This window comes from Camelus ferus, chromosome 8, assembly GCF_009834535.1.
Source record: "Camelus ferus isolate YT-003-E chromosome 8, BCGSAC_Cfer_1.0, whole genome shotgun sequence".
Taxonomy (NCBI): domain Eukaryota; kingdom Metazoa; phylum Chordata; class Mammalia; order Artiodactyla; family Camelidae; genus Camelus; species Camelus ferus.
The window spans coordinates 58,269,022-58,341,110 of record NC_045703.1 but is presented as its reverse complement, the minus strand read 5'-3'; the positions used below and the strand labels follow the sequence as shown (position 1 = coordinate 58,341,110).

The 72,089-nt window shown below is 38.4% G+C and overlaps 1 pseudogene; it reads left to right on the top strand.

Moving 5' to 3' along the window:
• Positions 1-48,160: 48,160 nt before the first annotated feature.
• Positions 48,161-49,563, top strand: LOC102515531 (annotated as a pseudogene).
• The last annotated feature ends 22,526 nt before the right edge of the window (positions 49,564-72,089 follow it).

The following is a 72,089-nucleotide window of genomic DNA, read 5'->3' as shown; positions in this document are numbered from 1 at the left end:
GGAAGGCCAGTTTTCAATCTGAAGGTAAAAATAGATTCTCCTAGAACGCTGTCTTGAAACACAGTCTTTAACGTATTACCCCTTCTCCAGTAATCTTTTCTTCTAAAATTTTAATAATAATTTGGCAAGGAAATGCAATATGTAAGACTAAAACCACCTAAAGCATGGATTGATTTATGGCCAAACCCTCTCTGCCACAAATAAACTACCACTATGCCTATTAGAGTTCTCCAGTTTCCCCAGTACAGATATTTTTATGTCATAAGGAAGAATTTACATCATTGGGAAGAAAATAAAATTTTAGTTGTGAACATGAGTTAAGATTGAAATGCCTATTTTTACCTAATTCCTAGTCTTATCCATACTGGAAGGAGAAAGGAGAAGAAGGCCAAGTCCCAATTTCAAGGAACCAGAAACTAACTCAAGTTGCTGATAATTAACATTGTCCAAGGGAATGAATGGCCCTCTTCCAGCTGCGGGGACAGGCCAAGTGTTTTTAACTCTGCAAAATCTCAGCAGCTCACCTTAAAATTGGCCTCACAACAGCTTTTCTGCAATAACCATATGTGCCTATTTTCTGCCTGAAGAATTTCCATTTTAAATCCCAGAAAAACATGAATCACAACGGAAAATTCTGACATAACATTAACTATAGGAATGCTCGGATAAGGCGGGACAGAATAAAATAATTGGAATGGTTATCAAAGTTCTACCTGGAGAATTCGATGGGTAAATGGGTAACCCCTTGACTTTTCACCCCTGAGACTGTAGCTGGGATTCAAGTCCTGACTGGGGTGACTAAAAAATCATTCTGCCCACTGATGTGAGAAAGGCCCAAAGTGAAATTAGAATCGTGGTCTCAGCCCAGTTGTTTCCGGGCTGTATTTCCAAACCACAAAACCACAGCAAACAAGTAGTCTCTGCGAAGATACACATAAAACTCATGCTTCTAGGAAAAAAGGAAAGAGTAAAAGATACAAACCAATATTAATGAACTATGAATCACACAAGTACACTACCCCAGTAAAATCTTGTTATGAAACATAAACATTAAAAAAAAAGTCTTTGGCTATTTAATCATTGACATCCTTTCAAAGTCTACATCGTTAAGTTATTAGCACTTTTGTTATGACCTGCTAGATGCTAATGTGGGAAAATGGCAAATTCACTCAACTATTTAAACAAAAATTATTTTCAATTTCTATTGAATTCACTTCCATTATAAAAGAAATAAAACCTAAAAACGTCAAAACGTCAGCAGCCTAATAGACCTACTATGACTGAGATGGAATCAGCTGACAATGAAAGAAATACACAAAAGCGTTCTGTAATGCTTGAGACCTTTTGTAAATGAAGGAGTTCACAGCCCTTGCAGGTTTCAAGAAAAATACTCTGCTAAATTACAAATTACAACCAGCTCTGTGTTTCATTTAGAGTGAATGATTCATTTGTACCTTAAATTCTTTCTCTATATCTGATTTAAAACACTGCTTCCCCCAACAGGTGCTTATCCATATAAATTACTCTCTTGATTCTGTTGGAGAACGGCTGATTACAAGCAGAGGAGAAGGGAAAAGACATGGCATTTGTGTCAGAGCCAGAGATCCTCTAACAAGATTTCAAAAACAAATACCCTGGCAAAAAATTTTATTACACCAGGGAAAACAAGACTCATTCCACCAAAATTTATCTAAAATTCAGTCGAGTAATATCCTATTCATTTTTCACAGTGAGTTACATGCAACATCCCTACCTTGTCATTTTTAACCGTTTGAGGAGACCAGGCTCCCACCTGGACACAATTTTTGTGTTTGCTATATAGACTTTCTGCAAGATTCCAAGGTTCATAAAGCAACAGCAATTAGTTTTTCACCTATTTCAACTTCCATATTTGATTTAATTAGATTGGACAATTATTAGCAAACCTAAAATGCTAACTCATAGCAGTTAATATATGAGAAAAACTGCAAAACCAGTTGGCCTGCCCTGTGTATGATGAAGATTTTCAAGTATTGCTCCTTTCAAGACGCCTGATTAGAAGGCTGTGATTGCAATCACTAATTCTTCTTTCAAGGGTCACACGATTGTTCAGATGGCCTAGAAATTGCAATTACAAAGCAAAATGAGGGATACCGGCTGATGGTCCTTTTTCTGAAATCCAATCCACTTTTTAAAGTACACTCCATTCCAATAATTGCTTCTCATCAGTTCTTCATTTAATAGTAACATTTATGATTTTGCATTTTCATTGAAAAATCTCATTAGTCCACAAAGCACTGGGCTTGGGTGAGTTTTCACATCATCAAAAGTCTTGTTTTCCAGTTCCAAACCTCAGAATTTCTAAATTTCAGAAAGCTGTGGTCAATCTGTTTCCTTTGCCGCCACATGTTTACTTGCAAGTGTGAACACACATAGGTCTTGCTTCTTAATATGCTACTGACATAATTCTTTATCTTTGACAGTCCTTTGCTCCACAAATACAGAAAATGAATGGATGACTAGCCACTCCAAATTCCTTGGGTTGCTCTACTACTGAAGCCAAAAAGAATAAATGAGTGAATGATGCATGGAAAAGTAATGCATTCAGGATATATATATATATATTTTTTTGTAGTTGCTGGAGGCACCAAAGAGAGAGTCAAGTGTTGAAAAGTAATTCAAAACATGGATTATTCACTGGGCAACTAACCAATGGAGAGAGAGGTTAGGGAGGCAGAGAGGATACAGAATGCAGAGAATAGAGAATAGAAGAAACAGATTTTCAAAGTGTATGATTGGCAATGTCTATTTGGCAGCGTTGATTTGCTAAGCACTAAAAATCATGTCCGGTATTTTTGTCCTAAGCATATTTGCCATAAACATCTTTGGTGAAAACATTTTCCCTCCACAATTAATTGGCCATAAGGCAACTTTTGGTTTGACAGTTTGGTTTCAACTGTTTTCTTCCAGTTAGCAAACTTACTGATGGCTTTATTGAGCTGACAGATGACAATAATTTTCTCCAAGAGTTGATTTTTTTATTTTGAAGCAAACTATATTGGAGGAGAAAGAGGCTGAGGGCCTAGAGGTGCAGAGTTGAACCCACATTTTCTCTGGAACTTTGGAACATCTCTCAGGGGATATGTGACAATATGTGAAGAACACAAACAATGGTGTAGAGGCTTTCACAGCACAACACAAAGCTCAGTTACAAATATGCATCCTAGTGTTCGGAAACCGACACCTCTCTTACTGAAGGAAGAAACTGTAGCATAAAAGTGCAATGCTGCACAAGGAGGTGAATCAAGAAGCAAAAACAAACAAACAAACATACATATATAATACAATGAACAAAAGACTTGGAAGACAAAAGCTTACGTACGACCCACAAAATAAAATCAATTATTTGCACAGTATGGCTATGAATCTACACACATCTTAAATGCACTTAAATATTCTGTATTTTGCAATTAAGTCTTTTTAATTTTGTTATTCATTTCTTATGTTTCATTATGTTCTTTTTAATATCTCTCTTTTTTGCATTATTTTATCTTTTACAGCAAAATTGCCTTCCTGCCATCTAGTTATGTGGCAAAAATGTTTGCAGCAAAGTTGTCTACAGCAAAGATTTTTAAAGGGAAAAATTACCTAGAACCACTAAAAATAAAATGAAGTCTTTTTTTTCCCCATCACAGCTGCATATGAACATTCGTCACTGGGTTAATAGTTCATGACAAGTAAAGAACTATTTTCCCCAATATTAACCTTCTGGGAACTTCTGTGTTTTATGTTCTCCTGACTGACACTGTCAGCCCTCAAATGGTATGTTGTCCAGTGACACTGTCATCATGAAACACTGTTTTCAGCAAGGACTTAAAACGGGGAGATGGTATAAAGTTTGAGCACTGCAGTCAAATGTCTGAGCTCCAGCATGGTTGTACCGCTGGCCAGCTAGTGTCAGGCAAGTTGCTTCTTTCTGTGCTTCAGTTTTGTCATCTATAAAATGGGTATAATAGTAACCTCTCGCTCATACAGGTGGTTATGAGGAATGAAAGAGTTACCTGAGTGTTTAGAAGAGCTGTACCTGCCACACAGTAGAGACTCAATGTTTATCTGTTATTATCACTGTATTTTTCACTGCAGAAAGGCAGCACACACTTAGTGAAAACCAACCTGCATTCATAAAATGGCATAGAGTCGACCCCCCTCCGTATTCACGGGTTTCAGATCCACGATACAGAAGGGCCAACTGTACTCTGCCATTTTATACAAGGAACTTGAGTAGCCATGATTCTGGTACCTGTGGGGGTCCTGGAACCAATCCCCACAGATACCCAAATAGTTGTACATAAATAGCAAACCTCTTGATTTCTCTCCTTTTCCATTTCAGTGAAATTCCTTGAAAACATTGTGTGTTTTCATCATCTCCAGTTTTTTTGCTCCTTCCATTTTCTCTTAAACCCATTCTGCCCAGAGTCCCCAACCACCTCCATTAAAACTACTCTTATCAAAGTCACCAATGGCCCGCACACTGCTAGTGCCAAAGGACAATTCAGTGCCCATCTTCTTTATGTGCCAGTAAACCTGACACTGTCATCATCCTCCTCCTTAAAACTTGCCTCTCCTGCTTCCAGGTCACTACACTCCCAGCTTTCTTTGCTTTCTTCTTTCTCAGCCTCCTTTTTGGGTCTCTGTTCCATCTACCAGTGTCTTAGCACTCAATCCTTGGACCTTGTCTCCTTTCTGTCTATACTTAGCATAGGTCATCTGCCCCATTTCCTGTCTTTTAATCCCATTCATAGGCTGATGTCTCCCAGATCGCTCCCCTGAACCACAAGCTGGACACCCCAAACACAATGTGTCCCAAGCTGAACTCCTGATACTCCTCCCCAGACTGCTCAGGAAATGGTAACTCTACCCTTGCAGTTGTTCAGCCCCAAATCTTGGGGTGTCCTTTATCTTATTCTCAATGCATCAGCAAAAAGACCCTGGTAAAATCTAAGTCAGAGAATTTCCAGCCTCTGTTCAAACTTCTCCAACAGCTCACCACCTCATTTAGAACAAAAGCAGAGTCTTTTCTAGCACCTTCAAAGCCCTTTGCTGACTTCCACTTCCTCTTTTTCTCTCCCCTCATCTACTCTGCTCCAGCCATACCAGTTTCCTCGCTATTTCTGGAACACACCAGGCACATGACTCCCACAGACTCTGACCCTGCTTTTGCCCTGCCGGGAGCATTCTCCCCGCTATCCACGTGGTTCACAGTTTCACCCCCTTTAGACCCTCACTCCAACTCAACTTCTCCGTGAGTCCTCCCTTGGCCACTCTTTATAAAATTGTGACCCCTTTCTAATAATATTTCCTTTTTTCCCTACTTTTTATTCCTTAGCACTTATCACTACTAAAATGCAAGACATTTTATTTCATAGGCATTCCTCATTTTATTGAGCTTTGCCTTATTACACTTAGCAGATACTCCTTTTTTAACAAATTGAAGGTTCGTGGCAATCCTGCATTGTCAGATGATGGTTAGCATTTTTTAGCAATACGGTATTTTTTGAATGAAGGTATGTACATTTTTTTTAGACAAGATGCTATTGCACACTTAATGGCCTACAGTATAGGGTAAACATAACTAATATGCACTGGGAAGCCAAAAATGCCTGTGACTCGCTTTGTTGCAGTGGTCTGGTGACGAATCTCCACTACCTCCAAGGTATGCCTGTACTTGTTCTTTGTTTTCTGACTAGATTTCAAGATCCACACAGAGAGAAATTTTCTCTATTTTGTTCAACATCGACTCTTCAGTATTTGGAAAAATTCCTGGCACATAGTGGGCCATCAATAAATATGTGTGTGAGATGAATGAATTCTTTCACTGAGGCACTTTTTAATACTTTGCAAGGTCAGTCTTGTGGTGGATGGTATTGAGAACAGTTATGGAAACATGGGCCTTTCATAACCATTAAAAAAAAACACTTTTATCATATATATTGTAAAACAAAACAGATACAGAAAACGACCAAAAACGAATGTACCACTTAATGAATTTATTAGGAAGCAAATATCTTATAACCACCACCTAGCTAAAGAAATGGAACTGTGCCAACCACTCAAAAAGCCGCTCTCTCCAATGCTGTCCAAATCTCAATCCCCTGCCCACAAAAGTTACCCCAGTCTTGACTTTCATAGAAATCACTTCCTTGCGTTTCTTTCTATTTTCATCTCCGAAGCAGAATTCTTAGACACTTCAGTTTAGACTTGCCTATTTTAAAAAATTTATGTGTTCCTAGGTCTCCTTTAATCTACAATTCTCTTATCTCTCCATCCCACCTCACCTGCCATATCTTTCTTTTCATTACAATTTCATTGAAGAAGCTGGGTCACTTGTCCTGCAGGGCTTCCCATAGTTGTACCCTGGTGGTCCAACTCAGTGTTCCTCTGTGTTTGCTCGAAATGGACAGTGTGATCCCAAGGCTTGAGCAAAATCAGGTTCAGTCCCTTTGGGTAGAAAATAGGTTGTGTCTTATTATTTTTTTCCCATCAGGAGGCACATGGTAACTGGTTGTCTCTCTTTTCGTGACATTAGCACTCTTGATACTCAACACCTGAATCAAGTAATTCACTAGCAGTGCACGATGGTGATACGCTAATTCTATAATTTTTCATTTTGCTGATTGGAATACTTTTATAAAGAGGCAAGCCCTGCCTCTACTAGTTGATTCCCCGCTGGTAAAGCTCACAGAGAAAGGGCAGGTGAAGGGCTGGATTCCTTCCCTCTATCTGCCAGGCTTCAAAATAATGAGTTGGTTCCTTATCATATTTTGAATGTGTAATTTAGTGTTTTAAAAATACCATTATTAACTACTCTAGGCTGGAAAGGTGGTATCTTTTCAAGTTTTTTGTTGTTGTCTGACACTTTGGGGTACAGAAGTACAAAGCACTTCCTTTATTAGTTGAGGTAGCAATTGTTTCTTTCACCTTGGGGATCTGATGAGCCTTCAGCAACAGATCTGAACAATATGGTCCAGGTGCTAATGTCTCTAGTGGTTTTGCTGTTGCAAAAAATCATCCTGGGAGGAGCAAGTTCCCAGATGAGATCATAAATATGCACCAATGAGCCAGGTTCACTCCCCACATTCATGTACTAATATCTTACTGAGCACCTGCCTTGTTCTGGACTCTGGGCATATCTGAATAAGACAATATAACTGTTCTCAGTGGAGAAACAAGACCAAAAAGACAATTAGTGTCAATACTATGTGGTGAGGGCTGTGATAGAGGCATATTCGAAACAGTGTAAGAGCAACTAAGAAGAGCCCCTGCTTGCTGCTGGGGGAGGAAGTGGGCGGGGGTCTAGGAATGACTTCCTAGAAGGGGAAGCGTTTATGCTGGCTTGGAGAAATGCTCAGGAATTTGCCAAGCAAATTAGTCAAGGAAAGGTATTCTGGACAGAGGCAACAGCCTGTATAAAAGCATGATCTGTTTAGGAAATGGAAATAGTTCCTACTTGTTGGAACAAAATACACGTGAGGGCAAGGAGGGAGAGATTAAGTTTAATCAGTAGGCGGGGGGCAGTTATGGGGAATACTAGGTACTACCACAAGGACTTCATACTTGAGCCTGAAATTTTAAAGTTTTTGAGCAAGGGAGTGACATGAACCATTCTGAATTTTAGAAATGTGACTATGTCATTATGTCACAGAGGTGAGACTGATGTCTAAGAGACCAATTAAGAGGCTATTAACAGTCAAGACATGGAAGCAACCTAAATGTCCATTGACAGATGACTGGATAAAGAAGTTATGATATAAATGGCTGGAATACTACCCAGCCATAAAAAAAGAATAAAATAATGCCATTTGCAGCAACATGATGGACCTGGAGATCATCATAGTAAGTGAAGTAAATCATAAAAAGAGAAAGAAAAATATATGATATCACTTATATGTAGAATCTTAAAAAAAAAACACAAATGAACTTATTTACAAAACAGAGATAAACTCACAGACGTAGAAAACAAATTTATGGTTACCAGGGGAAAAAGGAGTAGGAAGGAATAAATTAGGAGTTCAAGATTTGTAGATACTAACTACTATATATAAAATAGATAAACAAGGTCTTACTGTATAGCTCGGGGAATTATAATGCTGTACACCAGAAATTAACATTGTAAATCGACTATACTTCAATAAAAAATAAACTGTCTGAAAAGTTGGAATAATTAAAAGTCTGAAACACAGCAGAATATTTAAAAACAATTAATGTTTTGTTAATTCCACATGTACATTATGATTTGAGTCAGGTTAATATGGACTAATTACATATAGTCCTTCAGAAATAGCTTTAAATGCTTTAATTAGACTAGATAATAGAGTCATCATGAATAAACCAATTCATGTATATATAAAAAAAAGAGGCTATTAACAAAATCTCAGTGAAATGAAATAGCAGGAAAGCTAAGGCAGCTTTAAACCTGAACCTAAATATGACATCATCATAATGCCATGGAATTCCTAAATAGTGACTGAGAAAAGCTCGGCGTTCCAAGCACTCGATGCTTATCCCTGGGAATCCTTTTGACAATTCCACGCTGTATGTGTGGCTCTGACCCCATCTTATAGACGAAGGCTCTTAGGCAGGAGGCGGATAGAACGTTCCCAAGCTACGAAAGCTCTGCCTACTGCAGAGTCAGGATTCAGATCCCGGGTATCACGCTCCAAAGTCCCTGCTCTGCATCACCACACCAAGAAAGTGGACAGACCAGTGAATGGAGTCAGGAAGAGGCACTGCAAGGTTCAGAGGTCCGGACCTGGGAGCCAGACAGGCCTCGTACGAAGTCTTGCTCTGAACGCCCATCCAAAACAGTGTTAGTTGATCTTCCTGAGTCTTGGTTTATACTATAAAATCTCAAAAAGCCTTACGTGGGGGAAGCTATAGCTCAATGCATAGATTGCATGCTTGGCATGCACAAGGTCCTGGGTCCAATCCCCAGTTCCTCCATTAAAATAAGTAAATAAATAAATTACCTTCCTCCTCTCAAAAAATCCTTACACTCAAAAAGTCCTCAAATTGGATTTTCACAGGATTATCACAAGGAATAAAATAATACGTGTAAATCGGAAGAATAAAGTAGAGCACAAAGAAAGCACACGTGTAAATTGTGGTTGTTACCATGTTTGTGATTATTCAAAAATATTCTCTATATTCTCCAGGAGGTGATATTCACCAAGGTAGGAAAAATGGTTGGAGAGATAGGGAAAAACAGGGGTGGGTGGTATTTAGGGGACAGAAAATGATCATTTCAGGATATTTTTAATTTGTAAAAAACATTTTCAAAACAGGAACCAGACTTTATTTCTTTTATTTCTGGTAGTTTCTGGCAAATAGTAATTTCTTAAATATGTGTCATAGGGTTATAAATTTAATTCATAATACAATACTAATATACAGGGGGAAAAATAATTCCTTTATTTTATCTATAGCTGATCTCTTTTTCTTACAAGCACCCCCTCCATAGATGAATAGTAGAAAATATTTTTATATTATTATCTAGTGTAAAGCTTAGTCAGATCCAGTAGTTTAATTAATCCTTTCAGGTCATGCTGAATCTCTCTTTAAAAATAATAATAATCTCAGTCTTTCACACTATTTCCCTTGTCCTCATGCCTATCTTCTTTCTCTCCCTAAAATAGCACCCAGGTGTACACTTCAAATCAGGATAAACCCACTCAACATGAGACTGGCAGGAAGCAGGCAACAGACTCTTCAATATTCTCCAAAGCATTCCTTCCAAGGGTAAGACCGCTCAAGTCCTGCAAGGCTGCTGTGTTCTATTCCCGCAGCGAGTGGGGATACTGTCTTCTTTGTCCGTGTCTACTTTGTGTGTTGGGGTATCAGCTATCACACTGGTTAGCCTTCAAGGCCAGAAGAGAACTAAAGATCTCCCCAGCTGGTGAATAACACGTTCCTTATTACAGTTTAGACAATAACTACGGGTGCCATACATTGAGAAGCTGCCTTTAAAGGGCTGTCAGACACAGTTACATATATACTTTATCATAAAAGTTTGGAAATAATTTATCTATGGAACAAAGAAGAATAAAACCTTAGAATGAAAAATAAATGGAAAGGGATCAAGTTATAGCTATCAATAAAAAAAAAGATGACTGGGTTTGAGGGTTCTGACACTAGCTGTATGGATGTAGCAAATGTTCTGCAAGAAAATTAGTTATTACTAGTTCTTTTCTTGAGGCAGAACTATATGCATGTTTGTCTGGAATTAGCAATAAACTTTAAATCACCAAACTCTTACGTTTGGGTCTGACATTTATAGGATATGGGAAGTCTTTAAGAAACACTTCATTTCTAAGTCAATATCTTGCTTGGTAGTTTCATCTTCTGAAGATGAAAATTGATTTTTCTCAACACTGCAAATAGGCTGCTCCCGTCCCCCATCACTACGAAGTGCCAGAAGCACAGCAAAGCCCCAACAACGGCCCACAGGCAGCCTCGTGGTTCGCCATTTCAGCATCATCCCCACAGAGGACCAGGGGAAGGTGACTTTTCCAAAGTGACACATTTTTCAAAGAATTTTTGTTTTTTATTATTGACAAAAAGATAGTAAAATAGTACTTTTCTTACAAGCTGTCATAGTTATTTTACCTGAATTTTTATTTCAGGCAACAAGTGAAAAGAATTGGCTCAGGTCTGACTTCAAAATAACCCAGTGTGTTTATTTGTGACAAGCTCATTTCTCTATGACAACTGAAGGATGAATAGTCATTGGGTAAAGTTTGAAATCTGTTGCTATATAATTTACGCACTCTCCAAAAAAAAAAATCAAGCCAGAGGAATAAAAGGCATTTTTCTGTATTATTTCACTTTCATTGGAAGAATTGAGGACAACTGTTAAAGAGAAATGTTGAGGTATCTCCCACAATATATGTGGATTTTTTGAATAAGAAAAAACATCTCAGTATAGTTCAAGGAGTGTCTCCTCTGTCACAATGTTCTGCTGGCTGTTGGGGCACTTGTGTGATTATACCAGGGACATTCCACTTCCAGTTAGGACATAGAAAGCCACAAAAAAATTACTCTTACTTGAACAATGAAAAAAAGGGGCAGATAATCTACAAAAATCATAATTTTTCTGGAGCCCACCAAAAAGCTGAGGTTACAAGGCAACCAAGTGAACTGAATTCCAAAGAAAGGCAAATTCCTCCGAGGAAAGATGGGACACACATAGTGTTCTGCCATTGGCAAGTTTTGAGAAAACCCAGTAAGAAGAGAGAAGCTTTAACTTTATGAATTTTCAAAGACAGGGTGTGGGTTAACATGACAGTTTAGAATACCTGGGGATCCCAGACACAAGAAGGATCCATACTGTCTCACAGGTTGCAGTAGTGTGATGGTAAACAAGACTGAGAGCATAGGAGACGAATAAGAGCAGAGGTACAAGTATCAGGAGATGACTGGCTGCCACTCGGGACAACACAAATGTCCATCCACTTCCCCAGACCATTCTCTTAGATGAAGCAAAAGCTTTAAGCTGCCATGGGGGAAGGAGGCAGGAAATCCTCTTCCATGTTCCATGGCAGAGTCAAATATCCAATATATTAGGGGACAGATATAAACAAAAGTCCTCTGCTCCCAGGGAAGGAGAGGCAGATAACTCAGCCCCAAATCCTGTACTGATACCAAACAGACATCTGTTACTGCTAGAAAAGAGGCCGAAAACTCTCTCCCACTCAAAGTTTGGCTGCTGTGATGCAGGGAGGGGAAGGAGGGTCAGTAATGCTGAGAAAGCCCTACACCCAAGGCTCAGTCTCAGAAGATCTTCCTAAAACTGGGGATGAATCATGAGAACTGAGGAATCCCCCCACCATGCATCCAACTCCCATCCTCCACCCCCAACTCTACTGGCTCCACCACAAGCCTAGCACTGAGTAACAAGCAATCACAGAGAATCATAAGAATGGCCCAGATGTGCATGAGCAGCTGCAATCTGAGGATGGAGCAAGGACATTAAGAAAAAAAATCCTTCAGCACTGCAAGATCTACTCTAAGCACAAGAGAAGAGCAGCCCACTATTGGAGGAATTTGAAGTCCATGGTGCACGCAAGGTTAACTATAGCAACAGCAAAGCCCAAACCCAACCCAAACTCAGGTTAGACTGGCTCAGCTACCCACAATGATGACCTGACGGAACAATGATGACCTGTTCATTTCTGGATGTTAACACTCTTTACTTCAGTCTCTTATTCTTCTACTCACAATGCCTGACATTCAATCAAAAATAACGAGGCACATAAAAAGGCAAGAAAAAAGATGACTAAACAAGTCTTTGCCTTTATTAAATTCCTGTTTTGAGGAGAAGACTGTTAGCCAATAGCTAAAATAGATTATAACATAAAACTGTATTAGAAATATTTCAAAGTGTATTAGAAGTATTACACATATAGGGAAATGAGTAATTATTTCTGCCTAGGGGGAGGTGCCAAGGAAATCAAATAAGAGACATTAAGTGAGAATTTGCCATGAGAACAAATGGAAAAAGCATTTCAGTAAAGGAAATTGCTGTGCAAAGGCATGGATGGATGAAGAGGACATGAAATATTGGCAAGTTCACAGTTAGGCCAATAGAGCCTTAGGGTGAAACAGTTCTCTCATTGGTGCTTTGCTCATGGTGTCTGTGAATGTGCATCAGTATACGATGGTAATTGTTCTCCAAAAATAGAAAAATAAATTGACTATTTGCCGGGGGTGAAGTGATTTCTAAACACAGTGGCCCCTGGAAGAAAGATTCTAGAATACCCTTGAGCCCATTCATAGACTGCTATTGACAAGGTTAGGTTTTCTTGCTGCCAGTGATTGCTGATCTTTAATTTTAAAAATACCTTTAAATGAAAATAAAATTTTTGTATTTGTAATTATTGAAGCTTACTGAGCATCCCAAAGATAGACTAGCTTTAAAAAGGCATATTGGTATAAATATGAGTAAGATTCCTGCATTTCTCTATTCACAAGAAATAATACTAAACATTTTCCCCTGTTTTTTCTTATTGAAAAGTTGAATTAAGAGAAATGTATGGCTTGTAACACTTCTCATTAATGGTATTAGTTTCTGTATTTGAACAACATCATAAATGCTCATGTGTGTATCTTAGTGGGATATAAAAATCAGAACCTTTTGAAAATCAACTAAACAAAGCTAAACTATGAGAGCTTCTGAATATAAAGTACACGGAGGAAATGGTGCAACTGCACAGAATTTTCAACTTTTAAAGCAACTGGCTTAATTTGATTTTCATTATGAAACTTAAACTCTCAATATAATTAGTGCAGTTTATTTATAGGCTGCTATGAAGCAGTTGGGGAAGCTGCACAAATGCTATGTCATTAATCTTCCCTCCCCTCCCCATTTTCTCTGTGAGGAAGCTGATTCCCTTGGCGGAGGGGTAGCCTCCACACAGGCTCGGATGGAATGCGTGGGCTCCATGGTGGGGGCGCTGTGGAAGGCTGAAATCTCCACTGGCATCACTGACCTTATTCCTTTCATTCATTTAGATGGGGAGGGACTGGGCATTCCAAATTCTGTACTGACCACCCATTTATTTACATGATCATGTCAGTCCTGCATTCCTTTATCTAAATCTGGGCGAGACAAGATAGAAATGAAACATGGCCAGGGGAACACGGACTATCTGCATCTCTCTCCTTCTCAGACAGGCAGGTGTATTCCTAGAGCATGTGCAAAGTTCAGGCACTTTAATTTCCCTTAAATATTTTTGGAGAAAATCGTGTACTTTGTAAATAAATATAGTTATGTCATGAATTCGAATGCAAATTTGAATTGGACTATGTTTAAGCTAAAACAAAAACACTTAAAAATTGTCTTCACCCTTGCCCCAGGACAGCTTCCCAGATTCACCAGGCTCTCCTGCTCACGCTCCTCTCCTATGAGAGGTACCACCGCAGATACCGTAAGCAGCTCTGATACCTGCTGAGGTGAGTTAACATGTCAAGTGAAGAAATCTGGAGGGGTGTAGTAGCTAACAGGAGGAAGTCCTATGACAGTCATGATCTAATTCTTCAAGAGGGCACAAGTGTTAGGAAATGCATTAAACGAAAACACAGCTGCCATGAACTGCCGCCCAACAAAGGAGCTGATGAGGCTAAAAAATTCTGCTGAGCCTATGGCTTCCCGGGAGTCCAAGAGCCACAAGCCTTCAATAGAATGAATCAGATAGCATTTTATCAATGTTCTAGGCTCAGCACCATCACCTTTAAGATGGGCACTCCAGGGGAAAAGCCACAGCCCAATAAAAATAGCCCAAATGTCAAGAAAAATGTATTCTTGAGATGTGTTTGAGCTGCCTTGGGGCGCCGATATTCTGATACCTGTCTTCCCGCTCCAGGTTGTGATATGGCTTTTCCCAGGAAATCAGCTTTCTGACCTTCTTGAATAGCACTCAGAGCATCCTCTTAACAGCACCGACCCCCTGCTACAACTAGTACATGGTGCTAACTCTCCCCAGGACACGAGCCATCTGGACATCTGCTGAACAGACACTTGTCCCTGGACTCCAGCTTGCTGTTTCCAGAAGAGAATTTACTGGCTCTATAACCTGCCTCTCTCCCCCTTTTACAATGACCATTTCTGCTATTCTCACTGCAGTTGCCCTACCATGTGAGGGCTACTTGCCCTCGGAGCTATGTTAGTGCTGGCAAGGGCAAAAGACAAAGGCACGTCAGTCAGAAGCCAGGAGATGCCATGCTTGCCCCTAGCTTTCCTCTGTAGAAGAACAGACCTCATAAGTGTTCTCTGGCACACCGTAAACTAACGATCTGTCCTTGCAATTAAAACAAGAGAAAGGGCCCCTTCTATAAACTTTGCATCAAAGCCACCCACAACTTCCAGCAACAAATGCTGCTACTAAACCTGGTTAAACTACAGATTCCTTGAAGTTCCTGCATCTCTGGGTGTACTGGGCTTTTGCTCAGTCTAATAGAGCTCTATTTGTACATTGTAGGAGTTGCTTAAGCTTGAAATAAAAATTCACGGAGTGGTAAAGACAGACAACCATTCAGAGGCGTCTATGATGGACATATATCGGCGGCCTTCCTGTTGCTTCCTCTAACTTGCTTTTGCACTGAGCTCAGCAGGCTGGAAAACCACGGGAAGAATCGCTTTTACTGTAAAGCAGCCTTCAGAGACATCCCCAGGCTTTGCGTGCAAGGCCTGATTTAAAGAGTTTCTCCAGGCCCACTCAGTGTGGGTGTGCACCAGTCACAGCATCCTCCCTTCAATGTTCAGCTTAGTGGACGATAAATAAACCGCTTTTCAGAGAATTACCTCTTCCATTGTAGTAAATGATACTCTGGTGTCCTGTAAGTGTTGATTCCCATCCCTGTACAAATTAATTCACCTCATATAGTAAGCGACCTACTTCCTGAGAGTAATTCTTTTATAGGATCAAAGCCAATACTTTTCAAAAGGGCGGAAATCTCTCCTGTGAACTATACCACAAGTGGAATCTTGAAGCAGGGACATTTGTTCTTTTACTCCAGACACTAATTAGAAAATGGCAGTTGGGATCTCAGATTTTCTAATAGTTAATGAAAAGGAAAAATGCCAATATCTTGTCGGTGGTGTAACAAGAGACTTTTGCCCTTCTTTATTCATTATGGAAAAAAAATGACTTTTTGGTGGGGGTGGAAACCAGGATGGACTGGAGGGGAGGAGAATGGATATAGCGTCAGTGATTCTTGAGCAAACACACACTGGGAAACCATTGAGCCAGTCAGAAAGGCAGCTAATCTGAGTCCTGGCCAGAATCTATTCATCAATTGAATAGATTTTGCTCAGTCTTGTATTAGCTCAGCCACTTGACCTGAATGTCAGGGAAGAACTTAACTGGACTTCAGGGACCCATAAGAGATCAGAACTGTCCAAACTAGGAGGGCATGAGACCTGGGAAGGGCGTATGCTCCCTGGAGTGTCATCAGCACCAACGGGAAGGACCAGTTGTAGGTTTTGGAAGGAAATCCAATCAAACATACATTTTGGGTTCTCTGGAAGGGATATTCATCCATTCATTCATTCTTTCATTCATTCTATAATTCACCAATATTTATCAAGCATTTATTTTGTGCATGATCCTATCAGACTACAAGACTTTAGAGACTAAGATAAAGACATTTAGCAGGGCTGCTTCATAAAGGATCTTATAAGTCAAAGTGAGAATTTGGGATTTTTGTCTAAGTGCAGTGGAAATAATGAAGTTTTAGGTAAAAGACTGATGTCATATGGTTTACAGTTTAAACAACAATGGAGAGATACATGGAGAACAGACTGGAGCAAGGGAGCTGGAATAGGTAAAAACTTGTCAAGTCCATTGGTTTCACGATAGGAAGATGCATCTGAGTAACAGGTGGAGCTGAGAGTCAAGCAAAGTTTAACAGGAAGGCATAATATTTCCTTTTTCTTGAAAAGCTCAGCATTTGACTCTTTTCTTCCTTCTTCCCTTCCTTCGTTCCTCCCTTTACTCCCTCTTTTTGAAATGGGAGACTCTTCAGCGTTTTTGCTGAACGTAAGAGAAATACAAGCTTGTCATCAAAACTACTAAAATATACCACCGCAGGAAAAAAAAAATGTAAAACCCGTCCCCTTTGCTGTCATCTCATGCCAAGAAGATAACCACTGTTTACAGTTTCATGTCTATATGCCCAGGTTTTCTCTATGAACATATGGAAAAGAAATATATTAATTAATAATGGGGATTTGGTAAACAATCATCAGCTTTATTAAGAAAACTTGAAATGGCTAAACAAGAACCTGCAATACAAAGAGTTCAGAAATGGATGGATCTGGAGGAAGACATAGCTAGGTGGTACTACTCAAAGTATGGTCCTGAGACCACCTGAGTGATTCCTGGGTGTTATGCCACCTTACCGAATCTCTGAGAATAATGCTGGAGAATCTGCACTAGAACAGGCTTCCCAGGAGATACCAATGCACATTTAATTCAAGAACTACTGACTCAATGTATATAATTTTTGCCTTAATTAAACAGTCAATAACAATTACATATATATCTTCCAAAAAGATAGGCATGACCAAAAAGTCTTTAACCTCCCTTTCAATAAGAAGAAAACTGAATTATCTTTTTTTCTAACCATTTAGCCACAAAAATATGTTTAGAAACAGAAGAGTAATTGTCGTCCTTCCCTCCTCCATGGGAGCACCTCCACGAGTCACCATTCCTGGCCTTTCTCTGTTCCTCACTTGCTCTTCCAAAGGAAGATGGAGGAACTTAGCTGATCAGCAACTCAGGAGAAGTTGACCACGCTCCACCAGTCCCTCCTGGCACTTTCTTTGGGATGCCCTCTTGCAGTGTGCGTGGTTTTCCTCCAATTGCTTCCATGCCATAGGCTTGGTAGATATGGCCTACAGCTAAATCAGAAAGTCTATTAGGGAGCCCAATGTTGCCAGAAAGCTAGGTCACATTCTCCAGTTTACCTTTCAGCAGTAATAAAGCAGACATTTAAACCTGCCTCCATCTGACTTCTGCATCTTTCAGTTGGCTCTCAAATCAGGTGGGAGGGGGGCTTCACTGAGCCTCAGCACCATCTCAGTGGGTCATGGTGACCCATCCTCCTCATAATCATTTAACCCGAATTTTATTCATCTTATTTCAGCGTCGTTCTATTTCAGTGTTAAGTGTAGTCAGTACTTTCTATCAATGCACAGAAGTAAAAACACAGGATTTTTTTTTGAAAAACAAAGCTAACTGAGTCACCCAATCTGTAGTTATGGAATATCATTTTTAGACCCCCAAAGAAACGTCCTTGATTTAGGAGAAAGGGATTCTCAACATCCCACCTTAATAAATATTTCTTGATAATCTGGAGGAAGGAATGGGTGAAGATGGGAAGACAGGAGAGGAGAGGGAGGAAGGGGGAGAGTGACTCTAGGTCTAACTTTCCCTTGTTGCTCATTTCTTTGCCATAAATCCTTCTTTCACTAGGAAGGATGTAGATGTAGCACTGAATAGGGGGACACTCCTGTTCAGCCACTACCCAATACTCTGTGTAACCTTCAGCAAGTCACCTTATACCCAAATGCCCTTGGATCACCCCATCTGTGATCTTCTCCCCTGGTTAACTTCTTCCTGTTTCTGTTGGCTTGTCCATGAGTCTTCACTGATTATTTTGCTTTGAACATATCAGAAAAAAATTTTAACATTAAGGTTTTTTCCTATCAAGGAAGCTTGCAACTTCTCCAAAAGACCATGGACAGCAAACAGAGTCTGCAAAATGCAGTCAATGAACAGGTAATGTAAAAAAATAAATAAATAAAAGACTATCAAATACAAACACGGTTTCCATAAAAATGCAACATCCTGGGTGTTTATAAGCTCTGGATCATGATTCAGGAGATCTGAACTCTGGTTTAATTTTTTGTTATCAATTTAGCAATTTATGGCTTAACTTTGAGAAAGATGCCTAGCAATCCTGATGGCCTGAATAACAGTTTATTAAAATGAATTATGATTATCTACAGGAACCAAGACTCTGCTCCATCCCTACCCCTTTGGGTAAGGTGGAGTAGAAATAATGTTGACCTGGGAGCTCTCAGGTGAATTACTCTCAGTCTCTGGGCTTAGTTTGTCATGTATAAAATGAGGAAAGTTGGACGTAAATCCCTTCTATGTCTCATGATTAAAAGCCTAGGACAGAGGTAATATGCCCAGACAAAATTAATCAGGTGTTTTCCTTCATCTATTTGATGCTAGCATGTGTGGGTGTTGGAGCAGAAGCAGGGGGTTGAGTCTGTAAAGTTAACACCTCAGAAGCGCTTTCAAAATATAATTAAGTTGCTTGGTGGAAACCTTCCATTCAGAATCAAAGTACACTTAGATGATATAAAATGTAGAAGATAGTACTGTGTTTTAGTTAAATAGAATGGCCATGAAATATTATTGTCTACTTTAATAACTAGTATTAAAAAACTCTTACAGTTTGCACTGTCTGATTAGATAACTTTTCTGAAAAATGCACTTGTTGCCCCACTGATGTCTCTTGGATTTCTGTAGGAAAATGCTTTTTTTGCCCCAAGGTACCCAGAGATATGTCAGCTTACAATATGGTTGGTACAGACCTCAGAGTGAGCCCCTGGTGTTTGTTTAAATAGGCCTTTTGATTCACAAGCAATTAGCCATTCTAGACATATGACACTGTAACTGATGTCATCAGAGTAGCTAATTAAGTGTACTTATGCACATGACACTCCGTGATGCAAGGGACTCAAAGCACAAACACATTTCCTGGTTTCTGGACACCACAGACTTAATAATTTGGCTGGAATTCATCACAATCGGATTATGAATTTGGCAATGACCCTTCTGAAGAACACAAACTGCTAGTTTTCCAAGAAATTCAATTTGGCATTCCCAGCCTTTTCTTTTACTTGCAGCAGTATTTCTTACATCCTCAATTAAGTGAGTCAGCTCTGCTGCAGCCACGAGTTTACAGTGATTAACAAAAATAGGCCAGTGAGTTTGTTTTGAGCTTTATTTCTATTTCAGCCTAAAGCACAGGAAGTCTTGGATAATGAGCAGCAGCTGAGAATCAGACCAGCCTGACTTGATCAAGACTGTGGCAGATCCACAAGGTGGTCACAGGACATCATCACCACTGGTTCCATGACATGGCTGGGAAATGCAGAGGGGTGCACAGGGTCAGGGGAGGAGCCCGGCTCTGGCGATCAGGCAGCCCTGCATTCAAACCCCGGGCCCACAACTTACTAGCTGCCAGACCTCTGAGGCCCACCTCCCTCGTCTGTAATTACAGATAATAATTCCTGCTACAAAGAGTTGTCAGGAAGATTTAATGAAAGAAACTGGTACGATAAATAGTAAGCTCTTGACGAATGCCAGCCCCCTTTGCCTCATAACCCCTTCCCAATTCTAGCACTTTCCAGTGCTGTCTGCCTCCCTCCCTTCCTCTCTTCCTTCCTTCCTTCTTTTCCTTTCTTCCTCCCTCCTTTCCTCCCCTCCCTCCCTTCTTTCCACAACTATTTCTCTTCATACTTGCTGTTAAGCATTTTCAGCACTAGCCAGATACTGTCTGTATAGCACTGCTCCTGCCCTCAGATGCCTAGTACCTAGAGGAGAACACAAGCAACAAGTACGTTTAATACGATAATAAGTTCATGGGTATGTGGGATGAGCGGACGGTGAGCAGCAGGGTAGGAACGACACAGCTTGTACTCAACAGGAACATCTGCCCTAAAGCCCCCAGAGACAAGAGGAAGTCTGCGATGGCAGGAGGTTGTGTCTGGCCAGAGGTAGGGCACAGACAGGTAGTTGCTGGAAATGAACTTGGAAGTAGGCAGAAGCCAGATCTTCAAGTGCTTTGTAGATCTCGTTGAGAAATTTAAACTTGACACCTGAAACTAACACAACATTGCAAATCAGCGATACTTCAGTTAAAAAAAACAAAAAACAAAAAACAGAAATTTAAACTTTACCCAGAGGGCAATTAGTGGCAAATGCTGAGTTTTAAGTGGAGAAGAGGCAGGATATAATTTGTGCTTTAGAAAGACAGAGGAGGAGATGTAGGAATTAGTCAAGATACTGAGGCCAGATAGGAGGCCTTTGAAGTCCTCCAGGGAAAGAGGGTGGCTGCCAGAACCAGGGTACTTAGAATTTTTATTATCCCTTCTTGAAACTCAGAACAGCCCGGGGAACTTCCATGAAGCTCCTAGCTAGTCAAACAGGCTCACCCCTTTCCCCGCCTTGCCGGGTGATAGCAGTCTGTAAGCACCAGTACTGGCTTTTATGGCTTTGACATTTCCTTTGTGACTCTTGCTGTGTAAGCTAGAGTTACGGTCCAGCTGGAGATTGCTGTGGAGTCTGCCATCTTCCAAGGTGGTGACCAATGTCTTGTTTCTATGCCAGGAAAGCCTCCTCGACAAAGTTACCTTCAAAGCAAACCAAACCAAACAGAACAAAACAAAAAACTTGACTAGCCTTCTAAAGAATTGATTTGATTACGGTGAAGACTATCCGTGAGTGTGTGTGTGTGTGTGTGTGTGTGTGAAGGGGAAGAATGTTCCATGAACTCTGACCTCCCCACTGAAATGACATTCCCTAACTACTGCTGCTATGACTTTGGAAGACCCATTAGAGTTTAATAAAACATGCCACATCAACACAGTCAGACGGACAAGTAGTTGAAGAATTCTAATATCTTAGGAAATGTGCTGACCCTAACATTCTTATGAGAAACTCAAGCATTTTAGAAGCAATTACTCTAACTTACAATCTTACTAAACTTCAAATCAGAAGGAATTACTCTTTGGAGGAACAAAAGAAGAAAAAAAGAATCATATACTTATTCATCTTGAAAAATAGCGTGCAAATAAAAGAATTTTTTTAAAAGTTCAGGGGAACAGGGGAAGGCTTGCAGATCTGATGTTTAAAATGTTCAACTGATGCCTAAAAATGTGCCATAGAATCACATAAATGCAGCAACTGCTGGTTATTCAGAGAGGAGCATGAGTGGATAGTAAAAGGTATCATTGTAATATTGGCAATTTTAAAAATTATTTGGGGTCCCAATATTTCTTTGCCAGAAAGCAATGAAGTGTGAAACCAATCCAATGAAACCAGATAGATTGGGACACCACTGCTTCCATATTTTTACCAAGCGTTCAACATGCAGACACCACCTGAACTCTGAGGTTCAAGATCATAAATCCTCCTGTGAGGCTCATTTGTTAGTATTTGGGCTCATTTATCATCCCAAAGGGACAACTGCAAAGGAAAACACAAATGAATACTGTCAAACCATAAATGCTCGCATGTTAGCATGGGCCTAATCCAAACAAAAAGAAACTCCTTTGTATTTTCCTCCAAATGCATCTCCATGCCCAGCCAGGCCTTAAGAATACGAATATATTTCTAAAAATGTTTCCACTTTTTTTCTCTTTTCTCACCTCCAACCATTTTATTAAACTACCATTTGTTGAGTATCTATTACCCATTACTCGCTGTGGCAAGCACTTTATAAACAGGATCTTATCTAAATACCACAACACCATGAAGTAGCTTGTTTTCATTTGCTAGGGCCGCCATAACGAAGCATTACAGACTGGACAGAGATCAGATGGCACAAACAAAAGAAACTGCTTACCATTTTTCTTTTGAACTTGTTTCCATTGGTGTTGTCCAGCGTTAATTGACTCAAGGCCCTAGACTGGTTCCTTCTGAGGGCTGTGAGAGAAGGATCTGTTCCAGGCCTCTCTCCTTGACTTTAGACGAGTGTCTTCTCCCTGTGCCTTCACAGCGTCTTACCTGGGTCCATGTCTCTGTCTAAATTTCCTCTTCTTATAAGGTCACCATTCTTCCTAGATTAGGATCCATCCATCCTAATGCCTTGTTTTAACTTAAGTACCTCTGTAAACACCCTGTCTCCAAAGACACTCATGTTCTGAGGTACTAGGGTTAGGACTTCAACATATGAATTTGAGAGGGGACACAATCAGCCCAGAACATAGGTATTACATTCCTATTATACAGATGAAGAAATTTGGGCTTGGAAGGTCCAAGGCCAGAAAGAGAGTAAGCTGAGTCTGTCTGATTCAGAGAGCATGCTCTCTTTCACCACCCTACACTGCTCTGAGGCCCCAGGCCCACCCCGTACCGTATCTTATCCCCTCCATCCCCAGCCTCACCAGAGGTATGAAAGTGCATCCGCCGATAAGACAATACAGAAAAATATTTTTCCACCGGGGGTAATGGGAAATGTATATAGGGGCATCTTGAAAGCTTTTATTCATTATCTACTTAGCCTGGGATGGAAATGAGCATCTTAGAAACAGAATGTAAGAGAACTTGACCCTACAATCTAGGATCTTTCAATTAATGATGGACAAGACCAATGCAAACAAGTTCAAAAGATAAATGGTGAAAGCTGAATAAATGTCTCTACTAACTAGACAATGAAAGGATTTCCAGTGAACAAGAGCAAAGAGATAAGTGGGGACGGGGGAAGGGGAGGGGGGCCCACACTTAGATTAGGCTGGTCTGAAGGAGGTCTTCCTGTCTCTTCCTGTGATTCACGCACAACTGTGGGAAGGGTTTTGGGAGCCTCTGAAAACAGCTCAGTTTTCTATCAATTTATGTTTTTCAGCCCATTACATATTTTACACATTTTGCTCATTGCTTCAAGCAGTGTGTTACGATACAAATTTTGTAAACACGGTTCTAAGCAAAATGGCATATTCACAGAAACATTTAATTATTTAAGTCATAAAAATGAAGTCCAACATCAACTCTTCTGAAAGTTTGAGTCTATATTAAATGTCAAAATTAGCTGAAGAGACATCTTGCTAAGTTTTTCAGTCACTCGAGAGCAAGTCTGAAAAAATCTGCAATATCCTTACCATGATATAAATCCTAGATAATGATCATTCTGAGCATCTTAGGTATGTGAAAATGCCTCTTTAATGAGTAAACTTCTGTTCCTCCAGTGACACAGCATTAGCCTCCACTTTCTGGCTGAAGTTGGCTTTAAATGAAGTTTATGAATAATGAAATGTTACTCCACTTAATGTCAGAAATTAATTTGAATGAAACTAAAAATAAATTGATAACATATCTTAATATCAACAATGAATCTTAACATCGATTTAGATCTCTAAATATCAGCCCCATTCATGGGATTCTCCATAGGAGTATGGAGAGTCAGAGGAAGGCAATTTTGGCATCATCTCAATGAGCTATTTACATTGAAAACCCTAATTTTATTCTGTATGTTTAGGGACAATCAATTTGAATACTGTTTTTCTCCTTTTCTTTCATAAAGATTTGTCAAAAGGTAAGCATCACTGGTCTAAGCCACAGTCATTACCAAATAATAAAATTTCTTATAATACCACATTTGTCAAGAAAGCATAAGTGTGCACACACACACACACACACACACACTCACTTAAATGCACTCAAACCTAGGGAACGGCTTTAAGCTCAGGTATAAAGGAATATGAAACATAACTCTGGACTATAAAAATATAAAATCCAGAAACAAATGCCCAGAAACCCTTTTCCCAGTTTCTCTGGGTGGGGACTACGTCCAGTGAAAAATTCAGACCACTGAAAGGCCCGACAATGGATGCTTATATTTGGAAACCACAGTGTTGCCCTCAAACAGTCATATACTGTCACTATTTCTCCTAAGCCCACTGAAAAGCACAGTGACACAATTCCAATGCATATGTAAATAATTACTAAGCAGCAGATAATTATGCCCAAATCAATAGCTGGACAGCTGGGTTACTCTATGTCAAAGCCCAGGCAATTCAATGAAAGCTCCCCTGAGGAATATTCTTGGTTATTACGGTAAATTTTACTGTTACTTTTGCATTTTGATTGATTAATACACAATGCAACTTGGCATATTTTCTATTTGGAATGCAAAATGCTAGCAACACATGAGAAGACACAGTTGAATTCTCCTATTTCTTAATGGATTTTTTTCTTTAATCTTTCAGAAACACAGCAGAATTGTTAGGTTTTATACATTTAAAAAGCCTTCAATAATCTAAAATTAACACACTAGCCTGAAGCAGGATGACTATTTAAGTGGATAGATGCATCAAGAAGTTTCTAGCAAATTGTTCCTCTTATAATATCAAAGCAAGAAGTTGATAATAATTCTTGGAGAGGTATAAATCTGGCACTATAAAGAAGACAGTTCACTTCAGAGATTGCTACATTAGTTCTATATACATTCACAGAGGACATTTATGCACTTCTATGGAGCTGGCACATATAATGTTTGTTATCCTTCAGAGGGAATGGTTTTTATACAGAAAAAGAAAAATGAGAAGGACCTTCAGAACATGAAAACATATTTCACTGGGCAGTAGTGGAATCTAGTTCCTACTCCAGTTTTCTTATTCTGTTTTACAAGGCTTGCCTCAATCCTACTGGTCTAGTGGGGAGAATTCTAACATCTTTTATACAAGCGTGTTCCAATCTTCCTCTCCTAAATCACCGCTCGCGATCCCTATCTTACTTTCTCAGCACTGACAGCCATACTTACTGGTGACAAAATGTGTTTCATGCCGGGTGCCTTGTGGGGAAGACAATTTCGTTTAACTGATGTGCTACTTCAACAAAACAGGTGACAAGATTCAGGAGGTGACCTGAGCTCTACCAGCTGGTCCCCAAGGAGGAAGAGGACATCTTCAACCAAGCACATTAGTCTGTTTGTCTACGGACAATTGCACAGACCTCTGGTCCTATGGTAAGGTGGATGACCATGCTCTTTAAGCACCACTGACCACTGGATATTTTTATTTCACACCCCACCTTTCTTAATACAAGGCTTTCTTCTCTCTTCATTGGCTACTATTTGAAATTACGGACCTCATGTCTTTTAATCCTTATTATTACCAAGCTTAAAGTGATCTGGTTGTCTTTTTTCCAAGGCCATTAGCACAAAGGAAAACAATATATTCTCCAGCCTTCCCCACCCTACATCCCCATAGCTTGTCACAGCCCATTGTTCTGATTTGCATTGGAAATATAATTTGTAATTGCCTACAAATTAACTATAGAATCTAAATTTCTCTTCCAGGATTACTAGAGCAGTTCAATCTATTTTGCTTCAGTTTCTACTTGATATGAGTATTTAAATGTAATTTTTTCATTAAAGAAATGATGAGCGAAGAACATAATTTAATGGAATTATGTCTAATAAAATGAGAAGGGTTTGGACAATAATTAGTAGTAGGGATTTTTTTTCTCCCAGAAAATTAAATGTGCAGAGTTTCTGTGTGCCTCTTTTCATAGGCAAGAGCCTCTGCTATCTTATAATTCCTCTTGTAAAATATTAAAACTAAGCTGTTCCTAAAGAGTTGGAGATAAGGTGGAAAAGCCACACACACATAGGTATATTTTCAGGGATTGAAATTTCAGAGGGGGCTCACATCTTTTTACACCAGCACTGCCCATGGATGCTTTCTACTTCAACCTCATCGTGATGAAGTCAGGTATATTCCCTTGGAATGCGTCTACATTCCTGGCCTCAATGGGAAAAAGTTTTCCTTTCAACTCCTCTGAGCTACTATAAAAGTGCCACCTTTCATCCTTCCACAGCATCCCTAAATCGTACCACTTAAAATATTTGCTTGGCTATGCTTTGTGGTCTCTATCTAAGAAAAAGGAGACTGTGATTTGGATCCTGTAAGCTCAAATCTCTTGCCTATTCACATATCCCAAATAAAAGGAGGGCAGAATAACCAGGCAATACGGAAACCAAGGTCTTCAGTAGCTCTGAGGTTTTGCCTGATTACAGTGTGTTTGTGAGTGGAAATACGTTCCATCATTAACTAACGTCTTTAACAGTAGGGAACTGTTTTAACTCTGTAGATAACTGAAAGAATTGAAATGTGGTCTATCAAAGCCAAGACTAAGATTAGATATTCAAAGTACAAGTGAATCAACTGACAAGCTACTGTAACACACTATGAGTAGAAATACAAAATTCAAAGGACCGAAGTTCCCCTAAGGTCCGTTCTGAGTTCCTTACCTTCAATTTCTGGTTACTCAGCCCAAGGAAGCAGGCTCCCTAGGGCCTAGTAATCAAACAGAATTCAAGATGGGAAAGAGAGGACTGCATGTAGATGCAGATTTTCTGGGAAATATACACATGTACATAAATAGACTATAAAATGCTTCTAACCCCTAGACCATCAGAGATTAGAAGCTCCATTTGGTCCACCATTAATGAGGCCACGGGATGAAACAAAATTCAGAGCACTCCCCACAATCAACAGCAAGAGACCTTGCGTCCAACAGAACTTGTGATATTAAATACTAAACATCTGGCCACAAAGTGGTGGATTTTCCTCTGTCATCTGTACATGAACTCCTAAATTCTCTAGGAATCTCTAAAGGTAGCTTACCAATTCTTTTCTTTTAACCTCAGAATCTCTCAGCAATAACCTTCACACCCCATAATTTTCATTAGCATGCTTCACCCCTAACACTGTAGAAAATCTTTCATCACCAAACATATCTATTGCCTCTCTTCTATGAATCAGTTTAAACATATGCCACTTCTTACCTAGTATTCTGATCATGTGCAAATGCTCACCAGTCTCCCCCAATGTGCCACAGCTTCTTATCCACAGCTTCAAAATTCTGCACAACTAAATCTTACCTGGGGGCCCCTTCCCATTTCTCATTCTTTAGCCAGATTCCTCAGGTCCAGTCATAATTTAGAAACAAACAAACTTCTCTATGGATTTCTTCCATTTATTCCTGTGTGTATTTTCTCCCTATTCATCCTGCAAATAATTTTCTATTATCTACCTCTCAAGCTCTGTTTTATTTAAAGTCAGCATGGAGCCGAGATCAGCAGGGCTTTGATAAGCATTTCCTGTGACACTTTGATTTGATTATCTAAAGATATATGATTGTAACCTGGGATCAAAACCAAAATAAAATGAACCCTTCTACTTTAATAGACATAATTCAGTTCTTTACATATTTTATATCATCTATATAATTATGTGCTTTATCTAATGTGTATATAGATGCTCATGTATAATTTTGAATCTATCATACATTATGCCTTATCAGCACTTACAAATATGTACAGCACTTGTCAATATATAATTATTTTTCTTCTATGTTACCCTTTAGAAAGGATGTTGAGATCAATGTCTGAGACTCCTCAAAAAATGAGTTAATGTTTATTATAACAGTAAATGTTATTATTATCCGGCATCTACCTTCCCATATAGAAGCCCCGGAAACACGTTTCAGTGAAATTTACAGGAAGGAACCAGCTCATTTTGTTTAGCTGAACATGTAAGATTCAAGAATCCTTTTCCATCAGCTAGAAACAATTATAACCAGGCACATTAACAAGCCTCTTGCTCTCCCCTGATTTATCTTCTTTTTCAATCAGATAACCTTTATTTAATGTCTCAGGGCTGTGTTCTGCAGGCATTTGCTCTGGTCTGTTCTCCTAGTGAATTTATTAGCCAAGAATGTAATTTAATCTGTGATTTCAATTTTCTACCAGCAGATCACATTTGCCATTATCCTTCCTAATAATATTGGTTTTAAAATAAGCCCATTATTCTTAGCTCTGTGTGATCATAGGGCTAAAACCAAGTTCTTTCTATACAAGAATGTGGTACATGCTTCTAGTGTACATTATCTATTACTTCTAGAGACCATCCCAGGGTAGCAGAATGATCACTCAGGCCCAGATGTTTGCTGCTACACAAGTAAAACACACGTGCACAGGGCCTGAGATGCAGAGGGAAATGCATGCCTGTGATGCCAGCTCACATGGGGAGACCCACCCAACACGGTGGTTTAGGACATCACAGGGACCAGAGGAAGGCCTGAATAGCTGAAAAACCTGCATAAATTTCTAGATTCCTCTAGCATTTATATAAGACACATGGAGAAAGAACTCCAACCAGGCATTTGCTTTTCCTTAAGAAAAGGTCTGTGATTAGGCTTAATCTCAAGATCTAATTACACAAAGCCTCAGTCTTCTCACGTCTACAGAAAACAGCGATTCTCAACCAGGATAATGCAAGGTCAGATGGGGCAGATGCATAGCTTGCCAAATTACATTTATCATTAGAGTATAATCTTTGGGAAACAATTTTATTGTTTTAATAATGCAAACTAAATAAATTGAAGGTTGAAGAAAATAAAGGCAAAAGATTCTTTTTTTTTAATGAAAAAAGAGTCTGGGTTTAAGATAGCAGAAACACAGCGAACTAAATTCTCTTCCAGATCTAAGACTTAGGATTTCCCCCTCCAGAGACTAGGTTGCCCCACCATCAGAATTTGGCACTGAGTGCGGAAGGGCTGCTTATTTCCTGTAATTAGTACAGCATACCAGCAGTGATAATGAATTTCAGGCTTGCTTTGGATAAATATAAAACATTTAATTCAACTATTAGTCAAACACACAGATAACACAAACATCCTTTCAGATCCTAGTATGACTTGGCTTCTTCTAACCTCAAACAGCCCCAGAGTTCCCCAGACCTGCTAATCTTGAATCATGTAAATCACATCCTGAAATGTTTTAATGAACTCACAACCTGCTAGTTAATAACTAGCTAACAATATGCATCCTGTTTATCTTAACAACCCTCCTGATAGAGGATGGAGCTTCAGACCAGCTTCTCTGTGGATGAGATCCCCCGTGAATAAAACGTTTCACACTCAAACATTTAATGTTTAAAGATCAGGACTCTAAGTTAAATGGATTAATCTGGTGTGAAAACTATTTACATTTTTAACAACATCAGAATTTCTTTCACCCCCAACTGTTTAGTTCACTGCTTGTATGATTATAATTAGCAAGAGAAGGAGGGGAAAGACATTTTATTTGACGCTAAACGGCATTCAAGAATTCTCAAAAGAAACACAGAACAAGTGGGTGGGGTTGAGGAGCCGGCAGGGCTCTTTTTAGAGAGAAGGTAACCTTTCTGCATGAAGCGCAGCGTCTTCTTAAAACAATAGTTCTTTTTCCCATATGTATCCCGTATTCAACTCATTCATGTGGCTACTCTGGTAGTATTTATCAAGCCCTTACTTTGTGCCAGGAATGGCGCTAGGTGATTCATGGAGGACCCCCAAGCCACACCCGACAAGGATGAAGGATGGGGCAGGTGAGCTCGTTTACCTCTCACTTTGGGTAAATAAGATTCTAAGATTCTACCAGGAAGGTTTTAGTAATCAGGTTCCCACGCACGCGAGATCCAGCATCCTGGCAGCCAGGGAGGAGCAGGAAATGCTTATAAGGATTGACCTGAGTCTCCAACCCCCTCTAATAGGCTTTCCCTGTGCTCACCTGGCTCCAGCAGCGCCAGACTCCTTTCTGTTCCCTAAACATGCTGGACTCAGTTCTACTGCTGATTGACACCAGAGGATCCCTCCGCTGCAAGACCGAGCTGGCGCCTCCCCCTCCTTCGGCTCCCCGGCCAGCAAGTTACCTCCTCGGAATTCCACTGAGCAATACCTGTAATCTCCATCACAACATGATTCTCAACAATCTGATTTATTTGTTTTCCTGTTTATTGCCCGCCTCTCTCCACTAGAATATAAACGGAGGAAGAGCAGGAACCTTCTTTAGAGGAGGTCACATCTAAGTTGAAAACACAAGGAAGAGTTAACTGGAGAGACAAAGGAAAAAGGACAGCGGTGCTTTCCAAGTAGAGAACACTGCATACACTTGGCCTTCGGTATCCACGGGTTCCACATCCAGGGATTCAACCAAATGTGAATTGAATATTCAAGAAAAAAAAAAGATCTGAGAAAGTTCCAAAAAACAAAACTTGGATTTGCCACCCTCTGGCAACTATTTACATAGCATTTACATTGCATTAAGTATTATAAGTAATCTAGAGATGATTTAAAGTATACCGGAGGATGTGTGTAGGGTGTATGCAAATACTGCACCATTTTATATGAGACCCGAGCATCTGTGGAATTTGAGGGTCCTGGAACCAATCCCCCATGGATACCAAGGGACAACTGTGTAACTGTGTATGATTGTGTGTATATATATATATATATTTAATACATATATTTATGTATATATTCATTTATGCATAGATGTATGAAAGTTATCTGCTTTGAGATAAGAGACTTCTGTTAAATATTTTTCTCTCTCATTCAATCTCTGCTCCAGCAGCCTTGCTAACTCTCTAAAATACCCACCAGTAAGGGCAGGACTGCTTAATGGAACACACACTGCATGGAAATTCCACACTGACAGTTTTATGTATGTTAACTCACAGAACCCAATCCATCTGACAACCAGGTGAGGAGGGTGCGGAGATGCAAAAAAGTTAAACGCACAGCCCAATATCACGCAGCTCCCAGAGAAGGGCCAGACTCTGAGCACGGGCTGGTCCAACGCCAGAGGTCTGAACTACCCTTCCTTTTGTAGCTGGGCATCAAGGGCTCTGAGTGAAATGCCAGAACCTTACAGAGAGGAATGAAAACCGGAAGTCCCAGTCTTTACGCTCGGCTCAGGCATGGGGCAAAGGGTAACCCAGGTACCTGACTCACTGGTCCCAGCAGGCTCCTGGGAGCCAGTGGGGTATTGGTGGCAGTAGCCCACACGACCTCGTCGGGCTCTAAGTGCTTGTGTGTTTACCCCAGCATGCCTGCACCAATGCTGTCCTCTCCTACATCTGCTGTCTTGTGAACAATGTCAAGACAAACTGGACGAGGCATCATTTGACAGAACTGAGCACAAGTTGATTTGCTGAATTGGGTAGGCACCCACTGAGCAGCCCAGGAGAGACAGGCCCCAAACCCTCAGTGGAGTGTGAAGGAGCAGAAAAAGATGCGTTTAGAGGGTGGAAGGGGCAGATATACACACGGGGAACCAGGGACAAGGAGCATGGACTGGAGCGGCGAGAGCTCAGAAGGAACTGGGCCCCTGAGTGAACACCACAAACTGCCTACAGGCAGCCTGGCCTGCGTCTCCACAGGTCAGCAGGTCAGTCCGCCTCATCCGAAACCAGAGTCATGTATGGGCACATCAGGGGGGAAACCCTACCTACCTTCTATCAGCTGGGTAGTGTTAATCTGAGAATTCGCAAAAGATCTAGAAAATAAGGAATAGATGAATTAAGCGAAAGCAGAAATCTTCTCTCTTCTTCTAAACATTTTTGGATCACATATATAATGCAGAGGAGAATTATTATAAGAAGTCTGAGTATATACATATGTACACGTATATATATAAGTGTATGTATTTATATAGTACCCCTCTTCTCAATGTCCCTGCTGTGCCCTCGGCAAGCTTCTCACCTGGCCTTCATTAACACCTTTGGTGCAAGGACCCTGTTTTAGTCATCTCTGCAGGCTAGGTAGCCAGCACGGTATCTGGCACACAGAAGATTCTAAGTACTGAATGAGTAAGTGAATGAAAGAACATCTATAGCTTTTATTTTTTAAAGACATGAAAATTGAAAGAAAGGGGTTACATTCTTTGTATCTATTGGCAAGAACTTTAAATGGCAATAAACTATCACTTACTTATCTAATGTCCTGATCCACTTAACTACACTTGCCCCGTGTTCTTTAGCTATCAGGAAGGAAAACTTCGGTAACACCTAAATCGTCACCCAAAATGAAAGACAGTTTGAATATATCTGCACTATTGGTCTAAGATAACTCAGGAATTTTGATTTTTAGAGGTTTTATGGTGAAAAAAAAAATCCTAGATACTTAAAACTGATCTCTTAAAAAATTCCCAAGGGGAAATTTATTTCTGACAATACTGAACGAACCAACCAGAAAATGTCAATTCAACAAGTCATAGTACTTTCTGTTCATTGTTCAAGGAGGACAGATGCAACATTATCCCTTATTTTAAATCCCTGAAGTTCTCGTATTTGTTTTCATGGCTCAAATTCACCGTGATTTCCTGGGCAGCAGAAATGTAAGACGGAAAACACTCAGGATGGAAGACATCATATGTAGCCTTCAAAATCCAGACTGTGACAGAACTTCGAAGTGGATATGATATTTTTCGATTATGGGCTGTTATTTACAGATGCTCATTGGTGCCTTTCAAAATCATTTTCCAGATTATCCAATATAAATCTCTTATAATCAAACTGCTTTTTATTGATGACTTACCGAGTCAAGATTTTGGAATTCCCAGGCAATCAACAAAGAGGGAAAAAAAAAATCTGTTTTCATAGCTCTGATACTACATATTACCTGAAATTTCTGTATCATATTTCGTAACACAAGCTGACTGAATAAATCAACCTCATTATCATTTTTCCCACTAAAATAATATTTTTAATGAAGAATCCTGGCCTTTCACAATCAAGGCAGGCAGAGTAGCCACTAACCTGTCACATTCCATAAGCAAAATCATAAATATTGGGGGAAATAAATGCCGGTAAGTTTGTGACAGATTGCACCAACAAGGAGAGGCTACTTCACAAGGAAATCGCATGAAAGATTTTGTCTTCATCACCTTTCATGATAAATTTACCTAATAAAATTGAAAAGGGGAGACTATAAGAAAGAGGAATTATAGGTTAATTGTTATCACGTTACACTTTTACAGTGTTTTCCCGCTTGGTACCCCTCACCAGATGCCTCCTCTGCAAACTGTCACAAGGGAACAAAGAACTCTAATTTGCAAAGGAACCAACTCCACACTATATTAATAAAGTCACTTCCTGTTGTCTCTTAATAATGAGCTGTCAGATGGCTTGCTTTGATTAAAACAACAAACTTCCTGGTATGAAAAGGCCTGTTCCATGTGCGACTTACTGCTCCCTCTTGTGCGGGATACACAGCATCTTCTGTCTCACTCACTAACCCAGATTTGATTCACCTTGCATAAAGTTCGATCCTGACATCTTTAAAGATCCTCCCACAAGCTGCATAAATGATGGCCTTCTTAGGAACAGAGTCATCATCCTGTCCTGTTATAAACAGATGATTGTTTGTCAAGACCAGGTTTCTATCCCCTGTTGGAGCCTTCCCTTTCTCTCCTCCCCTGGCTGCCCCTTGCGGTCCCAGGGCAGGACACGGGGCTCTGCAGCATATGCCTTATGAATCTTCCTCAAGTACCCAATTATCCTGCCGCCGCGGCGTGTCAGTGTCCTGACAGCTGCGAGCCGCGGGCCGGCCCTGCTGTCAGAGGTGAAAGACGGCGGGCACCCCTATTCCTCACCGCATTTCCATTACAACGCCGACTAAGAGAGGCGCGCGCGCTGAAAGGAGTTCGTTAGGAATGCCACGGAGGTCAAAGACTGCTTGGAAGAAAAGGCTGAGGTGAAAATTAAAAACAGGGGAAGCGCCAGGATGGTCCAGACAGGTGCCGCTGCTATTACAGCGGAACATTACAGCAAGACGCCTCTCGCAGGCCCGCGGCGCTATTGTGGGAGAGCGCGCACTCTTGGGCTGGTTTTAATTGAGATCAATTTCACAAGTACTATCCTCTGCAAAGTCCTTCAACTGACTGAAAACCAAATGAAGCTTTTGTAAGTGGCGACAGGATTTTCTGTTGCCTTCCCCTCGGCCCCCTCCTCAAATCGATGATATTCTGAACTTTTGGAGATTCTGTGCTAAAGAAAACAGCAGTTATTCTGGGCCAATCTCTATATATACATTTTAAAATATTTATTATTTGAACTGTGTTTTCATGAACCTAACCTGTTACTCCAATTATTGGTCAGCAGCAAACATTTGCTGGTGGGTCAGAAACACAAAAGGCCTCCAGAATTCTACCCAGACCGCAGGTGCTCTAAAAATTCAGTGATTCCACTTGGGGAGTACAGGGCCAACACTTCTATCCCTGGCTGATTACAACTTAAAAGGGTTTGCTACATGCAGTTATGGTTTAGAGGGGGTTGTCTTGGGTCCACACTTGTGCAAGTAAGTATAAAGATCATGTGTCATAATGGTGATGTCACTTAATAACCAGGAACATATCATAGTTATGCATGACATAGTTATGTAAGACTTTCTTGGTGTTTATCCAGCCTAAGGTAAGACTCCACACATGAAAGACTCCTATTTTAAAAAACTGCTAAATAAATGAAGACTCCAATAACAGACAGAAGGTGGCCCTGAAATAAGAGAAAACTCATAGTATAGGGAATTTTATGGGTAATGGTAAACAGTTCCTTGTTTTGAGACCAGAGTAAAAAGACCATTTCTATTTAAATGCATCATAATGAATTTAAGATATCAATTACAGAGAAATTACTTATTATAAGGATTGTGGGAGGGTTGAAATGAAATACACTAAAGAAATCTATAGCTATTCTAATCTAGAGAATTTCATGAACAAACAGATGAGGTCTGGTCTGGCTCACAAGTATGGAAAGTTCCTTTTTATACAAGTACTCTAAAATTGCCGTATTTCAATAAGTCACCATCCTCTTCAAATAATCGCTCAAGTAGTTATTGCAAGATTCAAATGACATAATGTGGGTAAATCATGAGGTTTTAGTATCTGGTATGCAGTAGAAGGGGTGTGCATGCATGTGCATGCACATATATGTGTATTGAAATATATACACATATATATGGTTTATATATATATGTGTGTATATAACATACATCCTATTTGTATTTAAAGATAATATATTTATTCCAATGAGGCTGCAAGTGATTAAAATCCAATTGTTTTGAATTCCCTCTAAATTATTTTCAGAGCCATCAGCACATTCTCTTTAGCAAGATTTATTTAGTGCTTAATACCTGCAAAAAAAAAAAAAAAAAACCAATCTTAGATTGGAAAAACTTCCTGTGATAGTGGCCTTGATTTCTGGACAGTGCTGTCACTCAGAAGTGAGAGTAATAAAAAGAGTCTCAACCAAGCAGGCCAAAATATATCATTTAGGGTCAAGACTGAGATATACTCTATCAAACAAGGAGATAGTTGCTTAGGTGACTTCTTGCCTAAAGACAACTCCAAAAGAGGAGCTGCAAGACTGTCTGAGTAATGATAGCTTCAGGAGAGTATACATGTAGCTTCTGGAGTGACTGCATTAAAACCCAACACTTACTTGGCCACGTAGACACTGGGGATTGTGAAATACACATTTCCATTACTTTACACTCAAGCCTCATTCTTATCGGTGACAAATCTAGACTTTCTCAGTAAACCTGAACAGCTGAAAAAAAAAATCAATAAATGTTTATTATATATGTTTATAAACTGAAAAAAAAGACAGACACCATTAGTTAGTGATTGCATAAAATCAAGAAATAATTAGAAAAAGAGAGGTTGAGTTCTTCTGGGGAAGACTTAGATACGTCTTTAATTATAGAAGCCTGAGAGCCGGAAGGAGTCTTGGAGACCATCTTGGAGTTCTAGACCAATTCTCTCATTTTCAGAGAAGAAACATAATGTTCAGAGCAGTTATATTGCTTTGTCCAACCACACAGACTAAAAGGGGGAGGGTGAAAAGACTGGATCAAAGTCTTATTCTAAATTTCCACTATACTTTGTTGTTCTAGAAATAGGATTTAAAGAAGTTGTAATTATTTTAAGAAAAAATTTTTATTAAATACTCACACAAATAAATACCACTTTAAACGCCTCTAGCAATCTTGTAACAGTGTATCTTTAGAACCAAGAAACTAATGACAAAATGACGTGAACTCGTTGGCAGGAGTGTTTCTAGAAGAGATCTCTGGAATCAAACCTCTAGAACCTCTTCCTTTTTATTCTGGTTCCTCACTCAGTGGGTGTTGCTTCAGGAGTAATCTGACTTCCTGTGGACTACTTCCGACAGAGGAGAGAATATGCTGAAAAGCCCATAAGAAAAACCTGATTATCCACTTACAAAGTCTTCATAATTTTATGAATGTATAACTGTCATTTGGGGTTAGGTAGAAAAAGTACCTTTATTCATCACTATTCAAAAATTCCCATTTTTTCACACAAAACGTTCAATAAAAGTTTCTCTGAAAAATAAATAACTAACAACCCCCCATCAGAAAGAACTATTTATCAACTTGGTGATTCATTTTCCCTTTTTAACTTCTGTGCTTTGGATTAAGTATAACACAAGTCAGCATTAATTTACACATAGTTAAATAACTATAAAGCTTTTTGTTTAAAAAAGTAACAGATGCACCAAGAGAAATGCCACAAAGTTAAGTTTCATGCAGATACTAGTTTGTATACTTGGAGAGTCACAATTTAGATTTCAAAACATAGGTAACCCTCATTTTCCTAATAGTCAAAGTATCTCACTTATGATTATGTGGATATATTATGTTTATTTATATTTTAACATGTATCCAACAACATTTTAATGAGAAGTACACCATTCGTTTTTGGCTGTGGAATGGGACTTTTTGTAAACAAAGAGATCCTTTTAAATTTCTCTAAAAAGTTATCATAAGCCCCAAATTTGCAATTTCAGCCGAAGTACAACTATCAAGGAAATAGGATTTCCTTTCAAATCCCCTCCCCCAAACAGCACTCTTCTTCACATTAGTTTTCCAAGCAGAAGGAAATTTAAAGATCTTGCATTTAATCTCAGAAGCATCCTACTATGAATTTGCCACATCCTATCCCACAGACAGTTCTATTTCAACCGAGAATTAAATTATTCACCATGTCCATTTCCTAGAAAGCCCTGTAGCATCAAGAAAGAGAATTCTTTTTGACAATAAATGATTGATCTCCTAAAGCACCAAAATAGTTTCTCTCTTTCCAAAATTGCATTCCTGCTACTTTAGATGTGTTCCCATGTAGATACACTTGCAAAGACATCTGACTATCTAGAAAAAATAGCCCTTTGGTTGGTTCCTTTTTGATTCCACTGAATTGGACAAGGGAAAGGAAAGAGAACTATCACGAATGAACACCTATGCTTTATATGCATTGTCCCATTTAATCCTCGCACTAGCAGAGGAAGGAACTGCCACCATTCTACATACTGATACTCAGAGATATGACACCATAAGGATGATCAACAACAAAAACAGCAAGATAAACTGGACTTTATCAAAATTAAGAACTCTTAATTAAGAACTCTTAAAAGTCATATGTTTTAATTCCACAGCTAACATCATACTCAATGATGAAAGGCTGAAAGTTAAGATCAGTAACAAGATGAGGACGTCCACTCTTGACACTTTTATTCAACACAGTATTAGAAGTCCTAGCCAAAGCAATTAGGTAAGAGAAACAAAGAAAAACGCACCTAAATTGGAAAGGAAGAAGTAAAACTGTTACTATTTGCAGATGACATGGTATTATATACACACTAGTAATGAACTATCAGGAAGAGAAATTAAGAAACAACCCATTTACAATTGCATCAAAAAGACTAAAATACTTAGGATTCAATTTAACCAAGGAGCTGAAAGACCTGTATACTGAAAACTATAAGACATTAAGGAAAGAAATTAAAGAAAACCCAAATAAATGGAAAGATATTCCATGCTTATGGATTGGAAGAATTAATATTGTTAAAATATCCATACTGGCCAAAGTAATCTACAGACTCAGTGCAATTCTTATCAAAATTCCAATGGCATTTTCACAGAAATAGAACAAACAATCCTAAATTTGTATAGAACCACAAAAGCCCTTGAAAAGCCAAAGCAATCTTGAAAAAGAAAAACAAAGCTGAGGGCATCATGCTCCCTAATTTCAAACTATAGTACAAAGATACAGTAATTAAAACAAGTAATTGGCATACAAAGGAACACATACCTAAATGGAACAGAATAGAGAACCCCCAAATAAACCCATGCATATATGGTTGATTAGTTTATAGCAAGGGAGCCAAGAACATACAGTGGTCAAAGGAGAGTCTCTTCAATAAATGGTGCTGGAAAAACTGGAGACCCATATGAAAAGAATGAAACTAGAACACTTATCTTACACCATCCAAAAAAATTTCACTAAAATGGATTAAAATCTTGAATGTAAGACCTGAAACTATAAAACTTCTAGAAGAAAACGGCGGGAAAGCTCCTTGACATAGGTCATGGCAATGATTTTTTAAATCTGATATCAAAAGTAAAAGCAACAATACAATCTTGTTTATTCTACATTTTAGCACAGGGAAATATATACAAGATCTTGTGGTGGCTCACAGCGAAAGAGAATGTGACAATGAATGTATGTATGTTCATGTATAACTGAAAAATTGTGCTCTACGCTGGACTTTGACACATTGTAAAATGACTATAACTCAATAAAAAAATGTTTAAAAAAATAAATTTAAAAAATAAAGGCAGCTTTTCAGAAAAAAAAGTAAAAGCAACAAAAGCAAAAATGAACAAATGGGACTACGTCAAGCTAAAGAGCTTCTGCACTGCAAAAGAAACCATCAACAAAATTAAAAGGCAACATACTCCATGGGACAAAATACTTGCAAATCATGTATCTGATAAGAGGTCAATATCCAAAATATATAAAGGATTCATACAACTCAATAGCAAAAACAAACAAAACCCCCCAAAAAACAAAAAACAAAAAAAGCTCCAAACAATGCAATTAAAAAATGCACTGAAGATCTGAATAGACATTTTCCAAAGAAGACATACAGATGACCAACAGGTAACTGAAAAGATGCTTAAACAATTAATCAATAGGTGAATTAAAAAAAAAACAAAATATCACCTAACTCCTGTTAGAATGACTATTATCAAAAAGACAACAAACAACAAGTGTTGGTGAGGATATGGAGAAAAGGGAATTCTTGTGTTCTGCTGGTAGGAATGTAAATTGGTGCAGCCAGTATGGAAAACAATATGAAGGTTCCTCAAAAATTAAAAATAGAACTTTCATATTATCCAGCAATTCCACTTCTGGGCATTTAGCCAGAGAAAACAAAAACACTAACTTGAAAAAACACAGGCACTCCCATGTTCACTGCAGCACTATTTACAGTAGCCAAGATATGGAAACGACCTAAGCATCCATCAATGGATGAATGGATAGAGAAATTATGGTGTTTTATATGTATATGTATATATAAAGGAAACCTTGCCATTTGTGACTACTTGGATGAAGCTTGAGGGCATTATTCCAAGTGAAAAAAGTCAGACAGAGAAAGACAAATACCGTATGATCTCTTATATAGAGAATCTAAAAAAAAAACAAGCAAACAAGAAAACCCAAGCTCATAGATACACAGAACAGATTGGTGGTTGCCAGAGAAGGGAGTAGGGGTGGGAGAAATGGGTGAAGGGGGGAACAAAAGGTAAAAATTATTATGATGATTATTATTATTGTTATTATTATTATATGTTGATTACATTTTAAAATGATAATACTTGGGACATGTTGGGTTAATAAAATATATTATTAAAATTTTTAAATTAAAAAAATAAAGCTCTGAGAGAATAAATATATAAATTGGAAAAAAAATCTTTAAAACTATCAGAAAAGAGTGTAAAAAATGCCTTTATGATATTTCTTGGGAAAGATTTCTTAAAATGGCACAAAACAAAGAAACTAGAAAAGACTGAAATTTCACTGTGTGACAATTATAAAGAGCCAAACAGTTAAACAAGTTAGAACTCACTGAAAGAAAATATTCATAAGACATAAAACAAAGGATTAGTATCTTGAATATATAAAAAATTTCAAATGAATAAAGAAAATTCTAGTAAGTCTAATAGAATGAACCAAGGATATAAACTAACAATAATCAGAAACAAATGTATCAGTAAACAGATTTCTACTCAGTTGTAGAAAGAAAGTGTAAGAATGTTTAAATTTTACATAACTGATTTCATCATCTTCATAAGCCTCTGTTCTCACTGGTATGGGGGATTTGGGGTTGGTGAATGCAGAGTAGGGGGTACATTTGGTCTAATTCACCTTCAGATAACACACGGGGGAAAAAAACCCTGATCATCAAAGGAAAAATAAATAATTGTTTGATGCACAGACTTTACTAAGGTAAGAAATCAGACTGAAACATTTAAGAAAAAATTTAACATTAGTTGAAACCTTCACTTTAACCAACTGATTAAAGAAACTAGAATCCAGATTCCTTGAGTACACTGGTTAAACTATGATCTCATCTATAAAGTGAGAATATTCCATTAGAAAGTTCATTTATTTAGCAAAGATGTACTAAGTGCCTAATTTATTCCAAATGCTGGAAATATAGATGTGAGCAAAACAAAGTCCCTGTACTCATATGACTTATAAGTTAATAGGAGAGACAGATATAAAGCCAAGAAAAAAAAAAACTCTGCTCTTAGAAATACGTTATTATGAGAATGATGAAAAGATAAGCTACAGAATGGGAAAAATAATTGCAAATCACTTATATGATACAGAACTTTAATCCAAAATACATAAAGGACTCTCAAAACTCAATGATGTGAAAACAAACAACCCACGTTAAAAATGAATACAATTTTTGAACAGACATTTCACCAAAGAGTATATACAAATGCAAATACACAAATGAAGAGATGCTCAATATCATTAACCATTAGGGAAATACAAATAAAAACTCCAATGAGATTCTACTACAAACCTTTCTGAGTCTCTAAAATTAAAAAGTCTGACCATATCAAGTGTTGGCTAGGATATGAAGCAACTGGAACTCAAACACTGCCAGCAGGAATGTAAAATGACACAATCACTTTGGGAAACAGTCCAGCAGTTTCTTAAAAAGTTATATATATATCCCTACTATTTGATTCAGCCATTCCACTCCTAGAGAAAGGAAAGCATCAGATCTTACAAAAACGTGTACATAAATGTTCATAGCAGCTTTATTTGCAATAGCCAAACAATCCAAATGCCCATCAACAGGTAAATGGATAAGCAAATTTGGGTGTTTATATAGCCATACAATTGTATATGTGTATCCAGCTATACAATGGTATACAGTAATAGTACTGCTGAATAATATTCATCTGTAGAAAACAATGAAATATTGATACATGCAGCAACAAACTTTTGTGGGTGATGGATAGGTCCATTATCTTAATGTGGTGAGTTTCATGGGTATATACTTATGTTAAATTTATGCAATTGTAATAGACAGATACATATATATGTATAACCAAATCATTTTGCTGTATACCTGAAACTAATACAATATTGTAAATCAACTATACTTCAATTAAAAAAAACTTATACCATTGTGCACTTCAAATATGTGCAGTTTACTATAGGTCAAGTCTACTTCATTGAAGGTCAAAAAAGGCTCAGACACCCATGCAATCAATCCCCCTTCCACAAACTCCCATTTCTCAAACTACCCTTTTATGCTTCTTGCCCTAAGTCAGGACATTCTTATGCCAGTTTCATCTTTAAGTGCTTGAATCTGAATAAAATTGTTGATGAGGTTAAGGAACACATACAGATAGGTCCTGGATCTCTCTGTCCACTAGAAGAGAGCTTTGATGGGCTTAAAAAAATAAAAATAAAAATAAAAACCTTAAAAAGGAAGAAAATCACCCTGATTTATTACTCATGTTACAGCGAGCAATCTGGCAGGAAACGAAACCAGCAGTTAATCTGCCAAGCAGAAAAAATGCAATCCCTTTGTTGGTTGTTTAGAAGCATTCGGCTGTTTTATGGTGGGAGTCTATCAAATCCAATACATTTTACATGATTGCAAATCCCTTAAAATATGAAGATGCTCTCACGGTGTAACAGTGAGGGACTGTGGTACTTTGCAATAACAAATTTTTTTATTCTTTGTAAATTCTCCATTATCTATTTTTAATAGTAACAAGACTACAAATGCCATGGAGGTTATTTTAATACAAATGAATATGTGTGCTTTAATGTGCACATGGAAAGATAAGAATTGCCTTGCCTTCTTTCAGAATTGTAAGTCAGGCATATAAAATAATACAAAGACAATCCGATGGGTAAAATATATCTATAAATATCCATGATAATTTCCTATAAATTACACATTCACCCTTCAGTGGAGTAAATGCCCTTAACCAAAGATATAGGATGAGAACAGATTGTACCATTCTTTATCTTTTCTGCATAAACTCTGTTAACTGCAACCCTAAATGAAGCAGCTATTTTCAGGGTAATATAAGATGACACTGGGGATACACCAGGAGTGTTTCAATTACTGGGAAGTAGCCTAGCCTGGAAGTGGCTCACTTGCTCACTTTTCAGTTGGGCCCATAAGGTGATCATTTATGACACTCCCTGTTAGCTATGACCCACCTCCCATAGCCCTTCTGTCCTCTCAGTTCCTCTGAGTGCTGCCGTTCCTGTTGTCTGGCCCCCAGACCCCTGCTTCTCCTTGGACCACTGACCATCACTGGGCCACCTCCCTGATGTCATCCTGACTCAGACTCTCCCACTGCCTGTCCCATCTCTGCCACTCTGAGCGCTTCATCCTCTTTGGGATTTTTAAGCTCATTCTCTGCATTACAACACTAACCACAGAATCAATCAGAATTTTCTTCTATTTTCTCATGTTAAATGTAACTTAGTTTTCCTCAAGCTCAAAAACTTTATTCTCAATCTTCCTAGAACAATTGCTCCTTCTCCAACATCAGGACCAGGGGCCAAGATGGTCCAGCTCCCCTGCTGTCTTGCTGCTCATTGCTGCTTCCATTCATTGCTTTCCCAGTTCACCGGACGGCACCTTCATGGAAGTTCGTGGCCTCCAGGGCACCACTCTCTCCCCTTCCCCCCACCTTATTTACCAACTTCAGGGCTGGCTCTGCCATTATTCTCAGAACCTGCCTTACCATTCGAGAGGATCACTCCTCCAACAGCCCATCCCTCCCCAGGTTCCTCAGCTGCTCTGACACAAGGAGAGTCAGGTCCACCTCACGCTGGTCATGCATGCTTTGACACTGCCCCGTTCACAGACTCTGAAATACCCCTGGCTAATCACACTTGACTGTCCACAGTCATACTGCTCTCCTGTCATCACTCTCTCTTGCTAAACTTCAGCACAGATTCAGTGTTGTTAATATGATCTCAAAAATCACAAAATCACAAAAATGAGGAGAGCTAGCTTTCTGAACCAAAAGGCTGACATCGTTAGTAGCTTTGGAGATTTGGTTTATAAACTGAAGTCATAAAAATCAGGAAAAGAGCCACAGTCTTTAAGAAGGAAAATCCTCCTTTTGATTTAGCAAAGCAAGCCCATCTATATGCTAATTTTAATTTTTATCAGGCCCTTCGCCATCTGGCCCCAGCTTCTTGCATCTCCTACCTTCCCGCACCCTTCCTGCATCCTTCCGCTCCCTCAGCCCGGCTCCCGCGCCATCCCTAGCCACTCTGAGCTCTCTAGGCATGTTGTGCCTTTCCTCCTGGTCACCCCTCTTCTGGAAGGCCATATCCCCCCTGGAAATATCGATCCTCTCTTTGGTCTACCTCAGATGCTACTTTCTCTGTAAATCCCTTTCCTGGCTCTCTTAGGATTATTCATCCCTACTAGTGTTCTTGAGTGCCTACTGTGTGTCAAGCACTGTATAGGATCTAGAGTTGCATCAATAAACAGAACAGATGAAAAATCCCTGCTATGGGATCCAGTGGGAAGAAACTGATAACAAACAAGAGGGTAGGTTAAAAAATATATACAGTATGTTATTTATTAGTTACATATTTTGTTAATGCATGCTATAAACCAGGATGGAAGGAAAAGGGGTGCTGAGAACTGGGAGGGAAATTGACGTATTAACATGGGGTGATCTAAGGAGGTTGCACTGAGTAGGTGACCTCTGAGCAAATGTTGAAGGAGCTGAGGAAGTGAGCCTGCAGCTGGAGAATGACAAGATCAGTGTTCATCGCTAATATCAAAGTCAGACTGTGAATTCTGTGAGGGCAGAGACTGTTTCTTGTGTATGTTTGTGCCTTCAGCTTCCAGAATGGTTTGTAAGGGCTGAAAAAAAATGACGTTTGAATTAAAATTCCAGCATGCTCTGCTTATGCCTGTCTGGGTAAATTTCACATTTTCACATGCCTTTTCTCAGAGGTAATGTTACAAATAGGCAACTGAGTGAAAGGTGACAAACTTCAATTGCCATAAAAGCAACCCACTGCATGCTTTCAGCACTCATTGTAAAATAAACAGTTAAAAGGTAACTGTCCTTGGTGTTGATATATTGACTCTTAAAACTAAATTCCTGGCCTTCTCCAACATATTTATGTGTCTAATAAAATGCAAAGGAAGTTTATTTCTTTTGCATGGCATTTTATTAATGTAAATGATCAAAAGTTTCATGCAATGCATTATCCTTGAACTATAGTGATTCTCCGCAGGACTACGTTAATGGAAAATCACTGTCAGTACATTTTAAATGGATTTGGGAGGGTATTACAGTTTTCCCCTTGTACAAAAATATCCTAAAATCTATATTTAAATGAGATTATTGAACCAGTAAATGGCTACAATACTGTATTAAAGGCAGCAAATTTAAATGTGAGAACTTAATGACATATATCATGTGTAGGTCTCAACTGAAATAAATCATAAGCTTGAGACCAACTGATAATTTTTCACACATACAAAACCCTCGTAGAAGAAGTTAGAGTGACTCATAACAAAGAACAAAGAAGGATTTGATCCTACTGAGATGACCTCACTGAAGGGTAAAACTATCTCTAGAATGTCTGTGTCAATTATATTGGGGAAATAGTCCCATTGTAGAGTGTGGGTGTGTCTCAGGCACTCACTTGGCCAGATGACCTCAACAGTGAAGCACAGGGAACATCTTCAGGTTGGGCCTCTTGCATTTCAGAACTTGTGGTTATAATTTTAAAGGAAGCCCATGAACGTAGGCTGGAATCACGCTTTTGTCATAAATAAAGCATTTAGTCTCCTTGTTAGAATGACAGATTATCCATAAAACTCAAGAGAAAAAAAATGTTTGATGTATGATCCCCATATTACTCTCTAAATAGAATTGTTTTTATATAAACATTGTGGTTTTTAAGTCTTTGAGGTGTTTTTGTCAAAGCTGTAGCCAATACATGGGTTATTTTACATGCCAATTTCAATCGATTAGCAGTGGCTGGCCAGACCACTGGACACAGAAGAGAGCAGACCAAATCGGCCAACAGCAGGCAAGACTGCTGTGATCAATTATTAATGCCTGCCTTGAGCAAGGGTTACTATTATCACATATGCTATTCTTGGCTTCAAAGGATGATAATACATTATTGCAAGAATCAGGCATGGTGATGGAGGAGAAAATGTAACTTGAGACCCAAAAAGAAAGATGAAACAGCAAGAAGAGAGTAGGCATTTGTTTTTGTCCAGCTGTCCCTCTTAACTTATAAATTATCCTTCTTTTGCTAAAATTTTGGGTGTGTATATATATATATATATTTGCTTTAATAAGGCAGGTTAACTCCTTTACAGAGCACAAACTAGCTACCCACCAGGACATTAAAAGATGAGAGAATGGCACTGTTATCTGCTGGGGTTTGGTCAGGAAAGCAGAATCCACTGCAGATGTTTCAAGCAGGAAGAGATTTTACCCAGGGCTCTGCAGACAGAGCCTTAGATATGCGTGAGCTTCTTTGCAATCCCATCACTGAGGAATTGATGTTTGAGATTTTAATTTTTTCCCCTTTAATTCTGTTTTTCATGTAGACTTCTAAATAATTAGTTAACATTCAAGGTAGCTCCGTAAAAGTCAGGGACAAGATAAAAATAATATTATGGTTACTGTGTAACATTATTTGGAGATTTCTAGCTAATGAAATGATAATTTTTAAAGTGACATAATTGTAGGAAGAGAAGAAGCAAAGGTATTACTCACCTTAAAAAAAACTGAAACAAAAAACATGAAGGAGCAAAGGAGTGAACAAAAAAGGTAATCTTTCCCCAAGAAAAATCTATAGAAGTTGATATGTTAAGAAAGAGTCATATAATCAGAACATTGAGAAATATGAAGAAAAGTGCCAGGAAAAAAAAATAATCAAAAATTGCTTAACTACTTAAGTAGTAGTTTCTTGGGGAGACAGATGAGAGTGGAAAGGGTTGTGATAAAGAGATTGATTTTTTTTCATTACAAGCTTTTCAGTGTTATTTGCTATTGATTTATTTAACTATGTGATGGAAAAGCATTTTCTCTTTTTACTTTATGAATTTAGACTGTGCAAATTTTACTACAACAGGTAATACTTTGTAATTAAAACAAGAATTCCTTAATCCAAGAAAACCCATGGAAAATCTGCTAAAATTAATGAGAGTATCTAGAATAAGGTAAACAAAAAACAATAGCTTTCTTACGTATCTTTCAAAATCATTAGAACATATAATGTGAAAATTTTCCATTCCTAATGGTGACAAAAATATTAAATACTAGCAATAAGACAAATAGCAAATATACACTAGCTATAACATTTTATAGAAAGCTGCAAATGAAAACACGTAAGTAGAGAGGTTAACCACATTCCTGGTTGGAAAACTCAATACTATAAACCTGTAAACTCTACTAAAATTAATTTATAGATTTAGTGCAGACTATAACAAAATCCTCAATTGAATTTTCTATGGAACTTACTCAATTGATTCTAAAATCTATCTGGAAAAGGAAATGTACAAAATCAGCTAAGAAAATTCTGAAAAAGGAAATGAAAAAGGACTTGCTCCGCTAGATATAAAATATACTATAAGTTTCCAATAATCTTTAAAATACGATAGTAGAGCTAGAATAAACCAGGAGATAAATAGCTATAGAAAAAAGATAAGCAATTCACACTGCAACAATCTGATGGATATGTGAGAAGATGCTAAATTTCTCTGACAATAAAAGAAACAACAATTAAGTGATGAGCTACTTGTTACCCAGCTTGTTGAAAATATCAAGAAAAAAGTAACAATAAATCCTGGAAGATACATGGAGACACTGTGTTCTCATATGCTATTTGTTTAAGCAACTTGTCTCAGCCATTCTGGGGAAATTTGCTAGAAAACCTACATGCTAATGTGCTTAAAACTTGACCCAGAAATTCTATTTCTAGAACTCTATCCTGGAGATATATTCATGCATGTGCAAAAAGAAATATGTACAATAATATTTATTGACACAAAATCCTGGAAATTACCTAAATGACAGTCATTATAGGAGAGATTATAAACTATGTAGCCATAAAAACAACATGGTAGACAGAGCCTTATGTATAGATATAGACAGATCTTCCTCTGTATCCCTAATATTGCACGTGGAAAAATCAAACTGCAGCACATTATGAATAATATGACACAAGTTCTTTCTAATCTATATATGTATGTACATACGTACATAGGAAAACGTTTGCAAGAATATACATAAATGTTTAACAAAAGTTCCTTTTGAAAAGGAGAGTGAGATTGGAGTAGGATGAAGGCAGATGTTCACATCTTACTTCATACATTCCAGTGTAAGTTTGAGATTTTTGCTTAGGGCAGAAATGTTTGCATCCATTTGTAACTAGACATATTTTCTTTTTAGGTTTATTTATTTAAATTTTTTAATGGAGATACTGGGGATTGAACCCAGGACCTTGTGCATGCTAACCATGTGCTCTACCGCTTGAGCCATACCCTCCCCACTAGACATATTTTCATAAGGCCATATTTAAAATATTTTAAACCAGTCTACCAAAGAAGAAAAGCCTATGGCAAGTATATTTTTCTCATTTCATATTTAAGTTGAAATTTTAATTTCATCAGCCAGTGTTTTGTAAGGAAGGAAAATTACAAGTACAGAATTCAAAATTAAATGTTTAATTTTCAGTTTTATCATTAACTTTTCCTTTTTTTTAACTACAATATTTAAAGGTTTCTTTATTTTTTTTTTTACAGTAAAGGAGAACAGGAAGAGGAAAGAAAAAAGAAGGAAATAAGGAAAACTTGAGTAATTCCAAAAGCTGTAGGAAAAGCTCAGCTGTATCCTACTGGGTAAAGTTGCTCATCACCTGCCCCCTGAGCACAGAGTGGTAGAAAACAGCCTTGAAAAGAGCCCCCAGATTATCACAATAAAAACAGACAGGAGATGGATAAGGATGGGCTTCCTCTCATAGGGTCAGGCATTCACCTGACTAAGGGGCCAGTGATTCGACAGAAAAGAACGGTGGCATTTCTCAACCAATCTGTGGTACATACACACTGTACAGTTCTTCAACCACTTTTCTACTGGTTGTGAAGAGAAACTGGCAGACCTTTCTCTTTGTCTGCAGCAAACTGAAACAACTCTCAGTATTTTAGATGCAAAGTTGTCATCTATTCCAGGCCTAGATGATGTCACATTTGAAGTCAGCCCCCCTAAGTGTCAACGGTATCACAAATAAATCACAGTCTGTGATCACTTTGGAGCGATCACAGCAGAAGAGTTTACACGACTCTGGACCACAGGAAAGTAAAGTAACACCAGAAAATATCTTAACTGTCGCCAAGGATCCAAGATACGCCAGGTATCTCAAAACGGTTCAAGTCGGTGTTCCGGTGATGGCAATAAGAAATAAAATGATATCAGAAGGACTAGACCCAGACCTTGAGAGGCCAGATGCTCCAGAGCCTGATGGTGAAGGTGAAAAAAATACAGAAGGAAGTTCAGGTAGTGAATCTTCTTTAAGTGACTAAGCTTAATTTTGATAACAATTACATATACGTCTGTTGGTGCACATTTACATTGTATAATGCATAATGTTCAGAGAGCCTGAACTGTAACTCTAAGTCATAAAAACATCAAACAGCTACCTGTCAACCACCAAACTTCTATGTCAAAAAAAAAAATTTATCAAAAAAAAACCCCCCAAAACAAAAAACAAACAACAGACAGGAATCCGAGCTGGTGTGTTTCCCAGCATACAGAGCACCTGCTGCCTTCCTTGCTCACACAGAAGATGCAGATGAGACCAAACTGCTCACTCCCAGCTTTTTCTTAGCTCTTTTAGATTTTGTCATAAAGATGTTCCAGACCAGGCTTTGCCACTACGTCTTCCCTATTATTACATGCCAACGCCTTCTTGTAAAAATGCAAATCGCCGTGCAAATTGTTAGATGTGATTATTACCGATTCCTGCAAATTACTTTTTAATACCTCTCTTCCTTTCTCTAATCAACACCTCACCATAAAAATAAATAAATGTTCAGAATTCAAATTAAACAATAACAATAACCCCCTTACTTAGTGCCTATTATGTGCAAAACTCTGAACAATAAACTGTGAGAAAACAAAAGATGAGTTAGACACAGTCCCTACTCTCTAAAAACCCTAATAATGTAACAGAGACAGTAAATATGTCCACAATCACTTTCATAGGCCAAATTCAATAAAGGCTTTTAAAAAAAAATTGAACTATAGTTGACTTACAATGTTGTGTTAATTTCAGGAGTACAGCAAAGTGATTCAGTTATACATATACATATATATATCTGTTCTTTTTCAGATTCTTTTCCATTATAGATGATTATAATATATTGAATATAGTTCCTTGTGCTATACAGCAGGACCTTGTTGTTTATCTATTTTATATATAGTAATATGTATCTGTTAATCCCAAACTCCTAATTTATCCCTCCCCCTCTTTCCCCTTTGGTAATCATAAACTTGTTTCTATGTCTGTGAGTCTGTTTCTGTTTCTTAAATAAGTTCAGTTGTTATCATTTTTTTTGGTTCCACATATAAGGGATAGCATATGATACTTGTCTTTCTCTGTCTGACTTACTTCCCTTAGTATGATAATCTCTAAGTCCATCCATGTTGCTGCAAATGGCATTATTTCATTCTTTTTTATGGTTGAGTAATAGTCCAGTGTGTGTGTGTGTGTGTGTGTGTGTGTGTGTGTGTGTGTGTGTGTGTGTGTGTTTGTGTGTGTCTGTTGTCACATCTTCTATATCCAGTCATCTGTCGAAGAACATGTAGGTTGCTACTGTGTCTTGGCTATTGTAAATAGCGTTGCTATGGACATTGGGGTGCATCAATCCTTTTGAATTAGAGTTTTCATCTTTTCCAGATATATGCCCAGCAGTGGGATTGCTGGATCACATGGTAACTCCACTTTTAGTTTTTGGAGAACCTCCATACTATTCTGCATAGTGGCTGTACCAACTTACATTCCCACCAGAAGTATAGAAGGGTTCCCTTTTCTCCACAACCTCCCCAGCATTTATTATTTGTAGACTTTTAATAAAGGCTTTAGTAACCAGATAGCTCATGGTGAGGAGGGTGATATCTACCCAGATGGGCTATAGAAGGCTTCGCCTACTGGGAACGACATGTCGTCTGAACCTTGAAAAAATGGGGTAGAAGGATATTCCAGGAAAGATCTATATGACCAAAGGCTTAGGAGTGAGAATTGCAAGTAATCTGGTGGTGAAGCTTGATGGATGGGGGAAGGACAGAGGGAAAGGGAAGCAGATGTAACTGGGGATCAATCTGAACAAGAAACCTGGGGCACGTGTTCTCAACAGCATCCTAGTTAATGTCTCCATGCTTATTTGAGGATCCTATGGGCTTTTTTTTTTTTTTTTTCTGGCTTGGGATTTATTTCTCATCTATAGGAGCTACATAATGAGGACTTCCCTGTATTTTACTACATTCACTAAATTGAGCATTTTGAATCAAATAAAAAAGACTTGTGATTCCCAGATCACTTCATCTGTAATTTGATCACAAAAAAAAGAGGTTATTCCCACTTCAAACACAGAGGGAGAGTGTGGCTTTTGGGGGCACCGAGGGAGACTGCATTTCAGTCCTCATCTGCTTTGCAAACAGCCTGGTGCACAGGAGAGGGGAGGCCAGCCCCGCAATGGGGAGATGAGGAACAAGGGCCCAGAGCCGTGACAGCCAACAGGAAAGAAGAAATGGGAATGGGCCCTGTTCTTATGGACAGAGTACAGACGACTCTGTACTCTTTGAGGACTCTCTGGAAAACATTTTTATGTAAAGCCATTTCTCAAAATATACACATGCACATCCCAGTGAGCTGGTGCAAATGCACATTGTGCACCTCCTTGTTTGAAGCCAGAGTAAGGCCATTTATTGAATTAGTTAGTAATGAAAGCAAAAATAAAAAGCACACTCAGAGAGATCAACGATATTTCTTAAACAGGGGAAATGACCAGCCTTTCATAGTCTTTGCTGACATCAGCACCCAGAGAGGACAAAAACAACACAGAAGGTTAAAAACCCTAAGACTCCCATAGGACTGAAAAAAAAAAAAACCCCAAAAAACCCCCATAAAAACCATCTCACTAGACTCTGGAAAGAAGACTCTCACACCAGAGACATCTTCATCGAAAGATGATATCACATCAGGGATTATCTTGGCAAAAATGATGTCAGTTGATGTCAGTTGGCATTTCAGGGACCCCAGCTGTGGAAATGTTTTTATGCCTGGTTGAAAGAGAAGATTCCAAAAGCAGTGGGAAGCCACCCTCTAATTATATCAGGCTTGCATCCGGACCACGGAGCTGACTGGTGAAAGGTACACAGCAGGGATTCTGCAAGCAGTTGCTGGCAGCCTGATCTTCACTGATCTGACGTCCATTCTTTCTAAAACAAGGTTCTCTTTTTTTCTCTTTTGATTATAAAAATACTTCATTGTCAATGGTAAATTTTGATAAGGTACAAAAAAATTCAAAAGGGGAAATAAAACTTACCCATCATCATACCATGCCCATATAACAACTTTTCATTTTGATGTTACTCTCCTTTTTCCCCTATGTTATTCCAACACTTTCAAAACATTAATTTATATGATACATCATAGGATTTATCTGACTGATGTATATAAAATGGAAAAAAAAACCTACCCATGCAAAATAAAGGGGAAAAAAAAAGTATCCTGGCAGAATTGTATAAATTACATTAAAGTATATTTGTAGATTCAGTTGCTTAAATTTTATCTCCAAATGCAATGAAGGCAATACAGTAGAAAATACAATAAAAACATTCTTTTTGGGGAAGATATTCATTACCGGAACCATGTTCCACAGTCACAGTGCAAATGCCCATTCTAGTTAAACAAGGTTGAGTGATTCCCCATGTGTTTCTCTGCAATCTAGGGACACGATAAAGAAACTGCTACCTAAGTAAATTTTATAAAGATTACAGTAGGCCAAACTCAGAGAACAAAGGGGAAGAAAAACAACAATTTTCAAAGCAGCAATGAAAACCAACATAATTTAATCCCACCAGCAGATGTTTGCTTGGTGCTATTTGTTTTGCCTTTTCTAGGATTGAGGAATTGCTTCCTAATTGCAAAAAACAACCAAAAACTTAGATACTTCATGCATTTGAATTTGATACACATATCAAATATATATTCAATTTTCAATTAATTCTGCAAATATTCAGTCCAGTCATGAGAGATCAGAGCAAAATGTCAATTGAATTTACACATGGTGTTAAATGTGTCTAGATTTCTGTTTTTATATATCTTTAATTTATGGAGATCCTACTTGCTGAATATTAGCATAAATTTTTCGCTTAAGGAAACGAGTCCTTCAATAAACACAATTGGCATATTTGAAGGTATAATATATTAATATTTTTCCATGAAAAGATCACAAACAAGCACACCTTTGGACATCAGTGAGAAACTCGTCTGATGGAGGAAATCCTTCTGCAAAGTACCTGGACCTCAAAAGTATCAAGACAAGTATGACCCACTCAGAAGATGGCTTATAGTATATTTATCTCTGCTGGTCTCCTGGAGTTACAATGATTACTGTCAGCAGGGATGCCCTTTCCTCTGACAGAGCTGACACTGCTGAGTATAAATTAAAGGAAAATCAGATTTTTTAGTCTCTGAGAGGGTGGCAGGATGGGGGAGGGGCAGAATCTTTCCTTCCATATCCTTCTTCTCACTATTTAGAGTTTGTCAAGGAAAACCCAGTGCCAGAACATTTAAACAGAGATGACGCATGCTAAACGGGGAAGTTTTTGTTGTTGAGGGAAGCAGGGTAAGACAAACACTACTGAGAAATGACCCATGCTCCTTCAGCTTTCCCTAACCATCACCAAAACAAAAAAGATGAATCCTAGTCCTTCCCAGCTTTGTTCTCACAGCTCAATCTGTTAGAACTAAGAATACATTCTGTTATAAATTTCCAAAAGACAAAGTATACACATTTCTTTACAAAAAAAAATTCCACATGTTAAAAACTTAGAGACATGGATGACTGAAACAATTACAGAATTCTGTATCATTAGAGATTTTTGTAATAAGGTTTCAGGATTTCACTGTGGTAGAAACAATGAAAGGTTTTTCAAATTGCTGATGAAAAGCTTAACATAAATTCAGTATTATTATGAATTCTCATATTCATATTTTACTGTTGCTTCATGGTAACTCTCGCTGAAAATGAAAGTCAACCCCTGTTCTGGCTAGATCCTTAATTGCATGGAGGTATGCTAATGTGGTAATGACACATTATCAGATGTTGTTTTTACCAAATATCCTGCAAGACAGTTACTAGTATACTGTGAAACATTAATAATTAAAAACAAATCACACTTGTCAAAATAAATACATCTGTCTATCATAATATCCTTGTTTCTTTACTTTCACTTGTTTTCCAAAATGGCAGGTGTCAAAGTGGATCATTTGTTATGGTACATGTATCCAATTATGCACACGGTTTAGGAAAGACCTGACAGCAAGATTGAAATGATTAAATACATGCGAAAGAGTGATGTAGAGGAAGGGGAGAACTCTCTGCAATTATTGTTCCAGGATCATCGAAGACAATAGAATGAGCCCCAAACCAGAAATACGTCATCAGTGATATTTACCCCAAGCCTCTGCATCCTGAACATTCTCATCCACAGCAGGGAGCCTGGAGTGAGGGGTCCTGATACACTGACGTGCATTCATCAACAAGGTGAAGGAGATCAATATTATGAGAAGGATTTATTTATTACACAATTTACTGCACAATTCAGTCACCCGGTTCCTCAGTTTCATATTTAACTTTTAAGTCCTTCACTAATTCAAATATTGTTCTTACATATCAAAATGGAAGCTGGCCTTGCCTCTCTGTTTTTAAGATTTTGCACCCTCATTCATTTCCATTTTTCAAAATAAACCAGGGAGCAAGTTTACTCCTTTAGAATGAGGTCCTTAATTACCGAGTGGACTTGAGTATCCGAAAGGCTTGCCCGGGGCATCCATCTCTGAAAGGAGATAGTTATAACCTCATTTGCTTTCTGTGCCCAAAGCTGATAAATTACAAATGAGGTGACCTTGCGCTGTTTAACTGAGAAAGGTGAATAAGTCCATCAAATACTATACCTTTTTCACCTTTCACTAAACGCTGGTCAGAGAAACTCTCCTCAGTAAGCATGTAGCAGGAAACATGGCTAGTCCCGGCAGTCCTGTGCACCCTTGAGAGTATTATGTGGGTCATCTGCCCTTTGCTGCTGTGTCTTCTTATTCTTCTGAGTATGTGAGACATCAAGAAGGGAAGGAAAGGAATGGAGAAAGATCATTCATCAATCTACAAAAATAGGGGTGGGGAGAAATGGGGAAACCATGAATTTAAACTGGGCAAGCCATCTTAGTTTAAAAAAAAAAAAACAAAAAAACAGAGCGAGGTCCTTCTGATGAATGAGAGTGCTCTTATTAATTTTAGCACTGTTCCTTCCAGCCAGCCAGTTTCCTGCATGATGAGTTTGGAGAGTGATTAATAATGTGATGACTAACAATGTCTCCCACGAGTATAAGATACTCCCACACTTCTCAGATGTTTACGAGAACTTTTAGAGAAACCCTTGCCTTAAAACATTTAAAGGATACTCTCTTCCATCACAGTATGATGTCTAATTTTAATATGTAGTGATACCAGGTGTGTTTTCCCAAATATTTTATGTGCTTATTTCTTCCAAGTGAAACACAACACTTTCATTTTTGATTTTACATGTTTAAAGTATATTCGCCAATAAAAATCTGAGGATGAGGTCTCAACGTAAATGCCTTTGAAGGATAACATTTATTTGGAATCTTAAGATTCTGCTTTTTTTTTTTTTTCCCTTGGCTGTTCTTTTCCCAGGGTGGGGAAAGATGGCCAATTTTGCTCAGAAAGGAAATATATACACATATAACTGCCTGAGTACCATCCAGAACTTAAGCACTGGTAGCCAATTTGGAACTGGCCTGATCCTGTGTGTTAGGGACAAGTCTGTGCATGACCTCACTGAGTACCCTGGCAGACACAAGGGGTGATCTAATGAAACTTGGGAGAGCAATCTTGAAACACGGTCTCAAAGAAACCTTGACCTGACTTCCCAATTCCTACTGGATCATGAAATCGAAAGGGCCAATGGGGTATTAAGTCTTGGAAATGTTTGTTTCACCCAACATTGGCTCAGCATGGTGGGGATGCAGGGTGGCCAGAGGGCAAAGGTCTAGGGAAGGGAGGAGTTCTGAAAGTCACTGTACAACTCCTGTTCCTCAGGGTGTGCTGAACTTCTGTATTAGTACAAACCATTACCATAGTTACAGACAACAACCATGACTTACCACACTTGCATGTAATAAATTGTGGAATAAAAAAAGAAACACAGAGAAGAAACAATTTCGGTGTTCACATGTGTACAGTTCCAATTCTTGCCTGAGAATCCTTCTGCAGAAGGAGCTGGGCCATTTCAGCATGTCATAAGGACAGGCAGACTTCTAATTCAAGGCTCTCAAGACCCATCAGCTCCGCAGCCACCTCGAAGCTTCCTGTCAATGTTGCTAATGGCAAATCTAAGCATGTGAGTGTCTTCGGTCAGGGTGCTCCTAATTGCATCGTGATTGCCAAGTGATTGAGGACAATCATAGGGAGAAGACTGAAATGGCCTATTAGGACTTCGTGGCCATCCTCCTCCCTCCCCACAGAGCTGCTTTCTTTCCAAAGGCACAACAGGGCGGTGACCTACAGGAGATTTACTATAGCTTTTCCTAGTTCTATTTTCAGCCACTGCAAGTTATAAAAATCTAACACTGCAGGGGAGGAATGGGAAATACACACTAATGCTATAAACGTGAACCCTATTGCTAGATATTTGCAAAGAATTACTTGCAATTGCTTATAACTTATACTCTAGATGCTACTGCTATTTGTTTAATAAAAGCAAAAATGGAACACACTCATTCTTTTACCCTTTAGGAGAGCCATAGGGAAAATTATGCTTGTTTCATTTCTTGATCACCTCTAAGAATCCTTTATCTTTCTAATGAATCACCTCTCCACCATTCAAACCATCCCATCTGATCAAAAGGAAGGTGAGCTAGTGTGCAAAATACAAATACAAATCCTTCTGTATCTGTTCTCTTCTCCCAATTACACGATCTTTTGGAAGAACCTTCTAGGTCATCATTGATAAGCTTTGCTGATAGCAAAACAATCTATAAAGAAGAAATTCACAGAACCTGGGAGAGGAAAACCCCCACAATTTCTCAGACATGTTTCCAGCACCAATAATTTGGAAGTTATTTCTTTAAAGGTTCTGAGAACACGCCCTGTTTCCCATTCGTATTTAATCAGGAAACTCATCTCCCCAAAGAATACCTATTAATCTGTTGACAACTCACAGCACACCAACTGTCGCCTGCCAATTTTAAAGCTGTTAGGAACACACTGGTCTCAATATTTCAGTTCATTCTGTTATGGAGTCATGATCTTTGATGTTTTCTATACAAAGTTTGCCTTTGAGAAGGTATCTTCTGAACTCATTCTTTTAGCCTGTATTAAATGACCTTCATCTCACACTCAGTGTTTCAGTAGTTCGGGTTCTGGAGTAATTCTCACTCATTAACTGAGTAAATTTTATCTCTGTGTCTGTTTCCTCATCTCTAAAATGAACACAGCAATCAAATTAGTGATCAAATTAGCTGACCGCATGAGGGATGTGTCCCCCAGAACAGTCAATAGATATGAGCTATTTCTGGTATCATTATGACACATGACCGAAGATCCAGATCAGTCCCCGCAAAGTAAACACGATCTTCATTCACTTTTAACAAACCGAATTCTTACTTTCATTCCATGTGCTCAACGAACATTCTTTCCACCCACATTCTGCCTTGAAAGTGGACAAAACCCATGCTATCTCAATAGGAGATGAAATTTCTTTCATGCCTTTAATTTCTTTAATGCCTCTTACACCATCTCAATCATTATTTTAAGTGCACAGGTGGGCATAAAACTGCTAAATCCTTTAATAACCACTCTTTTCATTTTCTCACTCAGGCTTTCTGCATTTTGAGATGAATAGTCTCAGTTGCTAAATCAACTATCATTTTACTGGAAAGATTCAGTAGAAATAATTCCTCATTTAACTGTGGGCTTTCATTTTGGGCGCTACTAGTTTTAGCGGCTTGGAGTGGAGTCCACATCCTCTGCAGTTCACAAAAGGAGCTATAAATAATATTGATCCTCAGACTGTCTTATTAACATTCTTTGGAACGCAATCACAGTGAACCTGATTAAATGTGGCCAGCAACCCTGGGCTGCGGGGTAGGTGGGTCCCAGGGAAGGCTTCTGGAGAGAGTTCTAGTCTCATCCCAGAGGCCAGAGAATTGATCCTAAAGGTTTATTTGATGCCTCTGAACAAAGTGACAAGGGCCATAACTTAACAGCTGTAGAAGCCTCCTTTGGGTATATGTGAAAAATCAATTTTTCCCCATTTTTAAAGACATTTATTTTGGAAATACTTTCAAACTTAAAAAATGCAAAAACATATATATAAAAAAAAAGACTGTTCATCTATCCTTTGGCTAGATTCACCTATTTTTAACATTATCTGCTTTATCATTCACTCTCCCTCTTTCTCATTTTTTTCTGAACCGTTTGAAGGTAGGTTACATACCCCTGTAGCTATAAAATAGTTACATACACCAAGCCCTTTATCATCCCAAAATAGGGGTATTCTCTTCATGGCACAGGACAGTCACCAACTTGAGTAAATCTTACATTCATATTTTCTCCAGTCTACAAGTCGTATTACGAGTTTATCAGTTGTCTAAAGTACGTCTTTTATCCCATTTTTCTACCCTCCAGCACAGGATCTGGTCTAGAGTCACGTATTTCTTCTACTTGTCATGTCTCTATGGCCTTCAGTCTGGAACATTTACATAGTCTTTTGTAACAACTTTCAACGGCTTTTACGGAATTGACATTTTTGAAGAATATAGTTTCCTACACTCACATTTATTATTTATTTTAATAGAACATTCCTCATTTCCAGTTTGTCTGATTCCTCCTGACTATATTCGGGTATAATTCTAGGCCAGAATATTGCAGAGGTGATGTGCCCTCAGTGTCAGAGCTGATGATACACAGTATCTCCTTCGTGATGTTAATTTTGATTATCTCGTCAAAGTGCTGCCCAATTTCTGAACTGTAAAATTACTATAGATTTTCTCCATCACCAGTAATAAGCAGTATATGGGGAAACACTATGGCCATCCAAATATCCACCTCCTCCTCATCAAAATTTCTCCCTAGCTGTAGCATCAATTGATGATTTTTGCCTGATTCAGTCTTTGCCATGACTTTTCTGGCTCCTGCACATTCCCCAGCCCTCTTCATTCACCAGTCAGCCCTTGGGATTCTGCTAGAAGCAGAGCCTATCTTTCTCCTCCATTTATTCTTGTTTTTACCTCTTGGTTAGTGGCATGGATTCATTTATTCCTATTATTTTTAATGGTTTATAATTCATTACTGCACTTAATTATTTTAGTGCTTGTATTGTCTCAGATTTGGCCAGGAGAAGTCTCTTCATGCTGGCTTCGTGTCCTTCCAGCATGATTCCATCTATTTTCCCCCAGTACCTCTTTCCTATGTGATATAAGAAGATGATTCAGGTTCTTTTACCTAACCTACCCCTGTCCTGCAATTAGCCATTGCTTCATGGATCTCTGATTCCTTTTAGTGGGGAATGGTTTTAGTGACCAAGATACGGAGCTAGGTAGGATCATGGCTCTTGGTTGTCTTTCTTTCTTGAAACAGAATTCAGATATATATGCATATGTTAACATATACATACAATTATATATGCCTGTGTGTGTGTATGTGTGTGTGTGTGTATATATATATATGCAATTACATATGTACATGCACATACACAGAAATACATACACCTAAACCATGTGTGGTTCAACCAGATACCCTCCAGCTCTGGTGTACCCCCATGGGGACTCTTTCTTATCTTCCCCCATTTCATATTCCACAGTGAGATGCCAACATCAATACATTTACTTATTTGCTCAGTCCTATAATATATCTAAAGTATCTTGAAAACTGCTTCCCCATTACATAATCAAACTTACTATACAGAGTTGAGGATTATTCACAACTGCCACTCCACCCTTCCCAAGACTGAGGATATATAGTCAGTCTGTGCTCATAAGGTACATGAACACAGACTTTGTCTATAAATTCTGTTCCTTCCTTCCTTTTCCCTTGAGTAGAGTTAAAACTTCATTATGAAACACAGTTCATTTTTTTGCTTGTTTCCAATTCTCATTAATTTTATTCTTGAATTTGAACACATGAACATGCTTTCAAAAGTTCAAAATATATGAAAAGATAGAGAAGTGTCATTCCTTCCATAACCCTTCCACTCTATTTTCTACTCACCCCTTATAGGCAAGCATCTTCATTGTTTTCTGGTTACTTCTTCCTGTGTATCTTTTAGTAAAAAGAAGCAGATATGTATTCTTTCTAAGTTCCCCTTCTTTGATATAGGAAAGGAAGCATACTAATATACTCTTTTGCTCACAGCTTTTTTCATTTAAGTGACATTCATCACTCCATTATAGAGGTCTTCCTCATAATTTTTTTATAGTTGCATAAAACTACAGAATGTGTGTATACTGTAGTTTATGCAACTATTCTCTACCCTTGAACACTGAAGTGGTTTTCAAAATATTGCAATAACAACAAATGCTTCAATGAACAATCTTACACATATATATTTTTATATTGTTGGTTTATCTTCAGAGTAAATTCCTAGAAGTGGGATTGCTGAGACAAAAAGCAAATGCACAAATAGTTTTGTTAGCGATTGCCAAATCCTCCTCTGTAAAACTGTAGCATTTTCTATTCCCATCAGCAATGTATGAGAGTGCCTGTTTCCATGTAGCCTTGCCAAGAGAATGTATCACCAAGGTTTTAAGTTTGCCAGTCTGGTGGATGAGAAATAGATTAGTGTTGTTTCCATTTGCATTTCTCCCCTTATGAGTAAATTTGAATATCTTTTCATATGTTCTCTTTTTGTGAATTACTTCTTCATGTCATTTGCCCATTTTTCTATAGGATTTTTGTTCGTTTCTCCTTAATTTTTAAAAGGTAATTACTAACTAAAGGTATTAGCCGTTTACCTGGTGATAAATGCTGAAAATATTTTCTCCCAGTGGTCACTTGTTATTTAACTTCCGTGCTTATGGTGTTTTCCTTTCTGAGTGTTTCATTTGCTTGCTTTTTGACATGCAAAAGTGTTTACTTTTTACGTAGCCAAAGTTATCTTTTGTTTTGTTGTATTAGAATTTTTAATAATCATTCAAAAGCCTTTCCCTACACTCAGGTTTTTCAGGGATTTAGTGATGCTTTCTTCTGGTATGTCTACAGTTTCTCATTTTTAAATCTCTGATGCATTTGGAGTTTATTTTTGTGTGTGGTATGAGAAATGGATCTAATTTTACCTTTTTCAAAATGGATAGTCAGTTGTCCCAACACCATTTATTATAAAAAGACCACATTTATCTCCATGTTTTGCGAGACTTCTTGTATTTTCTACTAAATTTCTATGTGCCCCTGGATTATTCTGGAGTTTATATTTTTTTCCATTGGTTTCTGTCTTATGTAGGTGGATGCTGTGTTATTTGGTATATAAATATTCATAACTGTTACAACTTCATAGTAGAATATGGCTTCTAATGTTGTACAGTTGTCTTATTTAATGTTTGTTTGGCTTGAAGCCTGCTTTTTCTAAAAACCTACGAGTTTTGCATTAACATGACTTTAAATGTCACATCCATTGTATTCTATGATTAACACTTTTTTTGATCACTAGCACAGCTTTGTACCAGAAAAGTACAAAGAAAAGTAATTAATTGGATGCATGATGTAGAGTTTGCAACCTCTTCTGTTTACCTGACACAGCAACTCTAGAGAATTGAGCAGATATTGCAATTAATGAATTACATAAATGCTCTTTTGCATTTGTTGTGGTGGCTATCACTGTGTACAGCAAGAGCTGGTTTTGTTACACAAATTCTGATTAACGTAGTCACTCTAAATATCTTTATGTAGAAATTCATTTTTCTGTCCGCTCAGTGATATTCAAGTTTTCAAAGGCTTAAAGATGTTATAAGAGGACAAAATGGATATGCATGCTTAATTATTTTTTCCAAAGAGAAAATTTATATAAATAAAAATCATTAAAATTTTCAGTTTGGAAGGGCCATACATATAACAAACATGAGGCCCAGCGAGGTGACCTGCCTGGTCACGTAGCCAGTTAGTACAAAATCACTCCTATCACACAGTCTGTTTAATGGCTAGTCAAGTGTTCTTTTCACGCTTACATATTAAGTCTATTTCTACACACATCAGAGTGCCTTCACTTTGCAAATACCCTGGTAAACAGAAATTCTGTGTGCCCAGACAAGCCTATGTGACACCTAATGTGTTTGTTTTTATTCTTTTTTTCACAGGCCATTTATATTGAGAAATGAAACATTAAAGTGCACCGACCACCTCTTTAGGAGAAAATGTGGGGAGGACAAGGAAAAGACAGAAGGAATGAGTGACAGTGCATTTCATCACCTAAGAGTAAAATTGCCTGATGTCCATTATAATGATGACTAAACATGTGTATGTAGAGAATGGTCCTCATCACTTGGGCTGGTCCTTCTGGTTAATCTAAAGCATCCTGATGTGATTACCATCAATGCCCAGGCTGACCAAGAAGATCCTACTGGCTCAGATAGGAGGATGGATGGCAAACTGACAAGAAGCAGATTTCTAAAGTGTTGGGAAGGCGTTTTAGGTCCCCTGTCTGTTTTTGGACTTTGTTTATACACACACACACACACACACACACACACACACACACATATATATATATTTTTTTTTTTAAAGAAAAAATAGTCAAACCAGCCAGGTAGAAAATCATTCTGATGGAAAGCTGTTAAGAATCATGGAGGGACCAGCCTCTCCCTGCACGCCGGAGCTTACTGCTTACTCACAAACACTTATATCAGAGCAGCAGCAGCACCAGGAGCAGGAAGCAGAGGCTAATCAGAAGGAAGGAAAAAAAAAAAAACAAAAAACCTCTGCAAATGCTAAAATGGAGTCATAGCAGTGTCTCAGAATGGGGTGTCATATGTTTTGGTCAAAAAAATAAACCATGTAGCAATGGAGAATTTAAATCCCTAAGAGTCGTCAAAATTGTGCAGGGCTCCTTCTACAGCCCCCTCGGCCCCCCACCCCAGTTCTCAATCTTGTAAATCCCCAAGGGAACTCTTTGCGCAGAGATAATTTCTCAGACTACTTAGAAGGTAAATTCATACATTTATAGAAAGGCATGTGATGATGGTGTATTTATGTGTGAAAGAGGAACAAGGAATCTACTGGTCTCTCCATTTTCAAGGGAGAAAATTCAAAGACATTTCACACCACCACCTACAGACCAGGACAATGCCTTCCAGAAAAATAAACATCGTTCCTTTTCATGGTTTCCAAAAGTGCAGTGCAAAATTCAATTATTTATTTTAAAATCCCTAACAGGATTGTTTCATCCTGCAGGAGAAAGGTCCCATAAGTAAAAGGAACCACAAATGCGAACCAAAAAGGGGGAAAAAAGACAAAAAGGCTCATTACAGAATCCTCGGTATCAGGGGATTCTATTCTAAGCTGTTTATTAAATTCTGCTTGTCACTCTCGATTGCATCTTCCAGGCTGTGACTGGCGTTTGTAACAGAACAGGAGGAGCATGAAGTCTCAAAGGCAACTCCTCTTTTCCACACCCCTGGGAGTATTAGGGCTCACAATGGGTTAAGAAAGAAGCCCCCAATGCTTGATCTCATGGATAAAGAGCTCACCAATTAACAGGCCCACAGGAAAGCACAAAGCAGTTTCCTATCAAGACAGAAAAGAAGCCCTGCAATCTGCAAATGTCCAAGAAATGCTTGAAATATCAGTAAATAATGGAGAGGAAGAGAAATTTTTAAATAGGCTCAGTGCCTGTTTAAAAGTCCCTTTTTTCCAGATAGATAATTCTAGATGTACAATTTCACCCACATAGGGCATTTGAATAATTCCATAGCATCCATTTTGCCAGGTCTTTCTGCCTAATTACAAGTCTTTGAACCAGACAACGGTCCTTGAAAGATCAATGCCTGGCTGCACAAAGCATATATAAAGCGTAATTAAGAGGACTGCTCGATGGAGCAACAGATAACATGCATATGGATGTGCGAAGTCTTCACATGTACACACTTCATATTTGTGATATGCACAGTGGAGACATACACTTCCACGGTCCTAAATGTCTTCGGCTGCCATCTTGTAAATGAAACGATCGAATGGAAATGGGATTCAAAATACTAATAATGCAATTCTAAGTTTTACACAATGTTTTTCCTGGAAATTTTGGGTGTAGGGGAAGTGTAATTAACTACACCTGCCAGTATTTATTTCTAATTCCGTTTCACTTCTTATTTAGTTCAAAAGCTGACACATCTGTAGGAACTATATAGAGTTTAAATGTGTCATCGTTTGTTCGATGTGTTTCTCATTTTCTAATGCTAAATCGAGATGATAAAATATTAACATCTTGGACTACTCAGATGGTGTGTTTATATTTTTCATGAAGGAATATGGTCGAGTGTGTCTTTAAGCATGGGCGTTTCATTTGTGAACTAGGAAGGTAATGCTTAATCTCTGGGAGGAGAGCAAAGGGAAGTCACTGATACTGGGTGTTGTCAGTTCTCAGGGGAGGCAGGCCTAATGAATGTAAGAAATGACAGGCAAAAAAAGGCATCTTAGACAGTGGCTGGCACCAAGTAAATAAATAATAAAGAGTAAATTAATGTGGGCCGGATAAAGTGACAGGATTCAACTACACATTAAATAGGGTAAGAAAAAGCGTGAGGAGTCAAAAATTGTGGGAAAATGAAAATGTATGTCTTCACTGTAGGATAACAGACCGTGAGAATTGCAAGTAGCCATAAAGACACACATAGAAAGGAAGGAGTGAATCAGGATCACAGAGATGAGAGACCACAGAAGGCCATGGGGCCAAACAGTCCCCACCTTCTCCACTATTTCTACTGGACCATGGTGTCTCCAACATCCAGACCACTCTCATTCAATAAACTTTTGCTCAATAGCACTGCAGAACATTAATAGGAGAAAACAGTAGAGGACATCATAATCTTTACTTCATTTTCCTTTTATATCTATATGTTTTGGACATAGGTTGAGAGGAGAATGGCAATTATCATCAAATGTTTATAGCACGGTTTCAAAACCTCTTTATTAAAAAAAAAACCTTACTTATTAAACCAGAGGCAATATTTGGAACTTATGATGAAACCAAACAGCTTTTAGTGCAATTAAATAAAGGACATGTAACCAGAGAGATAACACACTTTGTATATTTGCAATTAAGGAGAAAAATGCACAGCAACTGCATTAAGAAACGCTCCTTTCTCTCCTTTTATTTTCTGTCCCTACATTTTGGTCAGTTAAGATGTAGTTACTATACACTTTTGTTTTATCAGTATTTTGAGACATCAGTGGCTTTGAAATGGCACAGAATAAATAAATAAATAAATAAATAAATAAATAAATAAATAAATAAATAAATAAATAAATAAATAAATAAATAAATAAAATTAAAATTGTATTTGTTGAAGAATGAATGTATGGATCATTCATTTCTGCAGAATCCTAGGCTGGGAGGATGCCCGGTGAGAGTGGTTAAGCTGCAGCACTTTGACTGCCGGATGTGTGACCTTGGGGAACACTGAAACAAACACTCTGGTCTTCTATTTCCTCTTCTAAAATATGATACAGTTGAATAAAGAATCTCTAGTGTCACACATAGCTCCCTTATTCTCTAATCATTCTCCCTCTTGTTTGATTTTGTTCTTTATGTAAAAGTTGAATACTTGCAAGACAAGCAACTCTCAGAGGGGAAATCGTATGTTAAAGATCAGCAGTGGAGAAAGTTGTAGTGACAACAGTCTGTCAGGATTGTTTGCAAATTTCCATGACCCAAAGGCTCTCTGTCCCCCATCACAATACAGTCTGGACCATAATCATTCGCTGTTTTTAATTAGAAAGCTTTGATGATCTCTCCTTATTACGAAATGGAAAGAAGAGTGACTTTTCTAAACTTAATTTCTGGCTAAAAATCTCTTTGTCAATTCCTTTGGACACTAAACTCTGAAGCATGGTATTTTATATCTCCCAGGCAAATGCTTCTTCCCTGAAAATGGGTGGGGATGAATGGATTTCAAAATGTCATCATTTTAGCTACCATTTATTCTATTCTATTACAAATTCAATAACCTTGAACCAGAGTTATTAGAAATTCATGATAAGTAATAAAAATCAAACTGGCCTCAAATTCCCATGGCTTCAAACACTGCCTATAAGGTATCAATTCCTCAATCTCTCTCATCAGCCTAGAGCTCTCTACTGTGTTCCAGCCAAAAATCACACAGACAGACATCACCTGGATGTCCTGCTGGAGCTTAACACATCCATCAGCCCTCTTCCCTTTCTCCCAAACCAGCTCCTTCTTCAGTGTTCTGTGTTTCTGTGATGGTTTCTACCACCCAGTGTGGTGTCTGAGTTTGGCTCTACGATGCTCTCCTCTCCTCTCCCAAAAACTGTTGATTCAATATTCTTTGATTTCATCAGATACATGCCAATCTTTCCAATGAGCAGAATTTTAATCCTGCATTCTAAAGTGCAAGTCTGATGACCTTCCTGCTTAAAAATACGTCAGTGCCCTTAAAGAAAACCCTAATCTCTCTAGCATGACATACAAGATGCTTCATAATCAGGTTTCTGCCTTCATAACCAGCCTCATCTTAAGTCACTCCTTTCTTTCCACCCAGAGTTCTCATCACCCTAAGCCTTCTACATTTTCTCAATATCCCATATGCTTTTTTCCTCTAGTCTTTGGATATATCACCTTTTCTAAGTGGGTGTGTTCCTTGCTTCCTTCTTTGTCAGGCTGACTCCACTAATCCTTTGAAATTCACCTCAATCTTTCTACTGCTCAGCCTCAGCCTTTACCTACTGTCCACATGTGTCCTCTTAATCTAACAGGTGCCCCTCCAACGCAGTCATCACTGCATGGCATTTTAACTGCTGCTGGAAGGTGACTCCATAAAGGCAGAGTCTGCATTTTATTTACTCTACTGATTAGTGCCTGGCATATAATAGACGTTCAATAAATGTGTAATAAATGAACAAATAGGCACATAGTAAAGGGTCTATGAGGAGAGTAACCTTAGTCCCATACACACAGGTCCAGCCCAGGTTGTCCCAGCCTGATCATTAATAGATTTCCTTTCACTCCCAAGTGTCCAGGTGTGGACAATAAATCACATGGTCACTGTCCACAAGTCAACACACAAGATGCACTTCTAGCTTTATTAACAATCAATATCAATGAAAAGACATGGCAATACATTCACAGAGAGAGGTCTGGGAAAGATGATCACTGAACTATGTTCTGGCCCAGGTGGTAACATTTCAGGTGACTGTTTTCTGCCATTTGTATTTTTATTAATTGATGTTACTTTCATTCATTGAGTGCACACCACTTTTACAAAATAAAACTACTTTGAAAAAGTCACAGCATAATTTATTTTGTGTGAATTTTCTAGAATATTCAGTTTTACCTTTAGGGCTATGGAAAATGCCAAGATTCTTCACATTATAGGTCAACTAAGCATATGACCAAATGGCCCCGTTCTAAAAATAAAGGACATCAGAAGTTGGTGATTATACACATAAATGTCACCCAATCCCTCATTTCATGAAACATGAAACTAAATTCAACTAAAATAAACAGTTCTGTCAGTCAGGATGCCAGAATATCCAGACATTTGGTTTGAAGCTGCTGCATAAGGTCTAGACTTCCCCAGCTGGTGATGAGAATAAATGCACAGGCCAAACTTTCAAATAGTAACAGCATATGGAAAACATTAAATGGGACATAAACATTGCTAATCAGAATTCAACAGAGGTAATCTAAAAAACATCCTCTTGTGTGAACGTTCTTCCACTACCCATTCTATTTTGCAGGGCAATGGCTTTTTTCAGTTTAAACAGCTAAAGCTTAACAGAATGTTAGTATGGAAGAAAAGTAATCATGTTTCCTGTCAGGTTTTCATAGTGATTAAATGTATATAGTGAAGCATCACTGGTCAGGATCTTTTAACTGGTACTTAAACATGTAAGTTAATAGCAAATTTTTGATCAGATTACAATTCCAAATAAAGTTCCAGACCAATTGCTTTTATTTACTTTCTCTATTTTCTTGCTAACTTGCAGATGCATCTGAAAGAGAACAGTACAAGCACATGTGCTCTGCCTGGACAGAGATATTTAAGATAAATCATCTGCAACTTTGCGGATCCAAAGTTGAGACTATTGCTTGCATCTCTTCTAGAGTTGCATATTCCTAGGAGGAATGGTTATGAGGTCTTGTACATCGGCTGAAAGGAGGATTGAGGTGAGGGTGCCTCGTAGTCGGTCAGAGGCTTTGGCCTCCTTTTTTGGCAGTGGGCTGGGATATGCAGGGAGGCACTCCACAATATGCTTCTCAAAAACCGACAGGTAGCCTCAGAGAGGCATGTTACCCACTAACCAATATCAAGCCAACCAGCTGATAATGTGGTGACATCAAGTCCCAGAGACCCAGGTTCAAATTCTGTCACATAACCTTGATCAATGCACTTACTCTCTTGAAGAGTTCCTACAGAACACTGGGTTTGAGTGACCATGAACACTCTGTCACCTAAACTATAGAGGTGTTATATCTGAGATAAGCTCAAAGGATATATTTCCAGAAGAGGATATGGGTTACTCAGGCAGCAATGATTCTCTTGGGAGATGAATTCAGGATGATGGCGGTGATAATCTATCTGCTCAGTGACTCCTGTTGGATGTCCTCATCCAGAAGCACTGAAGAGGGTGCCTTCAGCAACTCACAGTGTCTGGAACTAACACTATGAGAGCAATTATGCTACTTCCTGTGTTGGCCAATCCATCCTCTTTCATACTTTCTGTCACCATCTACACACTTACAATCTATTTGTCTAGCCAAGATTGCTCCCCAGAACTTGAGATAAATATTACCAACTGGCTTCTGGAAATTTCCACTTGAGTGTCCCACTGGCGCTTCATACTCAGACTCAACCCATCTAAACCTGATCACTTTATCTGCCATCCCCTCAAAACCAGTTCTTTCAAAATCTGAATCTGCGTTAATGGTTTTACCATTTGCAAAATTAGCAAAACCAGAAATCTGATCTCATCTTTGACTATCGTCTCTCTCTCTCTCAGTCCCTCATCCACTCAGTCCCCATTTCCGGCTTAGTCTACCTCTTAAATGTTTCTTGCAAACTTTAACACCAATTCCAAACCAGTACTCTGTTTTAAGGAACTATCTATCTCCTCTCCTGGATTACTCCAATTAACTTCCTAACAGTCTCCCTACCTCTATCAACCCCATAATCATTGACTTCTTCAATCTGTTCTCTCCAGATTGTAGCCAGAGTAATCATCCTAAAACTCAAATTATCAAGTAATTCCCCAGTTTAAAACTCTTTGTGTAAAACCAACATGAAATGGATTAAAGACTTAGATGTAAGACCTGAAACTATAAAACTCTTAGAAGAAAACATGGGGGAAAATCTCCTTGACTTTGGTCTTGGCAATGATTCTTTGCATACAATATCAAAAGCACAGGAAAGGAAAGCAGAAATAAACAAGTGAGACTACATCAAACTAAAAAGTTTCTGCACAGCAAAGGAAACCATCAACAAAATAAAAAGGCAATCAATGGAATGAGAGAAAATATTTGGAAACCATATATCTGATAAGGTCAATATTCAAAATATACAAGGAACTCATACAACTCAATAGCAAAAATAATCATCATCATCATCATCATCATCATCATCATCATCATCATCATCATCATCATCTGACTTTTTAAATGGGCAAACAACCTGAAAAGACACTTTTCCAAAGAAGACACACAAATGGTCAACAAATATACAAAAAGGTGCTGAATATTACTAATCATCAAGGAAATGTAAATCAAAACCACATCAGATATCTCCTTACACTTGTTAGAATGACTATTACCAAAAAGATAAGACATAACAAGTATTGGCAAGGATGTAGAGAAAAGGGAACCTTCTGTACTGTTGGTGAGAATGTAAATTGGTACAGCCATTATGTAAAGTAGTATGGAAATCCCTCAAAAAATTAAAAATAGAACTACCTTAAGATCCAGCAATCCCATTTCTGGGTATATATCCAAAGGAAAATGAATCAGTATCTAGAAAAGGTATCTGCACTCCCGTGGTCACTGCAGCACTATTCACAATGGCTAAAATATGGAAACAATCTAAATGTCCATCAAAAGATGAATAGATAAAGAAAATATGGCATATATACCAAATGGAATATTATTCAGACATAAAAAGGAACTCCTGCTATTTGTGAAAACATGAATAAACCTGGAAGACATTATGTTAAGTGAAATAAGTCAAACACAAAAAGGCAAATGTTGTATGATCTCACTTACATGTGGAATTTAAAACAGTCAAACTCACAGAACCAGAGAGTAGAACAGTTGTTCCAGGGGCTGGTAGGGGAGGATGCATGGGAGGAACGGGGAGATATTGGCCAAAGTTATAAGATGAGTAAGTTATAAGATGAGTAAGTTCTAGGGATGTAATGTACAGCATGGTAAAGTAAATAATACTGCATTGTATACTTGAAATTTTCTAAGAGTCGATCGTAAGCATTCTCACCACACATAGCATTCTCAACACACATAATTAACATAGGTGTGTTAATTAACTTGATTGTGGTCATCATTCCACAATGTATGCATATATTCAATCATCATGTTGTACACCTTTAAAAGAAATCACACTGTACAACCTAAATATACACAACTTTGATTTGTCAATCATACCTAAATAATGCTAGAAAAAATAAAACTCTTTGTGCCGCCTCTGCTTTCTCTCTCCACCTTTATCTTTTCTTGTCATTTTCCACCCCTATCTTGAGTTCTATCTCCAGTTACATCAAACATCACTTTCTAGAAGATCACTTGCCCTGTTTCACCTCTGGGATGCCTACCTCTTATGCCTGGAAGACCATACATCCCAACACCATGGTCTTCATGTGGTCAACTCCTAATCAGCCCTCAAGCCCCAGATGAACATCATCTCCTGTAATCCTTCTCCTCTTGTTGCTCTAAACACATCTTATCCTTGCCCTCATCACCTGTATTTTCATTTAAAAAGACTATAAGCCTTCTGCATTTATCTCATTTCTTATTTGATCCCTAGAACCTAGCAAGTCTCTGAAAGATATTATATATTCAAAAAATATTCGCTAACTCAAATTTTGAGTTTGGCATTGGGCTCCTTTTCCTCCTGTGTACTAGCTACTAAACACTATGCCAGTGAACCAACTACACTGAACTTCAGTATCCTTAGTAGTAAAACAGGATAATACTACCTATTTCACAAGACTATGGTGAAGATTAAGGAGCTCACATATATAAAACACTTGGCACAGAGCTTGGCCTGTGAGCCCTTGATAATGACCCCAGTGTACTGTTGAGCCAAGAGCCAGTTCTGGCCTGTAGATATATTTTGTTAGGCTCTAAATGTTATTTAAAATGAAAAATTCTCACATAAAAACTTGAGGTTTTACTTTATTATGAAAACAAGTCTTAAGAGCTGACAGCCTTGGATGCTACAATCAGCTAGAGCCAAGAATCACCAACTCTTCTTGGATAAGACAAAGGCCTTAGTTTGCCACAGACCTCACTAACCCTTATGCTCTTACCCCTGACCTACTTCTCAGCTTAAGACCATCTGTGCTTAAGACCCTCACTCTACAAAATTCTAGAAAATTCTTTTGAGATGAAACGTGTTAGCATAGATGTGCAAGATTATACCTAGTACAATGGAGTTCAATGCAACTGGCTCTCTCCCTTTCTCCAGATGGCATACATGTTTAAGCTGCAGTAAATTTATAAATATATTCAGCTACAGAAAAATCTGATTCTAACCTGCAGGTCAGCATGGTCACCTCAAGCAGAGGAAGGGACAATATTCCTTTTGTTTTAGAAACAGATTGCATGAGCTCAGAGAAATGAACTTGGAGAGTGCTTTTTTAAAAACAGTTTCCAAGCTGGCTTCCACAGGTGGTGCTGTCTGGAATGTTGACCTCCAGTAGCCCAGGGGAGCTGGCCTTTGCTCAATTTCTTGAAAGAAAGACGTCAGGCACAGTGACCCCCGAGTGGGGACTGTCTTCCCTCTTTGCACTTGCCATCAGCAGCTGGTGGCATTTCTTCAAATCAGTG